Below are 72,089 nucleotides of genomic sequence, written 5' to 3'. Positions count from 1 at the left end.
CTCGAGACCGAAAGGTCGAACGTGAATCATATAGTAGGTATGATCAACATACAGATATTCACCATTGATGACCACCCCATATCATGTGATGATCGGACATGGGTTAGTTGATTTTGATCACGTATCACTTAGATGACTTGAGGGATATCTATTTAAGTGGGAGTTCTTTAGTAATATGATTAATTGAACTTAATTTATCATGAACTTAGTCTTATAGGTTTGCATGTCTATTTGTAGATCAATGGCCCGAGCTACCGTTCAACTGAATTTTAATGCGTTCCTAGAGAAAGCTAAGTTGAAAGATGATGGTAGCAACTACACAGACTAGGTCTGTAACTTGAGGATTATCCTCATTGCTGCACATAAGAAATATTTCCTTGATGCACCGCTAGGTGAAAGGCCTGCTGCAGGAGCTTAAGCTGATGTTATGAACCTCTAGCAAGCTCGATCTGATGACTACTCTATAGTTCAGTGTGCCATTCTTTACGGCTTAGAACCAAGACTTCAAAGACGTTTTCAATGTCATGGAGCATATGAGATGTTCCAAGAGTTGAAGTTAATATTTCAAGAAAATGCCCGGGTTGAGAGATATGAAGTCTCCAACAAGTTCTATAGCTGCAAGATGGAGGAGAACAGTTCTGTCAGTGAACACATACTCAAAATGTCCGGGTATTATAATCACTTGACTCGGCTGGGAGTTGATCTTTCGGTTGATTGTGTCATTGAGAGAGTTCTTCAATCATTGCCACCAAGCTACAAAAGCCTTCGTGATGAACTATAATATGCAAGGGATGAACAAAACAATTCCCGAGCTCTTCACAATGCTTAAGGTCGCGGAGGTAGAAATCAAGAAGGAGCATCAAGTGTGGATGGTTAACAAGACCACTAATTTCAACAAAAAGGGCAAGGGAAAGAAAGGGAACTTCAAGAAGAATGGCAAGCAAGTTGCCACTCTCGGAAAAAAGCCCAAAGCTGGACTCAAGACTAAAACTGAGTGCTTCTACTGCAAAGGGACTGGTCACTGGAAGCGAAACTTCCCCAAGTATTTGGCGGATAAGAAGGATGACAAAGTGAACAAAGGTATATTTGATATACATGTTATTTATGTGTGCCTTACTAATGCTCATAGTAGCGCCTGGGTATTTGATACTAGTTCGGTTGCTCATATTTGTAACTCGAAACGGGAGCTACGTATTAAACGAAGATTGGCCAAGGACAAGGTGACGATGCACATCGGGAATGGTTCCAAGGTCGATGTGATCACCGTCAGCACTCTACCTCTACATCTACCTTCTGAATTAGTTTTAGACCCAGATAATTGTTATTTGGTGCCAGCGTTGAGCATGAACATTATATATGGATCTTGTTTAGTGCAAGACAGTTATTCATTTAAATCAAAGAATAATGGTCATTCTATTTATATGAGTAATATCTTTTATGGTCATGCACCCTTGAAGAGTGGTCTATTTTTGTTGAATCTCGATTGTAGTGATACACATATTCATAATATTGATGCCTGTGGGAGTCCTGGAATAGGGGGTCTCCAGACAGCCGGACTCTATCTATTGGCCGGACTGTTAGACTATGAAGATACAGGATTGAAGACTTCATCTCGTGTCCAGATGGGACTCTACTTGGCGTGGAAGGCAAGCTAGGCAATACGGATATGTGTATCTCCTCCTTTGTAACCGACCTTGTGTAACCCTAACCTCTCCGGTGTCTATATAAACCGGAGAAGATTTTAGTCCGTAGGACAACATACAATCATACCATAGGCTAGCTTCTAGGGTTTAGCCTCTCTGATCTCGTGGTAGATCTACTCTTGTACTACCCATATCATCAATATTAATCAAGAAGGACGTAGGGTTTTACCTCCATCAAGAGGGCCCGAACCTGGGTAAAACATTGTGTCCCCTGCCTCCTGTTACCATCCGCCTTAGACGCACAGTTCGGGACCCCCTACCCGAGATCTGCCGGTTTTGACACCGACATTGGTGCTTTCATTGAGAGTTCCTCTGTGTCGTTGCCGTTAGGCTTGATGGCTCCTACTATCATCAATAGCGATGCAGTCCAGGGTGATACTTTTCTTCCCAGACAGATCTTCGTGTACGGCGGCTTTGCACTGCGGGCCAATTCGCTTGGCCATCTGGAGCAGATTGAAAGTTACGCCCCTGGCCACCAGGTCAGGTTTGGAAGCTTAAACTACACGGCCGATATCCGTGGAGACTTGATCTTCGACGGATTCGAGCCTCTGCCTTGTGCGTCACGCGGTCACGATGAGTACAATTTAGCTCTACCATCGGAAAGTGTTCAGGAGATCGCACTGGCAGCCGCTCCGACCCTCAATTCGGAGCCAGTTGCGTTGTCCATGGACGGGTGGATGGACCCCGCCACGGAGGCCTTACCCTCAGCGGCGATCGAGCCAAACAACGACCTTACCTTGCACGAGAGCCGTGTTGTTAAACTGCCGGATCCTTCTCCGGCCACGGACTCCGAACCGCCTGCGCCCGTTCCTATCGAATCCGATTGGGCGTCGATCATGGAGTTTACCTCCGCGGATATTTTTCAGCACTCGCGACATACTGAACTCATTAAGGTCTCTCTCCTTGTCAGGAGGATCCTGGCCGAACTATGTCCGGCAGGACAGGGATGCGGACAACGAAGAAATTCGCGGCCCACCCACCACCCACTTAGTCGCCACTGTCGATGACTTAACCGACATGCTCGACTTCGACTCTGAAGACATCGATGGTATGGACGATGATGCGGGAGACGAAGAGGAACCACTGCCCACAGGGCACTAAACAGCCACCTCATCATACGATATATACATGGTGGATACACCCAAAGAAGGCAATGGCGACGAGATAGCGGAGGATGACCCCTCCAAGAAGACACCCAAGCGCCGACGTTAGCGGCGCCGCTCTAAGTCCCGCCAAAGCAAAAGTGGTGATACCGGCACATGAGATGATAACACTTCGGATAGTGCCAAAGACAACAACAATCCCCTCCAGCAAGATTTAGAGCAGGAGGATGGAGGAGCCAGCCCTCCTGAGAGAGCGGCAGATGGAGAGACGAAGGATGATAATTACATGCCCCCCTCCGAAGACGAGGCAAGCCTCGGCGATGACGAATTCGCCGTGCCAGAGGATCCCGTCGAACAAGAGTGCTTCAAACGCCGGCTTATAGCCATGGCAAATAGCCTTAAGATAAAGCAGCAGCAGCAGTTTCAAGCTGATCAAGATCTGCTAGCTGACAGATGGACTGAAGTCCTCATGGCCGAGGAATATAAACTCGAGCGCCCCTCCAAGAGTTACCCAAAATGCAGGTTGCTACCACGACTATAGGAAGAAGCGTATGACGCGGCTAATCAGCCACCTCGTGGCCGCGATAGAGAGGCATTCCAGCCAAAAACTCAGCCTGCACCGCGACGCCATCCAACTAAAAAGGCATGGGGAGATACGCCAGACCTGCGAGACATATTGGAGGACAAAGCAAAGCATGCAAGATCGATCTACGGATCACGAGGGCGCCACTATGCGAGACGATAAACGTCACGCCGGATACAGTAAAAGTAAATCTGGCCGGGCCGAACACAGCGGGCAAGACCCATTCGAGCTGCGTTGCGATATAGCCCAATACAGAGGCGCCGCACACCCCTTATGCTTCACAGACGAAGTAATGGATCATCAAATCCCAGAAGGATTCAAACCTGTAACTATTGAATCATACGACGGCACAACATATCCCGCGGTATGGATCGAGGATTTCCTCCTCCACATCCACATGGCCCGCGGTGATGACTTACACGCCATTAAATACCTCCCACTAAAGCTCAAGGGACCAGCACGGCATTGGCTTAACAGCTTGCCAGCAGAGTCCATTAGCTGTTGGGAAGATCTGGAAGCCGCATTCCTCGACAACTTTCAGGGCACTTATGTGCGGCCACCAGATGCCGATGACTTGAGCCACATAATTCAGCAGCCAGAAGAATCGGCCAGGCAATTCTGGACTCGGTTCCTAACAAAGAAAAATCAAATCGTCGACTGTCCAGATGCAAAGGCCCTAGCGGCTTTCAAACACAACATCTGCGACGAATGGCTAGCCCGGCACCTTGGTCAGGAAAAGACGAAATCTATGGCATCCCTCACGACACTCATGACCCTCTTTTGTGCGGGAGAAGACAGCCGGCTGGCTCGCAGTAATAACATATCAAAGAACCATGGTACTTCGGATACCAAGTACGACAATAGCAGGTCATGTCGCAACAAACATAAGTGCCGCATTAACAGCAATAATACCGAGGATACGGCAGTCAATGACGGATTCAAAGGCTCTAAACCCGGTCAGTGGAAAAAGCCATTCAAACAAAGTACGCCGGGTCCGTCCATCTTGGACCGTATACTCGATCACTCATGTCAAATACACGGCACCTAGACAAGCCAGCCAATCACACCAACAGGGATTGTTGGGTGTTCAAGCAGGCCGGCAAGTTAATTGCCAAAAACAAAGACAAGGGGCCACATAGTGATGACGAGGAGGAGCCCCGGCAGCCACACACCGGAGGACAAAATAGGTTTCCCCCACAAGTGCGGACCGTGAACATGATATACGCAACCCACATCCCCAAGAGGGAGCGGAAGCGTGCTCTCAGAGACGTATATGCGTTGGAGCCAGTCGCCCCAAAGTTCAACCCATGGTCCTCTTATCCGATCACTTTCGATCGCAGGGACCATCCCACTTGTATCCGTCATGGCAGATTCGCCGCACTGGTTCTGGACCCAATCATTGACGGATTTCACCTCATTGGAGTCCTTATGGATGGCAGCAGCAACCTGGACCTGCTTTATCAGGACACAGTGCGCAAAATGGGTATAGACCCCTCAAGGATCAAACCCACAAAAATGACCTTTAAAGGCATCATTCCAGGCGTAGAGGCCCATTGCACAGGCTCAATTACACCGGAAGTGGTCTTCGGATCCCTGGATAACTTCCGAAGCGAAGAGTTAATCTTCAATATAGTCCTGTTCCGAAGTGGTTATCATGCACTGCTCGGGCGAACCGCATTTGCAAGATGCAATGCGGTACCACATTATGCATACCTCAAGCTCAAGATGCCAGGACCTCGCAGGGTTATTGTAGTAAATGGAAACACAGAGCGCTCTCTCCAAACGGAGGAGCACACCGCGACCCTCGCAGCAGAAGCGCAAAGCAGCCTGTCAAGGCAATCCACCAGTTCGGTGTTTCAAGACCCGGACACCTTCAAGCGCGCTCGGAGCAATCGGCAACTAGACCGCCTGGCATGACTTGAGCTCGTGTAGCAATGCGGCCCCCACCCCAGTCCCAGCCAAACGGTGAAACTCATGCCACGCGTACATAATTACGCATTAAAAATACCATGGGCACAGGTGGGGAGGGGGGCAGAACTGCGGCATGCCCCAAGACGCGGCTTAAACCGCACTAGGGGCTTCCCGTTTGGTTATTTTTCTCTTTTTCAGGACCTTAATCTCTGGAAACCCTGTCCGGCAGCACTATTGCCGAACACATGATGCAGCAACCAAGGAGGCAGAAAGCTACGTCACACCACGGAATTCCCAGGTGGATTCCAATAACGAGCGAAACATTTGATTTAATACTATTCCTCAGCTTTCCCTTGGAGGGGACATAGTCCTACTCTTTGCTTATCGCACCATCTGTATCATTCTGCTTTAACACACCTTTTTGAATAAACAACGCATAACATTACGACTATTATTGCATTCTGGTTATATATATATATGTGTGTGTGTGTGTGTGTGTGTGTGTTCATTAATGATGCCTTGCAACCGTACACTTTGGTACGACCAATACACCAGGGGCTTACTTACCCCACAATATGGTGTGAAAAGTCCGAACACTTTCACAAGTGCGGCACCCCAAACTTATAGCATTATATGCATCAGCTTCGAATCATGTCTTTGGTCAAATGTTGGGTTTGCATGGCTCCTTTGTTTTGGTACCTTACGTTCCACTCTATCGGCTAAGGTAGCGCTAGGAGAACTACTGCGATTGTGCCCCGGTTCTGCTGGGCTAAGCACCTCAGTAGAGAAAGCTAAAACTGACTGTCATGATAAGGCGAGAGACTGGTCGCTGTTCGGCGAGGTTTTCGAGTCCCTAAAGACGTATGCCGCTTAGAGCGAGGGGTCGGCCCTCTCCGGCTTAAAGGCGTGTATCGCGCCCTGAATTTGGCCTTCCGAATACCAGGGGTTTCGCCGAAATTTAAAATTATAGAATTCTATGGCTAAGTGAGAGTGATAAAGCATTATTAGTCTGGTTGCCTTGTTCGTTGTGCTGAGCACCTCCCTCGAAGGACCCAAACATGGGAACAAGAGTGCTCAGGTTTATCCCGAACACCCCAGCACTCGTGGCATGGAGGCAGAAGCCGAGGACTAGCCATCTCTCAGATTGGATAAACAGCCAAACAGAAGGTAATATTTTAAATTCACACAAGCGTTGCATAGAGCATATGAAACAAGTTTTCATCATACAGGATCACACGAGCAAGTTTACTCAAATATTGCATCCTTTGAACATTCGTCCGCTACAAGACGGGCACCCTTCAGGACACCCTCATAATAAATTTTGGGGGTGCGATGCTCCTTGCCCTGCGGCGGCCCTTCCTTGATCAGCTTCACGGCGTCTAGATTGGCCCACTGCACCTTCACACGGGCGAAAGCCCGACGTGCACCTTCGATGCAGACGGACCGCTTGACGACCTCCAGCCATGGGCAGGCATCCACAAGCCGCCTCACCAGGCCAAAGTAGCTGTTCGTAAGGGCGTCGCCAGGCCACAGCCGGACTATAAGGCCCTTCATGGCCTGTTCAGCCGCCTTGTGCAGCTCAACTAGTTGCTTTAGCTGGTCGCTCAGAGGCATCGGGTGTTCGGTCCCAGAATACTGAGACCAGAACAGCTTCTCCGTTGAGCTTCCCTCCTCGGCCTGGTAAAACTGTGCGGCATCCGACACGCTGCGGGGCAAATCTACGAATGCTCCTGGAGAGCTCCGAAATCAGGTAAGTAATCGGTAATTTACTTTCACATGCTTGCTCTGCATATAGAATGACTTACCCGCCGCTATCTTCTTCATTGCGTCGATCTCCTGGAGGGCCTTTTAGGCTTCGGCCTTGGCACTTTTTGCGCTCTCGAGGGCCGCGTCAAGCTAAAACTCTCGCGTCTTCGAGTCAAGCTCCAACGCCTCGTGCTTCGTCACGAGAGCCTGGAGCTCTTGCTGCACCTCGCCCACCCGAGCCTCTTGCTTTTCTTGCTCGGTGTGCTCCTTGGCCGCTTTATCTTCGGCCTCAGACAGCGCTTGCTTTAGGGTCGCCACTTCGGTCGTGGCCCCTGGAAAATTCATGATGATCCTGTCATTTTGCAATCGCACTCTTTTTATACATATCCACGGACTAGGTACTACTTACCTTTGTTCTCCTCGAGTTGCCTCTTGGCAAGGCCGAGCTCGTCCTGGGACCGTTTAAGGTCCTGCTTCAGCACGGCGACCTCCGCAGTCAGTGCGGCGGACGCCGGCAGCGAAGCCTGCATATGCATATTGACATACTCATATTAGACTCCTGCGATATTTTTTGATCCTCTGTTCGACTTTTCTTTGTGAACACCGAACAGAGCATCATGGGCTACTGTCTATGCGGTAATATTTTCCTATATTTTAAACACTTACCTCAAAGCCTGTTAGAAGGCTGGCACAGGCTTCAGTCAATCCGCTCTTGTCGGACTGAACCTTCTGGATCACCGCACTCATGATAGTGTGGTCATCCTCGTCGATGGAAGCGCTGTGAAGCGCTTCCAGCAGATTGTCCGGCGCCTCTGGATGGACAGAGGTCACCGGTACAGGCATCTCGCCCCTCTTAGAAGGAGGCCGCCTGCCCGAGTCCGGAACCACTGGAGGTTCTGGCACGGTGTTTGGCTGAGGGCCGAACTCGGAGCTCTCAGGGGCCTTATCCCCTCGGCTCTCGGAGTCCGGGAGGCCGCCTTGAGGCGCCTCCGGGACTGTCTCCCCTCGACCCGGTGCCTCGTGAGACAACACCTCGGCGTCGTCCGCAGGATGAGGGGAGGTGGCGGTCGGGACTGGATCGCTATCCATATCCGACGAGCCCAGGGAGCTGTCCGATGATACATCGATACAGGCTCGGGGCGGCCTGCATAATCATATTTCGGCTTTAGGTGAAGTATTGCGACAAAGGAATACTATGACTTACTCTGGTATCTGAATACTTATGACTTCCCCAGGTGCTTGGCCCTAGGCAGCCACTCGTCTTCGCCGTCGGCGGCGGTGGTAGAGCTGTCCGGAAGGAGAGTCCTCCCCTTCTTTGACCCTTCGGCCTTCCCAGTTGGGGCGGCCTTCCTTTTCTTGTCTCCCCCGTCTGGAGGGGGAGCATCTTCTTCTGCCTCCTCATCTTCGGGGGAGGATTGCGGCGTAGAGTCCTCGGATGGTGAGTCTGATGACGCCTGGCGTCGGGAACTCTTTTGGGTTCCCTTGGCCTTCTTGGTCTTCTCCGGCACCGTATAAGGAGCCAGAGCCAGCATCTTCGCCAGAAGAGCGTCTGCTGGGCCTTCGGGCAAATGAGCTGGACAGTCGATTTGTCCGGCCGTCTCCTGCCAGTCCTGTCAAAGGTACTGGAGTTTAGATCCCGCATGGAGTCAATCTATGAAAAATAAGTATCCTGTAAGAGGTAAAGCAGCTTACCGCGCTGGCTTGGCGCTTCGCGCTGAATCCGCGATCCTCAGTAATGGGAGGGGGGACCTCGGCGCTCTTGAATAGCACCCTCCAGGCATCTTCGTGAGTTGTGTCGAAGAGCCTATTCAGAGTTCGGTGCTATGCCGGGTCGAACTCCCACAAGTTGAAGGCCCATTGTTGGCAGGGGAGGATCCGGCGGTGGAGCATGACCTGGACTACATTGACGAGTTTGAGCTTCTTGTTCACCATGTTTTGAATACATGTTTGGAGTCCGGTCAGCTCTCCCGAACTACCCCAGGACAGGCCCTTCTCTTGCCAGGAGGTGAGCTATGTGGGGAAGCCAGATCAGAACTCGGGGGCCGCTACCCATGTAGGGTCACGCGGCTCGGGGATGTAGAACCACCCCGATTGCCACCCCTTTATGGTCTCCACGAAGGATCCCTCGAGCCATGTGATGTTGGGAATCTTGCCCACCATGGCGCCTCCGCACTCCGCCTGGCGGCCGCTCACTACCTTCGGCTTGACATTGAAAGTCTTCAGCCATAAGCCGAAGTGGGGCTTGATGCGGAGGAAAGCCTCACACACGATGATAAACGCCGAGATGTTGAGGATGAAGTTCGGGGCCAAATTGTGGAAATCCAGGCCATAGTAGAACATGAGCCCCCAGAAAAATGGGTGGAGAGGAAATCCCAGTCCGCGGAGGAAATGGGTGAGGAACACTACCCTCTCATGGGGCCTGGGGGTGGGGATGAGCTGCCCCTCTTCTAGGAGCCGGTGCACGATGTCGTCGGGCAAGTATCCGGCTCTCCTCAGCTTCTTGACATGTCCCTCCTTGACGGAGGAGACCATACACCTACCTCCCGCTCCGGACATGGTTAGAGAAGGTCGAGGTGGGAAATGCGAACTTGGGCGCTGGAGCTCGAGTGTGCGAAGGTGGATGAGAAAAGGAGGAAGAAGGCGTGGATGAAAAGGTAAATCATTATCCCTTTATATGGGCGGACGAAACTATGCGTCCCCACTAGCCTGGTAAAACTCGCTTGTCCCCCAAGCACCGTAATCGATGGCATGGCTGGGTTACCCACACCCGTATTGATGAGAATCCCATGATAAGGGGACACGATCTCTGCTTTGACAAGACATGTTAAAAAACTGCCTCGCGTTATGTGCAGGGCTAGTTAAAGGAAACGGTTCGAATAATCACCGGGCCATGACATAATGTCATGTTGCCAAAATAAGTCAGCAAATTGGATTTGTGGAAATATTATTCTCTCTACAGTGGTATGTGCAACTTATTTTGCAAGGTCGGACCCTATCCTTGTATTCCAATTCTTCCGTGGTATATTCGGAGGAGGAACCCGCCATGCAATGCCGAAGACAATACTGCGCGCTGGACTCATCGTCATTGAAAGCCTGGTTCAGGGGCTACTGTGGGAGTCCTGGATTAGGGGGTCTCCAGACAGCCGGACTATATCTATTGGCCGGACTGTTAGACTATGAAGATACAAGATTGAAGACTTCGTCTCGTGTCCGGATGGGATTCTACTTGGTGTGGAAGGCACGCTAGGCAATACGGATATGTGTATCTCCTCCTTTGTTACCGACCTTGTGTAACCCTAACCACTCCGGTGTCTATATAAACCGGAGAAGATTTTAGTCCATAGGACAACATACAATCATACCATAGGATAGCTTCTAGGGTTTAGCCTCTCCGATCTTGTGGTAGATCTACTCCTGTACTACCCATATCATCAATATTAATCAAGCAGGACATAGGGTTTTACCTCCATCAAGAGGGCGCGAACCTGGGTAAAACATTGTGTCCCCTGCCTCCTATTACCATCCGCCTTAGATGCACAGTTCGGGACCCCCTACCAGAGATCCGCCGGTTTTGACACCGACAATGCCAAAAGATTCAAAGTTGATAATGATACTGCAACATATTTGTGGTACTACCGTTTAGGTCATATTGGTGTAAAGCGCGTGAAGAAACTCCATACATATGGACTTTTGGAATCACTTGATTATGAACCATTTGATAGTTGCGAACCATGCCTCATGGGCAAGATGACTAAAACTCTGGTCTCCGGAACAATGGAATGAGCTAATGACTTATTGGAAATAATACATACCGATATACGCGGTCCGATGAGTGTTGAGGCACGAGGAGGGTATCATTATTTTCTGACCTTCACAGATGATTTGAGCAGATATGGTATATCTACTTAATGAAACACAAGTCTGAAAGATTTGAGAAGTTCAAAGAATTTCAGAGTGAAGTGGAGAATCATCGTAAGAAGAAAATAAAGTTTCTACAATTTGATCGCGGCGGCAAATATTTGAGTTATGAGTTTGGCCTTCATCTAAAACAATGTGGAATTGTTTCAGAACTCACGCCACCTGGAACACCACAGTGTAATGGTGTGTCCGAACATCATAACCGCACTTTATTAGATATGGTGCGATCTATGATGTCTCTTATCGATTTACCACTAATGTTTTGGGGTTATGCATTAGAGACAACCGCATTCACGTTAAATAGGGCACCATCTAAATCCGTTGAGACGACATCATATGAACTATGGTTTGGCAAGAAAACTAAGTTGTCGTTTCTTAAAGTTTGGGGTTACACCTTCTACCACATATCCGAAGGCAAGATTTTTGTTGCCAAGAATTGAACATTTCTAGAGAAGGAGTTTCTCTTGAAAGATGTGAGTGGGAGGAAAGTACAACTTGATGAGGTAATTGTACCTTCTCTCGAATTGGAAATTAGCACATCACGGAAAACCGTTCCAGTGATGCCTACACCAACTATAGAGGAAGCAAAATATAATGAAAATGAAACTTTAGATCAAGTTGCTACTAAACCTCGTAGGTCAACCAGAGCATGATCCGAACCAAAGTGGTATGGTAATCCTGTACTCGAAGTCATGTTACTAGACCATGGCAAACCTACGAACTATGAAGAAGCTATGATGAGCCCAGATTTCGATAAATGGCTTGAGGCCATGAAATCTGATATAGGATCCATATATGAGAACAAAGAATGGACTTTGGTGGACTTTCCCGATGATCGGCGAGCCATTGAGAATAAATGGATCTTCAAGAAGAAGACAGACGCTGATGGTAATGCACCATCTACAAAGCTCGACTTGTCGCAAAATCTTTTCGAAAAGTTCAAGGGGTTGACTATGATGAGATCTTCTCACTCGTAGCTATGCTTAAGTCAGTCCGAAATTGCCGCATTTTATAAGTATGAGATTTGGCAAATGGACGTCAAAACTGCATTCCTTAATGGATTTCTTAAAGAAGAGTTGTATATTATGCAACCAGAAGGCTATGTCGATCCTAAAGGTGCTAACATCTCGGAGTTGGAATATACGTTTTGATGAGGTGATCAAAGAATATGGTTTTATATAGACATGATGAATCCTATATTTACAAGAAAGTGAGTGGGAGCTCTGTAGCATTTCTGATATTATATGTGGATGACATATTGTTGATCGGAAATGGCATACAATTTCTGGATATCACAAAAGGATACTTTAATAGGGATTTCAATGAAAGACCTCGCCAGTGAAGCTGCTTATATATTGGGCACGAAGATCTATAGAGATAGATCAAGACTCTTGATAGGACTTTCACATAGCACATACCTTGATAAAGTTTTGAAGAAGTTCAAAATGGATTGGTCAAAGAAAGGGTTCTTGCCTGTGTTACAAGGTGTGAAGTTGAGTAAAACTCAAAACCCGACAATGGCAGAATATAGAGAATGAAAGTCATTCCCTATGCCTCAGTCATAGGTTCTTTAAAGTATGCCATGCTATGTACTAGACCTGTTGTGTACCCTGTCATGGGTTTGGAAAGGGGGTTTAATAGTGATCCAGGAGTAGATCACTAGACAACGGTCAAAATTATCCTTAGGTACCTAAAGAGGACTAAGGAAATGTTTCCTGGTTATGGAGGTGATAACGAGTTCGTCATAAATAGTTATGTTCATGCAAGCTTTGACATCGATCCGGATGACTCTGAGTCTCAATCTGGATACATATTGAAAGTGGGAGCAAATATCTAGAGTAGCTCCATGCAGAGTATTGTAGACATAGAAATTTGCAAAATACATACGGATCTGAATGTGACAGACCCATTGACTAAACCTCTCTCACAAGAAAATTAGGATCACACCTTAGTACTCTTTGGGTGTTAATCACATGGCGATGTGAACTAGATTATTGACTCTAGTAAACAATTTGGGTGTTGGTCACATGGAGATGTGAACTATGGGTGTTAAATCACATGGTGATGTGAACTAGATTATTAACACTAGTGCAAGTGGGAGACTGATGGAAATATGCCCTAAAGGCAATAATAAAATGGTTATTATCATATTTCCTAAATCATGATAATGGTTTATTATTTTTGCTAGAATTATATTGATCGGAAACTTAAAATACATGTGTCAATACATAAACAAATACTGTGCCCCTAGTAAGCCTCTACTAGACTAGCTCGTTGGTTAAAGATGGTTAAGGTTTCCTAACCATAGACATGTGTTGTCATTTGATAACGGGATCACATCATTATGAGAATGATGTGATAGACAAGACCCATCCGTTAGCTTAGCATAATGATCATTCAGTTTATTGCTATTGCTTTCTTCATGTCAAATACTTATTCCTTCGACTATGATATTATGCAACTCCCGGATACCGGAGGAATACCTTGTCTTCTACCAAACGTCACAACGTAACTGCGTGATCATAAAGATGCTCTACAGGTATCTCCAAAGGTGTTTGTTGAGTTGGCATAGATCGAGATTAGGATTTGTCACTCCGAGTATCGGAGAGATATCTCTGGGCCCTCTCGATAATACACATCATAAGATTGCAAGAAAATGACTAAGGAGTTAGTCACAAGGTGTTGCATTACGCAATGAGTAAAGAGACTTGTAGGTTACGAGATTGAACTAGGTATGAAGATACCGACAATCGAATCTTGGGCAAGTAACATACTGATGGACAAACGGAATTACGTATGTTGTCATAATGGTTCGACCGATAAAGATCTTCATAGAATATGTAGGAGCCAATATGGGCATCCAGGCTCTGCTATTGGTTATTGACCGGAGAGGTGTCTCGATCATGTCTACATAGTTCTCGAACCCGTACGGTCCGCATACTTAACGTTCGTTGACGATATAATGTTATAGGAGTTATACATTTTGGTGACCAAATGTTGTTCGGAGTCTCAGATGAGATCACAGACATGACGAGGAGTCTTGAAATGGTCTATAGGTAAATATTGATATATAGGAAAATGGCATTTGGACACCATAAGTGTTTTGGGACGTACCACGAAGGAATCGGGTCACCGGAAGGGGTTCTTGGCACCCCCGACAAGTTATGGGCCTCATGGGCAAAAGGTGGGGACAGACCAGCCCACAAGGGGGGCTGGTGCACCCCCTTCCTTGTTTGGCCAGCCCTAGGGAAGGAAAAGGGGGAGGGCTAGCCCCTCCGGCCTTTCCTTCTCATGGGAGAAAGGAAAGGGGGCGGGGCGCCACCCTCCCATGCCTTTCCCCGCACTCCAAATAAGGAATGGGTCGCGCGGCTTGGGGGCCCCAAGTAGGATTCCTTCTACTTGGGAGCCTCCTTTGGATGCTCCTCCCTCGCTCCCACCTATATATATGTGGGAGGGAGGTGCCTAGCACATAACAGACAATTTCTTAGCTGTGTGTGGCGCCCCATCCACCATTTACTCCATCGGTCATATTTTCATAGTGCTTAGGCGAAGCCCTGCAGAGATCATTTCACCATCACCGTCAACATGCCGTCGTGCTGTCGGAACTCATCTAATACCTCGCCATATTGCTGGATCAAGAAGGCAGAGGACGTCACCGAGCTGAATATGTGCAGAACACGGAGGTGTTGTGCTTTCGGTACTCGATCGGTTGGAGCACGAAGAAGTTCGACTACATCAACCGCATTTTTAAACGCTTCTGCTTACGGTCTATGGGGGTACGTAGACACACTCTCCCCCTCTCGCTTCTATGCATCTCCATGGATAGATCTTGCGTGTGCGTAGAAATTTTTTGTTTTCCATGCAACATTTCCCATCACTGGCGTGCCCAGGTGGGTTGTGACCACCTGGGGCACCCCCCCCCCTCTGATGTTTTTTTCACCAAAAATTATTAAATATTTAGAAAAAATCGTAATAAATTTTTAGGGCATTCTGAGAACTTTTATTTTGGGGTCATTTTTTAATGCGTGGAACATTCAAAAAACAAGGTCAACATGGCATTTTATTTTATTTAACTAAGAAAAAATTGAAAACAAAAGGCAAGGACAGAAGTAGTACCTATTAAATTCATCAACTTCATACCTCTCAAAAATGAAATGCTTATTATTGGGGACATGCATAAAACCAAAGAACTTTCATAAAACACTAAGTTACGTCAACGGGGATATGCATGTCCCCAACAATAAGCATTTCATATTTCTTTTTTAAAGTAGGTAGAGGTAGTTGAAAACTACCAATAGTGAGTGTCGGAGATTTTTCAATAACATTAATACCATTCACTTGGAATTGTTTCTTCGGAAAGTACACCATATGCTTCATAACCCACAAGTATAGGGGATCAATTGTAGTCCTTTCGACAAGTAAGAGTGTCGAACCCAACGAGGAGTAGAAGGAAATGACAAGTAGTTTTCAGCAAGGTATTCTCTGCAAGCACTAAAATTATAAGTAACGAGTAGTTTGATAGCAAGATAATTTGTAACGAGCAAGTAACGGTACTGGTAACAAAAGTGCAGCAAGGTAGCCCAATCCTTTTGAGGCAAAGGACAGACCAAAACGGTCTCTTATGATAAGCAAAGCATTCTTGAGGGTACACAGGAATTTCATCTAGTCGCTTTCATCATGTTGGTTTGATTTGTGTTTGCTACATTGATAATTTGATATGTGGGTGGACCGGTGCTTAGGTGTTGTTCTTACTTGAACAAACCTCCTACATATGATTAACCCCCTCGTAAGCGTCTACAACTACGAGAAAAGTATTAAGAATAAATCTAACCATAACATTAAAGTTTTGGATGCAAATCAGTCCCTTACGAAGTAGCGCATAAACTAGGGTTTAAGCTTCTGTCACTCTTGCAACCCATCCTCTAATAACTACTCCACAATGCATTACCTTAGGCCCTAATAAGGTGAAGTTTCATGTAGTTGACGTTCACGTGACACCACTAAGGGAATCACAACATACATATCATCAAAATATGGAACACATATCAAATTCAAATGATTACTTGCAACAAGATTTCTCTCGTGACCTAAAGAACAAAAGTAACTACTCACAAATAATAATCATGCTCCAGATCAGAGGGGTATTAAATAGCATAATGGATCTGAACATATAATCTTCCACCAAATAAACCATATAGTAATCAACTACAAGATGTAATCAACACTACTAGTCACCCACAAGCACCAATTTAAGGTTCCGGTACAAAGATTGAACACAAGAGATGAACTTGGGTTTGAGAGGAGATGGTGTTGTCAAAGATGTTGATGGAGATTGCCCTCCCCAAGATGGGAGAGTTGTTGGTGATGATGATGACGATGATTTCCACCTCTGGGAGGGAAGTTCCCCCGGTGGAATCGCTTTGCCGGAGGGCAAAAGTGCTCATGCCCAAGTTCCGCCTTGATACGGAGGTGCTTCCTCCCAAAAGTCATGCCCTTATTTTTTCTAGGTCAAAATGACTTATACACTAGAAGAGGGGCACCGAAGGTGGACTAAGGAGGGCACAACCCACCAGGGCGTGCCTGGGCTCCCTAGCGCACCCAGGTGGGTTGTACCCACCTAGTGGGCCCCCTCTGGTACTTATTTGCTCCAATAATTCTTATATATTCCATAAAAAATTTCCATGAAGTTTCAGCTCATTTGCAGTTGTGTAGAATAGGTAGCCTGACGTAGCTTTTTCAGGTCCAGAATTCTAGCTGCCGGTACTCTCCCTCTTTGTGTGAACCTTGCATATTATGAGAGAAAAGGCATTAGAATTACTCCAAAAAGCATTATTATTCATAAATAACAATATATAATCATGATGCAAAATGGACGTATCAATGTTCATTACCATTGATATGAAAAGTGACATTGCTTTTATTGCAATCAACAATAGCCCTTGTAGTATTTAAAAAGGGTCTACCAAGGATAATCGACATGTTGTCGTCCTCAATTCTTCTGAAGTATAACAAAATCAGTTAAGATGGTAACATTTGCAACAACAACGGGCACATCCTCACAAATACCGATAGGTATAGCAGTTGATTTATCAGCCATTTACAAAGATATTTCAGTAGGTGTGAGCTTATTCAAGTCTAGTCTTTTGTATTAAGAGAAAGGCATAACACTAACACCAGCTCCTAAATCACATAAAGCAGTTTTAACATAGTTTCTTTTGATGGAGCAAGGTACAGTTGTATTCTCGGATCTCCAAGTTTTTTAGGTACTCCATCCTTAAAAGAATAATTAGTGAGCATGGTGGAGATTTTAGCTTCTGGTATTTTTCTCTTATTGGTGATGATGTCTTACATGTACTTTGCATAAGGGGCCACCTCTAAAATATCAGTCAAGCGAGTGCGCAAAAAGACTGGCCTAAGCATTTCAGCAAAATGTTCAAATCCTTCATCATCTTTCCTTTTAGTTGATTTACGTGGAAAGGGCATGGGTTTTTGGACCCATGGTTATATTTCTTTACCATGTTTTCTTGCCACAAAGTCTCTTTTATCATATCGTTTATTTTTAGGTTGTGGGTTATCAGGATCAACAACTGGTTCTATCTCAACATCATTATTTGGTTGTTTATCATTTTTTGGTTGAGTGTCTTCATGAACATCATCATTATCTTTTTCATTATCACTAGGTGAATGTTCATTACCAGATTGAGCTTCAGCATCAGAGATAGAAACATCATTATTATCTTCAGGAGGTTTTTCTACTTCAGGTTCACTAGAGGTGTGCAAAGTCCTATCATTTTCCTTTTATTTTTGGATGGAGTAGGTGCATCAGTGTTAATTCTCTAGGATTCTTGTTCAATTCTTTTAGGGTGTCCCTCAGGGTAGAGTGGTTACTAAGTCATTTTACCTCCCTTAGTCCTTACTCCAATTGCATGATCATTGATATTATTATTCATTTCATCAAGAAATTCTCTTTGAGATTTAGCAACTTGTTCTAGATGAGTTTGAACCATAGAAGCATGTTTTCCTACACTTCTAACATCATTTGAGATTCTAAATAACAAGTCACTCAAGCGAGCAATCAAATCAGAATTGTATTTCAATTGTTTCATAACATTTGCATTGAAGTGATCTTGTTTTCTAGTATAATTATCAAACTCATTAAGACATTGACTAGGGCATATTATAAGGATTGTAATTATCATTGAATTTCATTAAAGAATTCACCTCAACCACCTTAGGTGGCGGTGTATCAACCCATGTATTTCTTCAATAGGAGGTAAATTTTTGACATCCTTAGCTTTAATATCTTTTTCCTTCATACATTTCTTTGCCTCTTGCATATCTTCAGGACTAAGATATAAGATACCCCTCTTCTTCAGAGTAGGTTTAGGCAGTGGTTCGGGAATAGTCCAATCATCATCATTTTACAATATGTTGTTCAATAATCACTCAGCTTGTTCAATAGTTCGTTCCCTGAAAACACAAGGAGCATAACTATCTAGGAAATCCCTAGAAGCATCGGTTCGTCCATTATAGAAGATATCAAGTATTTCATTTTTCTTAAGAGGATGATCAGGCAAAGCATTCAACAATTGGAGAAGCCTCCCCCAAGCTTGTGGGAGACTCTCTTCTTCAATTTGCACAAAGATAAATATTTCCTGTAAGGCAACTTGTTTCTTATGAGAAGGAAAATATTTTTTAGAGAAGTAATAAATCATGTCCTAGGGACTATGCACACAACCAGGAGCAAGAGTATTATACCAAGTCTCAGCATCACCCTTTAATGAGAACGTAAATAACTTGAGAATATAATAGTAGCGAATTTTCTCATCACGAGCAAATAGGGTGGCTATATCATTCAACTTAGTAAGATGTGCCACAATAGTTTCAGTTTCATAACCCTGGAAAGGATCAGATTCAACCAAAGTAATTAACTCTGGGTCGACAAAGAATTCATAAACCTTATCATCAACATAGATATGTGAAGTAGCAAACTTAGGATCACATTTCATTCTAGAATTCAAAGATTTTTCTTTCAGTTTGCATAATAATTTATTAAGATCGTCTCTATCATTGCAAGCAAGAAAGTCTCTAGTTGTCTCCTCATCCATAACATAACCGTTCGGTATCTTAGGCAATTCATATCTATGATTACTAGGTCTAATAGGTGTCTCAAGATTTTCAGGTTCAAGGATTTCATCAGTTTCAGCATCCTCAATAACTTTAGCTCTGGCAATTTGTTCATCAAGAAAATCACCTAATGGCACATTATAATCAAGCAAGGTACTAGCATCATCATAAGCATTATCCATAGCAGAAGTATCATCATCAATAACTTTCGACATATCAGAATTAATAACATGTGGTGGCGTTGCAAGTTTATTCAAAATAGAAGGTGAATCAAGTGCAGAGCTAGATGGCGGTTTCTTACCTCCCCTCGTCTTAGAGGGAAATATCTTAGTCTTGGTATCCTTCAGATTCTTCATAGTGATAAATTGATAATAATCCCAAGTGACTCAACAAATATAGCTATGCTCCCCGGCAATGGCGCCAGAAAAAGGTCTTGATAACCCACAAGTATAGGGGATCGCAACAGTTTTCAAGAGTAGAGTATTCAACCCAAATTTATTGATTTACCACAAGGGGAGCCAAAAATATTTGCAAGTATTAGCAGCTGAGTTGTCAAGTCAACCACGCCTGGAGATTAATTATATGCGGAAAAGTGATTATTAGCAAAGTAATACAATAGTTTTGATAGTAGTAGCAACAGCAATAGGAACGGTATCGGTGATAGCAATGGTTTTGTAACAAGTGTAACGGTAACAACAACAGTAGTAACTTATCAAGAATAATATAAGAGAAATTTGTAGGCATTGGATCAGTGGATTCCTTGGATGATATTCATCATATAACAGTCATAACCTAGGGTGATACAAGACTAGCTCCATTTCATCAATATAATGTAGGCATGTATTCCGTAAATAGTCATATGTGCTTATGGAAAGAACTTGCATGACATCTTTTGTCCTACCCTCCCATGGCAACGGGGTCCATATGGAAACTAAGGGATATTAAGGCCTCCTTTTAATAGAGAACCGGAACAAAGCATTAACACATAATGAATACTGAACTCCTCAAACTACGGTCATCACTGGAAAGTATCCCGAATACTGTCACTCCGGAGTTTACGGATCATAACACGTAATAGGTGAATATAACTTGCAAGATCGGATCAAGACCATGGATATAATGGTGATAACATAGATGGTTCAGATCTAAAATCATGGCACCCGGGCCCAAAGTGACAAGCATTAAGCATGGCAAAGTCATATCAACATCAATCTCAGAACATACTGGATACTAGGGATCAAGCCCTAACAAAACTAACTTGATTACATGATGAATCTCATCCAACTCCTCACCGACCAGTGACCCTACGAAGGAATTACTCACTCCCGATGGGGAGCATCATGGAATTGGCGATGAAGGAGGGTTGGTGATGATGAAGATCGAAGATCCCCCTCTCCAGACTCCAGATTTGGCCTCCTGATGAAAAACACGAGGTGGCGGCAGCTCCATATCGTGAAATGAGATAATTCTTCCTCCCTGATTTTTTTCTGGAAAAATAGGTATTTATGGAGTTGGATTCAGGGTCTGCGGGGCCACCAGGTGCGCACAACCCACCTGGGCACGCCTGAGGGGAGGGGGCGCCCTGGTTGGTTGTGCTCACCCAGGGGCCCCCTCTGGTGGTTCTTTGCACCAATATTTTTATTTTATTGTATAAAAATTCTCCAAATAGTTTTGTTCCAATCCGAGAACTTTTATTTCTGCACAAAAACAACACCATGGTAGTTCTGCTGAAAATAGCATCAGTCCGGGTTAGTTTCACTCAAATCATCCAAATTAGAGTCCAAAACAAGAGTAAAAGCGTTAGGAAAAGTAGATACGACGGAGACGTATCACTCCGGCACTATGTACAAGCAGTGGAACGTGCGAGTGGATCTGACGACTCAGCACCCATCGTGGTTGTTCATGTGGGACCCGGGGCACGTCCCTCTTGACCAACCTCGACCTATGCTACAGTCCGGACCTCGCCAATGGCTCCGCTATCGACATAGATGGGTACTATGTCTGGAGAGCAGGCTACGCCCCTTCGACATAGTAACCATCACGCTCTCTCTGTTGATGCTTCTTCTCCGACCAATGGACATTCTATGGCAAAGGCGATCCACCACTAGGCTTCAAGGAACTTGGACCCCACGACAGGTACCTCATCCGCTCAATCTTTTCTTTCCTTTTCAGAAACTCACATTTCTTCTACCTTAAAGAATGTTGGTGTATCTATGGGAAAGAATGAAAATGAAATTAATCTGTTGGTTGGGTACTTAAACATATGGAGATCAAACGATGAAAGGTTTCTCCGAAGTGTCCTACCACATTACCGAACCCCAAAACCGATGAGGATGATGAAGCGGATGCCAAATATGATGGCCCGCTTATCTCCAACTAGGTTGGTGAGGTTAACAAGGATGGATTGGATGACACAATACCTGGGTCCCTGTATTGTGACTTCAAAATGTCCACACGTAAATCTAAATCACACTCCTCTAAAAAGAAACAAAAAGTGCCCAAGAAAGCGAAGAGCTCCACACCCGTATGAGTTTACACATGAGAGGCATGTTTTGGAATAGCAGAGGTCTCTCTTACTTGGCTAAGCATAAACACGTCGGTGATTGTGTTCGGGAGCATAGATTGGATTTTGTGGCAATTTCCGAGCCTGGTAAGTGTGACTGTGGGAGTCCTGGGTTAGGGGGTCTATGGACAGCCGGACTATCTCCATTGGCCGGACTGTTAGACTATGAAGATACAAGATTGAAGACTGCGTCTCGTGTCCAGATGGGACTCTACTTGGCGTGGAAGGCAAGCTAGGAAATACGGATATGTGTATCTCCTCCTTTGTAACCGACCTTGTGTAACCCTAACCTCTCCGGTGTCTATATAAACCAGAGGGTTTTAGTCTGTAGGACAACATACAATCATACCATAGGCTAGCTTCTAGGGTTTAGCCTCTCCGATCTCATGGTAGATCTACTCTTGTACTACCCATATCACCAACATTAATCAAGCAGGACGTAGGGTTTTACCTCCATCAAGAGGGCCCGAACCTGGGTAAAACATTGTGTCCCCTGCCTCCTGTTACAATCCTCCTTAGACACAAAGTTCAGGACCCCCTACCCGAGATCCGCCGGTTTTGACACCGACATTGGTGCTTTCATTGAGAGTTCCTCTGTGTTGTTGCCGTTAGGCTTGATGGCTCCTACTATCATCAATAGCGATACAGTCCAGGGTGAGACTTTTCTCCTCGGACAGATCTTCATATTCGGTGGCTTTGCACTGCGGACCAATTCGCTTGTCCATCTGGAGCAGATTGAAAGTTACGCCCCTGGCCACCAGGTCAGTTTTGGAAGCTTAAACTACACGGCCGATATCCGTGGAGACTTGATCTTCGACGGATTCGAGCCTCTGCCATGTGCGTCACGCGGTCACGATGAGTACGATTTAGCTCTACCATCGGACAGTGTTCAGGAGATCGCACAGGCAGCCGCTCCGACCCTCAATTCGGAGCCAGTTGCTCCGTCCACGGATGGGTGGATAGACCCCGCCACGGAGGCCTTACCCCCAGCGGCGATCGAGCCAAACATCGACCTCACCTTGCATGAGAGCCGTGTTGTTAAACTGTCGGATACTTCTCCGGCCACGGACTCCGAACCGCCGGCGCCCGTTCCTATCGAATCCGATTTGGCGCCGATCATGGAGTTTACCTCCGCAAATATTTTTCAGCACTCGCCCTTTGGCAATATACTGAACTCATTAAGGTCTCTCTCCTTGTCAGGAGAATCCTGGCCGATCTATGTCCGGCAGGACTGGGATGCGGACGACGAAGAAATTCGCGGCCCACCCACCACCCACTTAGTAGCCACTGTCGATGACTTAACCTATATGCTCGACTCCGACTCCGAAGACATCGACAGTATGGACGACGATGCAGGAGACGAACAGGAACCACTGCCCCCAGGGCACTGGACGCCCACTTCACCGCATGACGTATACATGGTGGACACACCAAAGGAAAACGACGACGAGGAACGGAAGGACGCAACGAAGGATTGTTCCCTCGAGAAGCAGTTAAAACGGTGGCGTAAGCGCCGCCCCAAATCCTGCCTCGGTAGAAACAACGATCATACAGACCCAGCGTTAGGGCAGGGGGAACCATTGCCGGACCACGGCAACACGGAGAATCAAGCCAAACAACCCGACTCTGCCAAAGATCATAGTCCAGATGATGTCACACCGGACAGACACCCGGAGCAACAGAATGCCCATCAAAGGCTCGTTGCCACCGCGAGGAGTCTAAAAAAGCAGAAGTAAAGGCTCAAGGCTGCGCAAGACAGACTCCAAATCAGAAGGAACCAAGTACTCAACACAGCAGCGAAGTACGGCGGTAATCGCCCCACCAAGAGCTACCCGAAGCGGAAGTTGCTACCTGAATTCGATGAGGAGGCCTTAGATCCCCCATAACAAAAAATCAAAACAGCCATCTGGCCAGATAAGCGACCTCACGGCCAACATAGAGAGGAAACAATGCCGCACATAAGCCAACACGCGATCTACGCGAGGACTCACATCAAAAGGGGTGCACAACCAGATCCATCTATGGACCACGTAAGCGCGCTCCAGCATACAACGCAACACAACAAACATCCGAAGAACGCGGTACACCCGGATAGAGGGGTGCCGCACACCCCCTATGTTTCACCGATGAGGTGCTGGATCATGAATTTCCAGAGGGATTCAAACCCATAAATATAGAGGCATGCGACGGAACAACAGACCCTAGTGTCTGGATTGAGGATTATATCCTCCATATCCATATGGCTCGAGGAGATGACCTCCACGCCATTAAGTGTTTACCCCTTAAACTCAAAGGGCCTGCTCGGCACTGGCTTAAGAGCCTCCCCGAAATTTCCATTGGAAGCTGGGAAGAGCTCAAAGATGCTTTTCGGGCAAATTTTTAGGGGACTTACGTCCGACCTCCGGACGCGAACGATTTGAGTCATATAACTCAATAGCCTGGAGAGTCAGCCCGAAAGCTTTGGAACAGGTTTCTTACTAAAAACACACAAATAGTCGACTATCCGGACGCCGAAGTCTTGGCAGTTTAAGCATAGAGTCCGTGACGAATGACTTGCCAGACATCTTGGCCAAGAAAAGCTGAGAACAATGGCAGCATTAACAGGCCTCATGACCCGCTTTTACGCGGGTGAGGATAGCTGGCTAGCCAGATGCAGCATCAGCGACCCCAGTACATCTGAAGTTAGAGATGGAAGCGGGAAATCACGGCACAGCAACAATAACAAACGCCGGAATAAAGAATACAACACGAAGAGCACGGTAGTAAACGCCGGATTCAAAAGCTCTCGGCCAAGTCAGCAAAAGCCGCCCTCTAAAGGCGCCAAAGACGAACTGTCCAGCCTAAACAAAATTCTGGACCAAGTATGTCAGATCCATAGCACCCCTGGTAAACCCGCTAATCATACCCACAGAGAATGTTGGGTCTTCAAGCAGTCCGGCAAGCTCAACGACATACACAAGGGGGGGGGGGATACACCAAGCGAAGACAAGGATGAGCCTCTCAAGCAAGACACTGGGGAACAAAAGAAGTTTCCACCAGAAGTCAAAACAGTCAACGTGTTATATGTGGGAGAAACAAAGCGGCACTCCCAGAAAAATATGCCCAAGGGCCTATCACCGCAGAGTCTTGCCACTGGTCGTCTCAACCGATCACTTTCGACCATCGTGATTACTCAGCAAGTATTCGGTGTGCAGGATGGGCTGCCCTGGTATTAGACCCAATAATTGATGGATACCACTTCACACGAGTCCTGAGGACGGTGGCAGCAGTCTAAACCTGATATACCAGGATACAATCCGCGAAATGGGGATAGACCGAACAAAAATTTGCCATCGCAATACTACCTTTAAAGGAGTAACGCCAGGCCCAGGGGCTCACTGCACGGGCTCCCTACTACTAAAGGTTATATTCGGCTTCCCCGATAACATCCGTAGCGAACATTTAACCTTCCACATTGCTCCGTTCCAAAGTGGCTATCAAGCACTACTTGGACGTGAAGCTTTCGCTCGCTTTAATGCAATACCACATTACGCTTCCCTCACGCTCAAGATACCCGGTCCACATGGCATCATTACGGTGAATGGAAATATTGAGCGATATTTGCGCGCCGAAGGGAGTGCGACTGCCTTGGCAGCTGCACACTAAAAACGGCCCCACTAACTAAAGCATTTGATAGGTCGTCAAGACTACGGACACGGTTAGACAAGTCCGGCTCAGCTATATGTAATTCATACCGGATTGATGGCCACACCCCTATTACAAATACAAGGGGCTCAACGCGCGCAAACAAGTGGCACTTTTTACTCCTCTTTAATTATACATTGTTTCTTTAAAAACTACCTTTTTGCACGACAAATTTTCACTTAATTCCTCTCTTTTACAGATGACCATCGTGCTACACCCGTCCAGGATACGGCACAACAGAGACACAGGCGCAGATGTGCAGCAGGGACCCGCCCCAAGGATTCTTTTTAGATTAAGACCCTGCGTAAACCTTTTTTACTGTCTCTTGTTGATATACATCCCTCAGATTCTCAGTACAATTGAGAAGGATGCTGACGTCTTGGCATGTGGCCACATCAGAATACCGCATGTACCCGGACACAAGGGGCTTCTTACCAAGGGCACTATTTGGGCCCGGTTTATACCATAAAGACCGAATACCTTAGGGAGTGTTCGGCGTCGCGTGTTTGGCCTTATCTGCATCAGCTCTGAATCATGTCTTTGGTCAAATGTTGGGTTTGCCCGACTCCTGTTTTTTGGTGCCTTACGTTCCGCTCTATCGGCTAAGGCAGCACCAGGAGAACTACTGCGATTGTGCCCTGGTTCGTCCGGACGAGCACCTCAGTAGAGAAAGCCGAAAACTGACTGTCATGATATAGCGCGAGACTGGTCAACCACTCGATGACCTATCGGAATGTTAGAATTCCTCCGCCTTAACGAAGGGTCGTTTCCCGGCCAGGCATATACGCGCCTCGAGTTCGGGAGAGTGCGGAGCCACCAGGGGCTATATAGTAGCCCCACCATCAAACTCCTATGGCTAAGTGAAAGTGTTAAAGCATCATAGTCCGGTTGCCTCGTTCACTGCGCTATCACCGCCTTAATAGGACCAAGACGTTGGGTTAACTGTGAACACGCGTTTTTTGCGAGCACCCCTGCATTATATGTGTGGGGGGTTGAAGCCGACGACTGCAATCTTTCAGGTTATATACATATATACATAAACGGCCGCACAGGAGGCAACATATTACTTTCCGGCAAAAGTATAAATATAGCCTTACTACATTTCATAAAAACATTGTGTTTACAATGGGAATACATGTCACTCAAACATAATATTTTTCGAACACTGGGACTCTATCAGACGAGCATCCTCAAGAACCTCTTCAAAATAGTGCTCGACAGCTACTCGGCCTATGGCCGAACCTTGCGCCGCAATAGTGGTAGCATCCATCTCTAACCAGTATGCCTTGACATGGGCAAAGGCCATCCGTGAGCCTTCTATGCACGCCGACCTCTTCATCGCATTGATGCGCGGCACCGCACCAAGGAACTGCTGCACTAAGCTGAAATAGCTGTTCGGCTTCGGCTTCTCCGACCACAAATGATCTACGACGAACATCATGGCAAGCCCGGACAACCTATTAAGTTCGGCCCATCCGGCTAGCTGATCAGTCAAGGGAAGCGGACGCTCTGGAACGTTAAATTACGACCAGAACAGCTTGTCCACTTCACTATCTGTCTGATCTCGGAAGTATTCGGCCGCATCGACAGTGCTTGCAGCCAAGTCCATATATGTGTGTGCCGAACTCCACAGCCGATCCAGAGGGGCATACCGCGGATCTCCAAACTTCCTCTGCGGCAGAAAGGGCTTCCCAGCCGCAATATCCCTGGCTTCGCGCAACTCCTCCTTCTTCACCCTCATAGCAGAGCGAGTGTCTTTGGTTGCCATCGTGGCCTTTTCAAGGTCCGCTGCCTTCACTCGGTTTTCTGCTTCAAGGAACTGGCAACGGTCGGCAGTGCCTTTTAATTCCATGGCCATCTTGGCCATCTTCTCTTTGCTTTCGCAATGCGCAGCCTTCTCGGCCCTTAACTCTTCGGCCGCCTTCGAAGCAGCCGCATTACTAGCTCTTGCTTGTTCTTCGGCTCGGGCAAGTTTCGCCTAAAGGGTCTCCACGGTGGCAGCTCCGTCTGCAGTCACAACATGTTAAAGATACTGGCATCATGCTGCTCTTATTATGTGACATTCACCAGAAAACATTACTTACCCTGTGACTCATCAAACCGCTTGTTAACAAGCTCGATGTCAGTGTCTGCCGCATCCAATTGCTGCTTTAGTTCGGCAAACTCATTAGTCCGGCTAGCCACCGGAGCCTCCACCACCTGCACATAAAGGCAGTCTGGTTATTACCTGGGACTATGATCCTCTGTTCGCCGCCGTTCTCGACGACAATCAGAGTCTCAGGGGCTACTATCTACACAGGGCACACCTAACATGTGCGGTACTATCAAAAAGTATATCATTTCATGTACCTCAAAGCCCGTCAGTAGACTCATAAAGGCTTCATGTAATCTGCTTTCGGTGGACGAAATTCTTTCCATCACCGTACCCATCAACATACGGTGTTCTTCTGAGATGTCCGCTCGCTCCAACAGCTCCCTCAGAACGTCCGACCGCATACCAGACGGTGCCAGACTCTTTTGTTTGCTCTCTTCGAGAGCCGGACGCTGGGGACTTTGGGTGACTATGGGATTGTCTTCTGGCCTAGTCGGACCCGGAGAGGCCCTCCATGACGACACTTCGAGGTCGCCCGCTTCTTGAGCGGGGGAGTCCGGGGGAGGCGTTTCGCTCTCCATCATCTCCGGAAGAAGATCCCCCGAAGACGAGCTTAGCTGAGAAGGGCTAAGATCCGAACTGCAAGATATATGCTTCGGTTATTTTTCTCAGAGGAAAGGTAGTATACCTTCACTATTAAAGTATTTTTTGATCACTTACGGCTCGTTGGAGGGCTGGTCCCCGCGCGGACTTTGTGCGGCAAGAGCACCCCCCGAGGCAGGACCCTCTGTTGGAGACTTCTTCTCCTGTTTGGAGGCCTTGGTTTGCGGATCCTCAGAGGCAGTCCTCTTCCTCCCCCATAGCAAGAGAAGGTCAGAATCTTCTCCTTGGTTATCCTCCCTTATGGAGGCACTCATTCCCTCAATTGGAACTAGCAGCGATGGGGGCCCACTTTCGCCCATGTTATTCCCCCCCCCCCCCCGCATCTTCCTTCGAGGGCTCCGGGCAAGGTGCGCGCTCGAGCATCTTTTCCAGTACCGGATTTTTCAAACCCTCAGGGAGGGGGGACGAACACCAAATCATCTTTGCCTCTGTTAGCCAGTCCTGGTCAAAGGGCGATTTCTCAGAAATGACGTCATGATAAATAAAAGTCGGTGTGTTCCGCTTGAGGATTACTTGTTCGACGGTGCGGTTGCTACTCAGGCCCACGTCATCGGTAGTGTCCGGACACTCTGTTTTAGGTCTGAAGAATGATTTGTACATCTCCTCGTGCGTCAGGCCGAGGAAACTTTGAATAGCGCATGGTCCTTGTGGGTTGAAATCCCACAAGCGAAGGGGCTGGCGTTTGCAAGGCCGGACTCGACGAACCAGCATGACTTGCATTACCATAACCAAATTAAAATCTCCCTCGAAGAGATCTTGAATGTGGCTTTGCAGTGTGGACATGTCCTTGGCTGGACCCCAGCTCAGCCCTCTACTAATCCATGACATCGGTTGTGGTGGGGGCCCGAGCGGAAAGCGGGGGGAGCCACCCACTTGGCACTTCTGGGAGCTGTGACATAAAACTACTCCTGTTGACATAGTCCGGACACCTCTGGAAAGGAACCTTTTGGCCACGGAGCTCCCGCAATCTTGCTTATTAATGCTCCTCTGCACGCTGCGTGCTGTCCCTCGATTGTCTTCGGCTTCACATCAAAGGTCTTGAGCCACAGGCCGAAGTGGGGGGTAATGCGGAGGAAGGCCTCACACACGATAATAAATGCCGAGAACAAAGGAGTCCGGGGCTAGATCGTGGAAGTCTAGCCTGTAGTAAAACATCAAACCCCTTACAAAGGGATCCAAAGCAAGGCCTAGATCTCGGAGGAAGTGGGAGATGAACACGACGTCTTCATTGGGTTCAGGAGTAGGGACGACCTGCCCTCGGGCAGGCAGCCGATGCAAAACCTCGGCGGTCAGGTATCTAGCCTCCGTCAACTTCTTGATGTCTTCTTCCATAACGGAGGAGGGCATCCATCGGCCTTGAAGGCTGGATCCGGACATGGTTGAAGATCCGGAACACCAGACCTGGGCTTTGGGTGTTAGAACTCGAGGCGGGGGAAGGATTCGATTGAGCACGGGAGGGAAAAAAGTGAAAGCCTTGGCCCTTTATAAAGAGGGTGAATACCAAGCATCCTCTCCGTGGCCATTTGGGACTTGCCTATAATCTAGGAGTCCTAGACTCGGTTGGGTTACCCACAGCCGTATTGATGAGAATCCCATGATAAGGGGACACGATCTCTGCTTTGACGAGACGTGTCAAAAAACTTCCTTGCATTATGTGCGGGGCTAGTTAAAAGAAACGGTTTGAATAATCACCGGGCCGTGACGTAATGTCGTGTTGCCAAAAACAAGTCAACAAATTGGATTTGTGGAAATATTATTCTCCCTATGGTGGTATGTGGAACTTATTTTGCAGGGTCGGACACTATCCTTATATTCAAATTCTTCCATGGTGTATTCGGAGGAGGAACCCGCCTTGCAATGCCGAAGACAATACTGCGCACCGGACTCATCGTCATTGAAAGCCTGGTTCAGGGGCTACTGTGGAAGTCCTCGGTTAGGGGGTCTCCGGACAGCCGGACTATCTCCATTGGCCGGGCTATTAGACTATGAAGATACAAGATTAAAGACTTCGTCTCGTGTCCGGATGGGACTCTACTTGGCGTGGAAGGCAAGCTAGGAAATACGGATATGTGTATCTCCTCCTTTGTAACCGACCTTGTGTAACCCTAACCTCTTCGGTGTCTATATAAACCGGAGGGTTTTAGTCCGTAGGACAACATACAATCATACCATAGGCTAGCTTCTAGGGTTTAGCCTCTCCGACCTCGTGGTAGATCTACTCTTGTACTACCCATATCATCAATATTAATCAAGCAGGATGTAGGGTTTTACCTCCATCAAGAGGGCCCGAACCTGGGTAAAACATTGTGTCCCTTGCCTCCTGTTACCATCCGCCATAGATGCACAGTTCGGGACCCCCTACCCGAGATCCGCCCATTTTGACACCGACAGTCACTTTCGCCCGCATGTCCTTGATACATATCCAACGTATCTATAATTTTTTATTGTTCCATGCTATTATATTATCATTCTTGGATATTTTACAATCATTTTATAGCAAGTTTATATCATTTTTTCGGGACTAACCTATTGACATAGGGCCCAGTGCCAGTTGTTGTTTTTTGCTTGTTTTTTACTTCACAGAAAATCAATACCAAACGGAGACCAAACGCAATGGAACTTTTTGGAGAATTTTTTAGGACCAAAAGACACACGATGGGCCAAGGAAGTACTGGAGGGGGGCTCCGAGGGGAGCATAACCCACCTGGGCACGCCTGGGGGCCCAGGCATGCCCTGGTGGGTTGTGCCCCCCTCGGCCGCCTCCCGCGTCGCCTCTTTGCTCTATAAATAACCCAAAAATCCAAAAATCCTAGGGGAATCGACGAAACACAATTCCAGCCGCCGCAAGTTCTAGAAACCACATACCCAATCTAGACACCATCACGAAGGGGTTCATCATCCTCATTGGTGCCTCTTCGATGATGCGTGAGTAGTTCATTTTAGACCTACGGGTCCATAGTTAGTAGCTAGATGGCTACCTCTCTCTCTCTCTCTTTTGATTCTCAATGCAATGGTCTCTTGTAGATCTATTTGATGTAACTCTTTTTGCGGTGTGTTTGTTGGGATCCGATGAACTTTGATTTTATAATCAGATCTATTTTATCCATGAAAGTAATTTGAGTTTTGATCTCTTATATGGATGATTGCTTATAGCCTCGTATTTCTTCTTCGAATCTTTGGTTTAGTTAGGCCAACTAGATCAAACTTTTTCCATGGGAAGAGGTGCTTTGTTACGATTTCGATCTTACGGTGCTCGGTCCTAGTGAAAGAAGGGGAAATGACATGTATGTATCTATGCCTACATGAATAGATCTTGTCTACATCATGTCATCGTTCTTATTGCATTACTCCGTTTCTCCAAGAACTTAATACACTAGATGCATGCTCGATAGCGGTCGGTGCGTGGAGTAATAGTATTAGATGCAGGTATGAGTCGGTCTACTAATCTTGGACGTGATGCCTATATAATGATCATTGCCTGGATATCGTTATAATTATTTGAAGTTCTATCAATTGCCCAACAGTAATTTGTTTACCCACCGTATGCTATTTTTCGCGAGAGAAGCCACTAGTGAAATCTACGGCCCCCGGGTCTCTTCTTTATCATATTTTCCTTCGAGATCTATTTTTATTTGCTTTTATTTTCAGATCTATTAATCCAAAAATCCAAAAATACCTTGTTGTAACTTTTTGTTATTTATTTTATCTCGTGTTCCAGCGAGATCTATTTATCCAATCTACTACAATTTTATCTATCTTTTTCCCGGGAGGGATTGAAAACCCCTCTTACACATCGGGTTGCAAGTATTTGTTCTTTGTGTGCAGGTACCGTTTACATAGTTGTAACGCCCTCGATGCGGCTATATCTCCTACGTGTCGAAGCACGACTTAGAGGCATAACCGCATTGAAAGCAATGTCGCAAGTGAGGTAATCTTCGCAAACAACCCATGTAATATAAATGAAGGGGAAAAGATAGATAGTTGGATTACACTAGCCACGTCACACAAATACATAAAGAAGTCATTACATTCATCCAATACACTCGTGGTCCGACTACGGTACCAAAATAAAGATCAACCCCCAAATGCGACAAAGTCCCCGATCGCCCCAACTGGTCACCACTACTGATCATCTAGGAAAGACACATAGTAACGACGAGAGTTTTCATAGAACTCCCACTTGAGCTCAAGCGCATCATCTGGAGCGGTATCATCGGTCCCTGCATCTGGTTTAGGAAGGAATCTGTGAGTCACGAGGACTTAGCAATCTCACACCCTCACGATCAAGACTATTTAAGCTTATAGGTGAGGTAAAGGTATGATGGTGGAGCTGCAGCAAGCGACTAGCATATATGGTGGCTAACCTATTCGCAAAAGAGAGCGAGAAGAGGAGGCAAAAGCATGGTCGAACATCTATGATCAAGAAGTGATCCTAGAAAAACCTACGACAAGCATTACTCCAACACTGTGTTCACTTCCCGGACTCCGCCGAGAAGAGACCATCACGGTTACACACGTGGTTGGTGCATTTTAAATTAAGTTAAGTTTCATGTTATCTACAACCGGACATTAACAACTTTCCATCTTCCCATAACCGCGGTCACGGCTTTCGAAAGTTCAAATCCCTGCAGGGGAGTCCCAACTTAGCCCATCACAAGCTCTCACGGTCAACGAAGGATATTCCTTCTCCCAAGACAATCCGATCAGGCTTGGCATCCCGGTTACAAGACATCCTCGACAATGGTAAAACAAGTCCAGCAACACCGCCCGAATGTGCCGACAAATCCCGATAGGAGCTGCACATATGTCGTTCTCAGGGCACACTCACATAAGAAATCCGTACAACTAAAACCAGCCCACGAGTTTCCCCGAGGTGGCGCTGCAAGGGGTTCTAGTTTGGACCAATACTCAGAGGAGCACTGGCCCTCGGGGTTTAAATAAAGATGACCCTCGGGCTCCGGAAACCCAAGGGAAAAAGAGGCTAGGTGGCAAATGGTAAAACCAAGTGTCGGTGTCAAAACTGGCGGATCTCGGGTAGGGGGTCCCGAACTGTGCGTCTAGGCCGGATGGTAACAGGAGGCAGGGAACACGATGTTTTACCCAGGTTCGGGCCCTCTTGATGGAGGTAAAACCCTACGTCCTGCTTGATTAATATTGATGATATGGGTAGTAAAAGAGTATATCTACCACGAGATCAAGGAGGCTAAACCCTAGAAGCTAGCCTATGGTATGATTGTTGTATATGGAGATGATTGCCTACGGAGTACAACCCTTCGGTTTATATAGACACCAGATAGGGTTAGGGTTACATAGAGTCGGTTACAATGGTAGGAGATCTTGAATATCCGCATCGCCAAGCTTGCCTTCCACGCCAAGGAAAGTCCCATCCGGATACGGGACGAAGTCTTCAATCTTGTATCTTCATAGTCTAGGAGTCCGGCTGAAGGTATAGTCCGGCTACCCGAACACCCCCTAATCCAGGACTCCCTAAGTAGCCCCTGAACCAGGCTTCAATGACGACGAGTCTGGCGCACAAATTGTCTTCGGCATTGCAAGGCGGATTCCTCCTCCAAGTCCTTTATAGAAGATTGTAAACACCAAGAGTAGTGTCCGACTCTGCAAAATAAGCTTCCACATATTGCCATAGAGAGAATAATATTAACACAAATCAAATCTGCTGACGTATTCCGCAGTGCGTCAACACACTACAGCCAAGTCCTTCACTCGAATCGTTTTCACTTTTCCACCTCAGCGTGTTTCGTGAGGTGGTTTCCTTGGCACATCTTGTCAAAGTAGAGATCGTGTACCCCCCTTTTACAGGATTCTCATCAATATGGATCTGGGTAACCCAATCGCGCCACTTATCACGGCGCTTGGGAGGCAAGCGAGTTTTACTAGGCAGGTGGGGACGCACAACCGCATCCGCCCATGTAAGGGGACAAGGATCCACCTTTTTACCTACGCCTTCTTCCTACTTTGCCTATCCATCTCCTGCGCACCCGAGCTCCAGCACCCCAGCCCGCACTTCCCACCTCAACCCTCTCCAGCAATGTCCGGAGCGGGAGGCAAGTGGATGGTCTCCTCCGTCACGGAGGGTAAAGTCAAGAAGCTAAGGAAGGCCGGATACCTGTCCAAGGACATCGCGCACCTGCTTCCTGAAGAGGGGCAGCTTCTCCCCACCCCAAGGCCCCATGAGAGGGTAGTATTTCTCCCCCACTTCCTCCGCGGACTGGGTTTTCCACTCCACCCATTTGTCCGGGGGCTCATGTTCTACTATGGCCTGGATTTCCATGATCTGGCTCCGAACTTCATCCTCAACATCTTGGCGTTTATCGTCGTGTGCGAGGCTTTTCTTCGCGTCCGCCCCCATTTCGGCCTCTAGCTCAAGACCTTCAACGTCAAGCCCAAGGTGGTGCGCGGCAGCCAGGCGGAGTGCGGAGGCGCCATGGCGGGCAAGATGGCCAACGTCCTATGGTTTGAGGGCTATTTCATGGAGACCCTTAAGGGATGGCAATCCGGGTGGTTTTACATCACCGAGCCGCGCGATCCGGAATGGACCGCAGCCCCCGAGTTCCGATCCGGACCCCCGACGCGGTTTATGTCCTGGAAAGAGACGGGCCTGTCATGGGGTGACGAAAAAGAGGTGACCGGATTGCAAACATGCATCCAGTCCCTGGTGAACAAGCCAGTCCGGCTTGTTAATGTAATCCAGGTTATGCTCGTCCACCGGATCCTTCCGTGCCAACAACGGGATTTTAATCTATGGGAGTTCGACCCGGCGCAGCATCAAACCCTCAGCAGGCTCTTCGACATGACGTACGAAGACGCCTGGAAGATGCTATTCAAGGGCGCCGAGGCTCCCGCATCCGCTTCCGAGGACCGCGGATACAGCTCGCAGCGCAACGCTAGTGAGGTAAGCCATCTGCACCTTTTACAGGATGTTAAGCTTTTTTCATAGTTTGACTCTATGCGGGATCTAAACTCCCTTACCTTTGACAGGCTTGGCGGGCGATATCCGGACCGATTAACTGTCCGGCTCCGTTGCCCGAAGACCCAGCCCCAGCTCTACTAGCGAAGCTGCTGGCTCCGGCGCCTTATGTGGTGCCGGAGAAGAAGGCCAAGAAGAAGAAGACCACGGGGACCTGAAGGAGTGCCCGCAACATGGAGGAAGAAGAAAACTCTCCCCCCAGCGGTGGGAGGAGAGAAGAGGAAGGCCGCCCCAACAGGGGAGCCCGAGGGGTCTAGGAAAAGGAAGACCCCTCCACCGGAGTACGCATCCAACGCCGAAGAGGGCAAAGAGGAGTGGCCAAACAGGGCCAAGCGTCTGGCGAAATCATAAGTTCAGATATCAGAGTAACTCATGATGTTCCTTTGTTGCACAACTTTTCCTAATGTCGAATGTAATTATGCAGTCCGCCCCGGGCCGAATTCGACGAATCATCGGGCGGCTCCTTGGACTCATCGGACGTGAACTCAGTTCCGCCCGCTGTCTCCCCCCACACTGCAGACGACGCCGAAGTGGCGTCGCGACAAGCTCTGGGGCAGGAGGAGGTGGTCCCGGAGGAGCCGCAAGGCAACCTCCCGGATTCCAGGAGTGAAGGGGATAAGGCTCCCCAGGGCTCTCAGTCCGGCTTTGTGCCGGACACCGCGCTGGAATCTTCCACAGTTCCGGACCACGGTAGGCGAACTCCTTCCAAGAGGAGCAAGCCTTCTAAGCCGGCGGCCTCCGTCCAACTGGAGGTGCCAGACAATCTGCTGGAGGTGCTTGACGATGCCTCCATCGACGAGGGGCACCGTACTATTATGACTACGGTGATCCAGACGGTTCAGTCCGCCCAGAGCGGACTGACTGAAGCTTGTGCTAACCTCCTAACAGGCTTCGAGGTAAGTAAAAATATGTATAAATATTACCGCATAGACAGTAGCCCCTGATGCTCTGTTTGGCGTTCGGAAAGAAAAGCCGAATAGAGGATCTAAATATCGCAGGAGTCTAACAAAAAAGAGTCAATATGCGTATGCAGGCTTCGCTGCTATCCACTGCCGCACTGACTGCGGAGGTGGCTATCCTGAAGCAGGACCTCGAGCGGACCGAGCAAGAGCTCGGCCTTGCCAAGCGGCGGCTCGAGGAGGAAGAAGGTAAGAAATACCTTACAGAAAAAGTGCCTATAAAAAGGCTTGATTGGAAAAAGAGTAACAGGATTGTACTTCTTATTATAGGGGCCACGACTGAGGTGGCAACCCTTAAGCAGGCGCTGTCTGCGGCCAAAAAGAAAACGGCCGCGGAGCGCACCGAGCGAGACAGACTTGGGGCTCAGGTCGGCGAGGTGCAGCAAGAGCTGCAGGCTCTCATGAAAAAACATGAGAGTTTGGATCTGTAGTCGAAGGCGCAAGCATCTGAGCTTGCAACGGCCCTAGAGGCTGCCAAGTATGCCAAGGCCGAAGCCCAAAAGGCCCTCCAAGAGTTGGAGGAGATGAGGAAGATAGCGGCGGGTAAGGCATTCTTTATGCAAAGCAAAAATATAAAAGTGAACTACCTGTTACTTACCCGAATCCGGAGCTCTCCAGGGGCATTCGCAGATCTTCCCCGCAGCGTATCTGATGCCGCCGCATTCTACCGAGATGAAGAGGGCAGCTCGACAGAGAAGGTGTTCTGGTCTCAGTATTCTAAGGCCGAACACCCTATGCCCTTGAGCGACCAGCTGAAACAGCTGGTCGAGCTCCACAAGGCGGCCGAGCAGGCCATGAAGGGCTTCATAGTTCGACTGTGGCCCGGAGAGGCCCTGCCTGGGAGCTATTTCGGGCTAGTGCCGTGGCTGGTGGAGGCCTGTCCGAGGCTTGAGGTCATCAAGCGCTCCGTCTGCATCGAAGGTGCCCGTCGGGCCCTTGCCCGTGCAAAGGTGCACTGGGGTAAGCTGGACGGTGAGAAGCTTGTGAAGGACGGGCCGCCGCCGGGGAAGGAGCATCGCAAGCCCAAGAACTACTACAAGGATGTTCTTGCAGGTGCCCGCCTTGTGGCGGATGAATGTACCAAGGATGTGATATTTGAATGAACTCGCTCGTGTTTATCCTGTGCGCTGAAAACTTGTTCATATGTGCTAAGCAATGCTTATTGAATTTAAAATATTACTTTCTGTGCGGCCGTTTATCAAAAATTGAGAGATGGCCAGTCGTTGGCTTCTGCCCCCATGCCACTAGTGCTGGGGTGTTCGGGATAAACCTGAGCGCTCTTTTTCCCATAGTTGGGTCCTTCGAGGGAGGCGCTCAGCACAACGAACCAGGCAATCGGACTATAATGCTTGAACACTCTCACTTATCCATAGAACTCTATAATTTTAAATTTCGGCGAAGCCCCTAGTTCGGAAGACCGAGTTTGGGGCGCTATCCACGCCTTGGCCGGACAAAGCCAGCTCCTCGCTCGAAGCGGCATAAGCCTTTAGGCACTCGAAAAACCTCTCGAACAGCGACCGGTCTCTCGCCACATCATGATAGTCAGTTTTAGCTTTCTCCACTGAGGTGCTTAACCCAGCTGAACCGGGGCACAATCGCAGTGGTTCTCCTAGTGCTACCTTAGCCGATAGAACGAAACGTAAGGCACCAAAACATAGGAGCCGGGCAAACCCAACTATTGACCCAAATCATGATTCGGAGCCGATGCATATAGTGCTATATGTTCGGGGTGCCGCACTTGTGAAAGTGTACGAACTTCTCACACCATTATGAGGGGTACTGAAGCACCTCGAGGGCCTGGCATCTTGAGCTTGAGATATGCATAGTGCGGCACCGCATTGAACTTTGCGAATGCGGTTCGTCCGAGCAGGGCGTGATAGCCACTGCGAAACAGGACTATATCGAGGATTAACTCTTTGCTTTGGAAATTGTCCGGGGATCCGAAGACCACGTCAAGTGTTACTGAGCCTATACAGTTGGCTTCTACACCTGGTATAACGCCTTTAAAGGTCGTTCTTGTGCGCTTAATCCTTGAGGGATCTATGCCCATTTTACGCAGTGTATCCTGATAAAGCAGGTTCAGGATACTGCCGCCGTCCATGAGGACTCTTGTGAGATGAAATCCGTCGATGATTGGGTCTAGAACCAATGCGGCGAAGCCGCCATGACGGATGCTAGTGGGATGGTCCCTTCGATCAAAAGTGATCGGGCAGGAGGACCGTGGGTTGAACTTTGGGGCGACTGGCTCCATCGCGTATACGTCCCGTAGCGCACGCTTCCGTTCCCGCTTGGGAATGTGGGTTGTGTATATCATGTTCACCGTCCGCACTTGTGGGGGAAAGCCCTTCTGTCCATTGTTGTTCGGCGGCTTGGGCTCCTCGTCATCGCTGTGCAGCCCCTTGTCTCTGTTTTCGGCCCTTAACTTGCCTGCCTGCTTGAACACCCAACAATCCCTGTTAGTGTGATTGGCTGGCCTTTCGGGGGTGCCATGTATCTGGCACAAGCGATCGAGTATTCGGTCCAAACTGGACGGGCCCTGAGTATTCTTTTTGAATGGCTTTTTCCGCTGACTGGATTTATAGCCTTTGAATCCGGCATTGACTGCCGTGTCTTCATTGCTGTCGCTGCTAACGCGGCGTTTTTGCTTATTCTGACGTGTCCTACCACTTTTGTCCTTGGTATCCGAATTACCAGGGTTCTTTGATAAGTTGTTACTGCGAGCTGGCCAGCTATCTTCTCCCGCGCAAAAGCGGGTCATGAGTGTCGTGAGGCCTGCCATGGATTTCGGCTTTTCCTGTCCCAGGTGCTGGGCAAGCCACTCATCGCGGATGTTATGCTTGAAGGCTGCTAGAGCCTCTGCGTCCGCACAGTTGACTATCTGGTTTTTCTTTGTTAGGAATCGTGTCCGGAATTGTCTGGCCAATTCCTCTGGCTGCTGAATTATGTGGCTTAAGTCGTCGGCATCCGGTGGTCGCACGTAAGTGCCCTGGAAGTTGTCGAGGAATGCGGCTTCCAGGTCCTCCCAAGAACCGATTGAGTCTGCTGGCAAGCTGTTAAGCCAATGCCGGGCCGGTCCTTTAAGTTTGAGCGGGAGGTATTTGATGGCGTGTAGATCATCGCCGCGTGCCATGTGGATGTGAAGGAGATAATCCTTGATCCATACCACCGGATCTGTTGTGCCATCGTATGATTCGATGTTTACGGGTTTGAAATCCTCTGGGATTTTATGATCCATTACTTCATTCATGAAGCATAGAGGGTGTGCGGCGCCTCTGTACTGGGCTATATCACGACGCAGCTCGGAAGAGCTATGTCTATTGTGTTCGGCCCAGCCGGATTTGTTGTATCCAGAGTGAAGATCATTGTCACATGCCGTAGGGTGCCTGCGCGATCCGTAGATCGATCTTGTTTGTCTTGCCTTATCCTCCAGTATGTCTCGCGGGTCGGGCGCATTTTCCCGTGCCTTAATTGAGCGGCGTCGGGGCATGGATTGGGTGGAGGGCCGAGAGGCCTCTCTGTCGCGGCTGTGAGGTGGCCGGTCTGCCATGTCATGCGCTGGTGATGTAGGTGCTTCCTCCTCTAATCGGGGTAGCGGCCTGCGCTTCGGGTAACTCTTGGAGGGGCCTTCGAGTTCATACTCTTCGGCCGCAAGGACTTCAGTCCATCTGTCAGCTAGCAAATCTTGGGCAGCTCTAAGTTGTTGCTACTTTTTCTTGAGGCTGCTTGCCGTGGCTAAAAGCCTGTGTTTAAAACGCTATTGTTCGGCGGGGTCTGATGGTATGACGAATTTTCCCTCATCGAGGCTTGCCTCGTCTTCGGAGGGAGGCGTATAGTTATCATCCTCGACCTCTCGGTCTGCCGCTCTCTCATGAGGGCTGGCTTCTCCATCTTCCTGTGTCGAATCTTGCTGAGGTGGGTGTTCTTCGGCGCTATCTGGGGTAGTATTATCTCCCGTGCCGGAATCACCGTTTTTGCTTTGGCGGGATTTAGAGCGGCGCCGCTGACGCCGGCGCTTTGGCTGTTTCTTGGGGGCGTCACCCCCCACTGTTCCATCGCCATCTCGATCTTTTGGAGTATCCACCATATATATGTCATATGACGAGGTGGCCTTCCAGCGCCCTACAGGTGCTGGTTCCTGTTCGTCTCCTACATCGTCGTCCATGCCGTCGATGTCTTCGGAGCCGAAGTCAAGCATGTCGGTTAGATCGTCGACAGTGGCTATAAAGTGGGTGGTGGGTGGGCTTTGAATTTCTTCATCGTCCGTATCCCATCCTCGTTGACCGTAGTTCGGCCAGGGCTCTCCTGATAAGGAGAGAGACTTGAGAGAGTTCAGGATATCGCCAAAAGGCAAGTGCTGAAAGATGTCTGCGGCGGTGAACTCCATTATCGGCGCCCAATCGGATTCCGGCACTTAGAGCACGGGGTTCGGAGTCCGGGAAGGAGTTCGGATCCTCGGAGTCACGGGTCGCGCAGAGTGCGGGGCTAGCGTTTGGCTCGATCGCTTTTGGGATCGCAGCCCCCGAGGTGACGTCCAACCGCTCATCCTCGATTGGCGCAATAGGCTCCAAGTTAGGGGTCGGAACCGATGCGTGTGCGGCCTCCAGGACACTGTCCGGGGGCAGAGCTAGATCATGCCCCTCGAGATAGTGCGGCGCGCTTGGCCGTGGCTCGAACTCGTCGAAGATCGAGTCTCCGCGGATGACAGTCGTGTAGGTTAAGCTTCCAAACCTGACTTGATGGCCAGGGGCGTAGCTTTTAATCTGCTCTAGGTGGCCGAGCGAATTGGCCCGCAGAGCGAAGCCGCCGAAGACGAAGATCTGTCCGGGGAGAAAAGTCTCACCCTGGACCGCATCGTTGTTGATGATCAAAGGAGCCATCGGGCCTAAAGGCAACGACACAGAGGAACTCTCAATTAAAGCACCAATGTTGGTGTCAAAACCGGCGGATCTCGGGTAGGGGGTCCCGAACTGTGCATCTAGGCCGGATGGTAACAGGAGGCAGGGAACACGATGTTTTACCCAGGTTCGGGCCCTCTTGGTGGAGGTAAAACCCTAGGTCCTGCTTGATTAATATTGATGATATGGGTAGTACAAGAGTAGATCTACCACGAGATCAAGGAGGCTAAACTCTAGAAGCTAGCCTATGGTATGATTGTTGTATATGGAGATGATTGCCTACGGACTACAACCCTCCGGTTTATATAGACACCGGATAGGGTTAGGGTTACATAGAATCGGTTACAATGGTAGGAGATCTTGAATATCCGCATCGCCAAGCCTTCCTTCCACGCCAAGGAAAGTCCCATCCGGACACGAGACGAAGTCTTCAATCTTGTATCTTCATAGTCCAGGAGTCCGGCTGAAGGTATAGTCCGGCTACCCGAACACCCCCTAATCCAGGACTCCCTCACCAAGGTTGGGCATTGCTGGAGGAGTTTTATTCAAGGCGAACTGTCAAGGGGTTCTCATTATAACCCAACCATGTAAGGAACGCAAAATCCGGGAACATAACACCGATATGACGGAAACTAAGGCGGCAAGAGTGGAACAAAACACTAGGCACTAGGCCGAGCCTTCCACCCTTTACCAAGTATATAGGTGCATTAATATAGACAAGAAAATATTGTGATATGCCAACAATAAACAATGTTCCAACAAGGAACAATCTCCAAACTTCACCTGCAACTAGCAACGCTATAAGAGGGGCTGAGCAAAGCGGTAACATAGACAAACAATGGTTTGCTAGGACATGGTGGGTTAGAGGTTTGACATGGCAATTTGGTAGGCATGATAAGAAAGTGGTAGGTATCGTAGCATAGGCATCGCAAAAGAGCGAGCATCTAGCAAGCAAAGATCGAAGTGATTTCGAGGGTATGGTCATCTTGCCTGCAAAGTTTTCAGAGTTGCCTTGATCCTCGTAAGTGAACTCAATGGGCTCCTCGTTCATGAACTCGTCTCCCGGCTCTACCCAAACAAGAACAACAAGCAAAAGGAGCACAATCAACCACGTGCAATGCTCAAGCAACATGATGCAAACATGGTATGATATGCGGGATGCGATATGTGATGCATATGCAAGATTTGACAAGGAATGATTGATCTTGGCCTCAACTTGGAAACCCAAGAGTGCCACTGGACATGTGATTTCGGTTGAAATCGATATAAAGATCACCGGAATCGGATGCATGGTTTGGAAATGGCAAGAAAAACAAATATGGCACCGGTCTGCGATAATCAGCAAGTAGCCATCTAAATGCAACAAGATAAACATGCTACAGCACTCAAACATGGCAACAAAATACATGGCATGGATCCACTCATGAAGCTTTACAAAATATGAACACTGAGCTACGGCTAATTCATCCATTAACAAGTTCAAACAAGTATGGCAAAAGTGCAAATTAACACAAGTCTGGAATATATCATCAGGAAGCACACTTTAGAGCATGAAAACTACATGCTACAGAAACATATCATGGCAAAGAAAGGCATGGCATGAAGCTACTCTAAGCACATAACAAAAGTCCCTTAGTGACCTTGAGCCAAAAGAGATCAGAAAATATAATTGCAAGCATGTGAACATAACAAAAACATAAACAGTTAACGAGTAGGCATGTTTACGAGCTCGATGCACTCACTACAGAGCATGGCATGATAAAATAAGCATACACCCATGAAGAAGACATGGTATAGAAGCTAGACATGGCAAGAACAACAACATAGCATGCACAGATCAATAGCAACATCTTCGGCAAAATCGCTAAACATGTCAACAATCTGCCAGGATCATTTTATAGCAAAAGTAGAGCTCGATTGACTCAGGCTAGGGTGCTCCATAATTGCAAACAAAGACATGGATGGATAGAGCACCACAATGTTAACAAAACATCTTTACTTATCATCCTGAAAAGAGGCACGGATCACTAGGAAACAACATGAACATATGGCATAACAACAAAATCAGGATAAGGACTTGGAGAAATTCTAAGTCCCTGAAATCAGCATCAATGATTACGCTACTTCGCAAGGTTGTTCTAGACACCACAAATATCACAAAAATACATGGCATACACCTCTGTAAAGATGGTATGGCATATAACAAAACATATGTAGAGCTCAGGATCATAGCATGCACACATTAATCATGGCAAAAATGACAAAAGGCCATTTGCTGAAACAGATCTGACAAATTCCTCACATAGCCCTCTTCCAACAGCATTTCGGGCATCAAAAAGAGCTCAAATGAAAATGATGCAATGAGATGAAATGTTGTACTCGTCGAGACGAACATTTTGATATGCTACACGCACGAATCAGAGCTACAGATGCAGAATTATGGCATGTCAAAGATAGCATAAAAGCTAGGGTTAGGGGCGAAAAAGTCAACCGAGGTATTTCCAGATCTGAGATTTGCACGCAATCCGAGGTTTGTCCTCGAGCTCGCCGGAGAAGGAGTTGGCCACCGGAGCAGGACTTGCTGGAGTGAGGAGGGACCGGATCTGGGCCTGGGCGCGTCGGCGGTGGTCAGCGCGGTCGCCGGACTTGAGGAACGGGAGGCGACGGCTCGGGTCGCCGCGGCGGCGAGGGGCGGTGGAGGTCACCGGCGGAGCTACGCGGCGAGGCTGCACCGGCTCGGCGGCGGAGCGGCGTGGTCGGCGAAGAAGGAGAAGGCGCGCGAGCGCTGCGGGCGACGGCCGGTCGAAGCGGGCTCGGGGACTGGATGTGGGCCTCGCGGGCCCTGGCGGATCCGGCGAAGTGGGGCGCCGGGCGTCTGACGTGGCGGCGTGCGATTGGTCGGCGGCGGCGGCGATTTCGTCCGCTAGGAGGCGGACATGTCCGGCGGCGGCGCGAGCGGGTTTTTTAGGGTTAGGGTGGAAGGGGATCCGGGATTTTTCGAGGGGAGACCTATTTATAGAGGTAGAGGGAGCTAGGAAGCTCCAAATGGAGTGCGGTTTTCGGCCACGCAATCGTGATCGAACGCTCTAGACGATGGGAGAGGTTTAGGTGGGTTTTGGGCCAGTTTGGAAGGGTATTGGGCTGCAACACACACGAGACCTTTCCGGTCCCTCGGTTAACAATTGGAGTATCAAACGAAGTCCAAATGGTACGAAACTTGACAGGCGGTCTACCGGTAGTAAACCAAGGCCGCATGATAATTCTCGGTCCAATCCGGAAATGTTTAACCCCCACACACGAAAAGAGGTAGGGAGGACCACCGGGTGACATAGGAGCGCCGGAATGCAAAACGGACAACGGGGAAAATGCTCGGATGCATGAGACGAACACGTATGCAAACGCAATGCACATGATGACATGATTTGAGATGCATGACAAAGACAACAACACATGGAGGCAAAAACCCGACAACGTTGAAATAAAATAACTTAGGCCGGAAACGGCAAGAGTTGGAGTACAGATAAGGTAAATTACATCTGGGGTGTTAAAATAGTGTTGTGTGGTTCTCCTACTGGTTCGATAATCTTGGTCTCATCAATGAGGAAAATACATATAGTAGTTGTGATGCATCATCCCTTCCTCTTTGGGGAAATACCGACGTAGTTCAAGCCGCGTCAAAAGGAGTTTCTGGCGCCGTTGTCGGGGAGACATCATGAACATCTATCAGGTTCCTAATCACAAATCTCATCCCCTTGCAATTTACATTATTTTCCATTTGCCTCTCGTTTTCATCTCCCCCACTTCACAAAATTTTGACTTTTTATTCGTCGTATATTTGTTTGCCTATTTCTCGTTCGATCTTATGTTTTCTTGTGTTTCCATGTGCCCTCTATTTTGCTTACATCTTTGCTTGCTAAATATCTATTGATATGGATCCACTCAAAGTTTTCTACCAGGATCATCTTCGATCCATATGTGCTCGCGCTGAAACCCCAACTAATTTAGTTGAGGGAAAATCATTAGATGAGCATGCTCATTTTGTGCATTATCGTTTGTCTGAAAAAGGGAAGCTCTTATGGAATCAAATAAATTGTTTGCTACGCTATGCTTGGAATCTTTATGAAATTTGTGATTTTACTTGTTGCTCTAAGAACCCTAAAAACACCTCCCCTATCTGTGTGAGTTTAATGACAATGAAATCTTATCTTCTTTTGCCAAGGAGGTTTATAGTTACTATGATATTTAACAAACTGAAGAATTTGTTGCTTTTATGGGTGCTTATGAAGTTGCTTCTTTGATTGAAAAGTATGATATTACTCTCTACAAATCTGAAATTTTTGACATACTTAAATATTCCTATGAAAACTATGCTCATAATGCCTATGTTAAACAATTTATTGAGAGAGTGTTTGATGCTTTGGTAGAAAATAATGATATGCATGAAGCTATGGGTAATTATGATTCCGTTGATTTGATTGAATTATCCCCTCCTGATGAACATTTTAGGCAGCATTCCACATTAAAAAATTGTTTTTATCATTTACCTACTCGAGAACGAGAAGGAATTAAGCTTGGGGATGCTAATGCATCTCCAACGTATCTACAATTTTTTATTGTTTCATGCTATTATATTATCGTAATTGGTTTTTTTACAATCATTCTATAGCAACTTTATATCATTTTTTGGGACTAACCTATTGACATAGTTGATACATCTCCAACGTATCTACTTTTCATAACGCTTTTCCTCTTGTTTTGGACTCTAATTTGCATGCTTTGAAGGAGACTAACCCCGGACTGGTGCTGTTTTAAGCGGAACTACCATGGTGTTGTTTTTGTGTAGAAATAAAAGTTCTCGAAATGGAACGAAACTTTGGGAGCAATTTTTATATAATACATAAGAATTTCTGGAGCCAAGACCTACCGAAGGGGGGCACCTGGGTGGGCACAACCCACCAGGGAGCGCCCCTAAGGGAGTCCTGGATTAGGGGGTCTCCGGACAGCCGGACTATATCCTTTGTCCGGACTGTAGGACTATGAAGATACAAGATTGAAGACTTCGTCTCGTGTCCGGATGGGACTTTACTTGGTGTAAAAGGCACGCTAGGCAATACGGATATGTATATCTCTTCCTTTGTAACCGACCTTGTGTAACCCTAGCCCCCTCCGGTGTCTATATAAACCGGAGGGTTTTAGTCCGTAGGACAACATACAATCATACCATAGGCAAGCTTCTAGGGTTTAGCCTCTCTGATCTCGTGGTAGATCTACTCTTGTAATACTCATATCATCAAGAACAATCAGGCAGGACGTAGGGTTTTACCTCTATCAAGATGGCCCGAACCTGGGTAAAACATTGTGTCCCCTGCCTCTTGTTACCATCCGCCTTAGACGCACAATTTGGGACCCCCTACCCGAGATCCGTCGGTTTTGACACCGACATTGGTGCTTCCATTGAGAGTTCCACTGTGTCGCCACCTCCTTAGATCATCGCTAGCGATGCGGTCTAGGGTGAGGCCTTCCTCCCCGGACAGATCTTCATATTCAGCGGCTTTGCACTGCAGGCCAATTCGCTTGGCCATCTGGAGCAGATTGAGAGCTACGCCCCTGGCCATCAGGTCAGATTTGGAAACTTGAACTACACGACCGACACCCGCGGAGAATTGATCTTCGACGGATTCGAGCCCATGCCAGACGCACCGCACAGTCACGACGAGCAAGACGTAACTCTACCGTTCGGGAGATCGCATCCGCATCTACTCCGGCCTTTAATCTGGAGCAAGTCGCGCCATCCGAGAGCGGGGGGGTGGACCCCGCCATGGAGGTCGCACTCTCAGCAGTGATAGAGCCGGATACTGACGTCACCCCTTACGAGAGCCGTGTTGCCGAACCACTGGATTCATCTTCGGCCACGGACTCCGAGCCGCTCGTATCCGTGCCCGTCGAGTCCGACTGGGCGCCAATCATGGAGTTCACCTCCGTGGATATCTTTCAGCACTCACCTTTTGGAGATGTGCTAAATTCATCAAGGTCTCTCTCCCTGTCAGGAGAACCTTTGCCTAACTATGTCCGGCTAGAATGGGATGCGGACGACGAAGAAATTCGCTGCCCATGCACCACCCACTTAGTAGCCACTGTCGACGACTTAACCGACATGCTCGACTTCGTCTCCGAAGACTTCGACGGTATGGACGGAGAAGCCGGAGACGAACAGGATCCACCACCCTCGGGGCACTGGACCGCCACCTCATCATATGATATATATATGGTGGACACCCCCAAAGAAGCCAATGGCGAGGAGAAAGCGGAGGATGACCCCTCCAAGAAGCAACCCAAGCACCGACGTCAGTGGCGCCGCTCTAAGTCCCGCCACAGTAAGAGCAGCGATACCGGCACAAGAGATAATAACACTCCGGATAGCGCCAAAGACAACAACAATCCCCTCCAGCATGGCGAAGAGGTGGAGGACGAACAAGCTAGCCCTCCAGAACAGGCAGCAGATGGAGAACCAGAGGAGGACAATTACATGCCTCTCTTCGAAGATGAGGCGAGCCTCGGCGACGACGAATTTATTGTGCCTGAGGACCCCCTTGAGCAAGAGCGCTTCAAGCACCGGCTTATGGCCACGGCAAATAGCCTATAGAAGAAACAGCAACAGCTTCAAGCTGATCAAGACTTGCTAGCAGACAGGAACACCGAAGTCCTTGTGGCCAAGGAGCATGAACTCGAGCACCCATCTAGGAGTTACCCAAAACGCAGGTTGCTACCTCACCTCGAGGAGGAAGCATTCAAACCTCATTCACCAGTGTACAATGCGGTTGACCGGCCACTATGCGGCCGAGCCAGAGAGGCGTTTCAGCCTAAAGTTCAGTCCGCACCCCGCCGCCACTCAGTCAAAGATACTAAGGCCTGGGGCAACACAGAGGACCTGTGAGACATCTTGGGCAGCAAGGCAAAAATCTCAAGGTCAATATACGGTTCACGAACACATGCGCCCACACGGGACGATGATCGTCGCGTCGAATACACCAAGAGTAAATCCGGCTAGGCCGAATACAGCAGACAAGACTCATACGAACTACGTCGGGATATAGCCCGGCATAGAGGTGCCGCACACCCCCTATGCTTCACTGATGAAGTTACGAATCATGAACTCCCGGAGGGTTTCAAACCCGTAAACATCGAATCATACAGCGGCACAACAGATCCCGCTGTATGGATTGAGGACTTCCTCCATCACATCCACATGTCTCGCGGTGACGATCTACATGCCATCAAGTACCTCCCACTAAAACTCAAAGGACCAGCTCGGCATTGGCTGAATAGCTTGCTAGCAGATTCCGTCGGCAGTTGGGAGGATTTGGAAGATGCATTTCTTGACATCTTCCAGGGCACTTATGTGCGGCCACCAGATGCTTATGACTTGAGCCACATAACCCAGCAGCCAGGGGAATCAGCCAGACAATTCTGGACACGGTTCGTGACCAAGAAAAATCAAATCATAGACTGTCTAGATGCAGAAGCACTAGCGGCATTCAAACATAATATCCGTGACAAGTGGCTCGCACGCCACCTCGGCCAGGAGAAGTCGAAATCTATGGCAGCCCTCACAACACTCATGACCCGCTTTTGCGCGGGCAAGGACAACTAGCTGGCTCGCAACAACAACACATCAAGGAATCCGGATACCTCGGATACCAAAGATGTTAACGGTAGGCAGCGTCGTAATAGAACAAAGCGCCGCAATAACGGCGATAACACCAAAGATATGGCAGTCAACGTCGGATTCAAAGGCTCTAGATCCGGTCAGCGGAAAAAGCCATTCAAAAGAAATACTCCGGCTCCGTCCAGTCTGGATCGCATACTGGATCGCTCGTGTCAAATCCACGGCACCCCTGAAAAGCCAGCCAATCACACCAACAGAGAATGCTGGGTGTTCAAGCAGGCCGGCAAGTTAAAAGCCGAAAACAAGGACAAGGGGCTGCATAGCGATGACGAGGAGGAGTCCCGGCCGCCGAACCCAGGGGAACAGAAGGGGTTTCCCCCACAAGTAAAGACAGTAAACATGATATACGCAACCCACATTCCCAAGAGGGAGCGGAAGCGTGCACTAAGGGACGTCTACGCGATGGAGCTCGTCGCCCCGAAGTTCAACCCATGGTCTGATTGTCCGATCATCTTCGATCGCAGGGACTCCCCACTAGCATCCGTCATGGCGGATCCGCCGCACTGGTCCTAGACCCCATCATTGAAGGATTTCATCTAACTCGAGTCCTTAGGGACGGCGGCAACAGCCTGAACCTGCTTTATCAGGATACAATGCAAAAAATGGGTATCGATCCCTCAAGGATCAAACCCAGCAAAACCACCTTCAAAGGTGTCATCCGAGGTGTAGAGGCCCATTGCACAGGCTCAATCACACTGGAAGTGGTCTTCGGATCACCGGATAACTTCTGAAGCGAAGAGTTAATCTTCGAAATCATCCCGTTTCGAAGTGGCTATCATGCACTGCTCGGACGGACAGCATTTGCAAAATTCAATGCAGTGCCGCATTACGCATACCTCAAGCTCAAGATGCCAGGTCCTCACGGGGTCATAACTGTAAATGGAAACACAAAACGCTCGCTCCGTATGGAAGAGAACATTGCGGCCCTTGCAGCAGAGGCACAAAGCAGCATGTTCAGACAGACCACAAATTCGACGTTACAGCCCCCGGACACCTTCAAGCAAGTCCGGAATAATCTGCAACAGGATCGCCCGGGGCGATCTGCGCTCGCCTAGAAATTCGGCCCCCGTCCCAATCCCCGTGCAGCAACGAAATTCGTGCCGCGCGTACATAACTACGCATTGAAAATACCATGGACATATGCGGGGGCACAATCAGGACACGCCCCGCATTGTGGCTTAACCACCCCAGGGGTTGTATACCTTTGACATTCATTTTCTCTTTCAGGGCCTAACTCTTCGGAAGGCCTTTTCGGCAGTACGACTACCGGACACATTCCGGAAGCAACAACCAAGGTGGCAAGAAGCTAAGATGAACATGGGAACCGCCAGGTGGTCTCTAGTAATACTTGATATACCCGATTTTCACACTTTATGCGTAGCTTGCCTGGGATGGGACATTTCGAATTGTCCTACTTTCAGCTTATTGCACTACTTGTACCAGTAAGCTTCGACGTATTATTCAAATAACAATGCATATTATTAATCTGTCATTGCATTATTTAAGTTTTTCTCTTTCTCTTATATGTCCATTTACGACATTCTGCACCTGCACGTTCGGGTACGGTCAGTACGCCAGGGGCTCTCGTTTACCCCGTAATACGGCGCAAGAAGTCCGAACACTTTCGACAGTGCGGAACCCCAAACTTATAGCAGCTCTGAATCATGTCTTGTGTCAAATGTTGGGTTGCCCGGCTCACATGCCTTGGTACCTTACATTCCGCTATATCGGCTAAGGTAGCGGTGGGAGAACTACTGCGATTGTGTCCCGGTTCTTCCAGACGAGCACCTCAGTAGAGAAAGCCAAAAACTGACTGTCATGATAAGGCGAGAGACTGGTCACTATTCGAGAGGTCTCAAGTCCTTAAAGACTTTTTCCTCTTTGGGCGAGGAGTCGGTCTTGTCCGGCTTAGGCGTGTATAGTGCCCCAAATTCGGCCCTCCGAATACCAGGGGCTTCGCCAAAATTTAAAATCATAGACTTCTATGACTAAGTGAGAGTGATAAAGCATTATAGTCCGATTGCCTGGTTCGTTGCGCTGAACACCTCCCTTGGAGGACCCAAAATTGGGGTAAAGAGTGTTCGGGTTTATCCCGAACACCCCGGTACTAGTTACATGGGGGCAGAAGCCGACGACTGGCCAACTCTCAGATTTTATAAAAGGCCGCACAGAAGGTAATATTTTAAATTAAGAAAGTGTCGCATGGCACAAATGAACTCATTTCATATTACAGGATCACATGAGCATGTTCATTCAAAAATTACATCCTTGGCACACTCATCCGCCACTAGGCGGGAACCCTCCAGGACACCCTTGTAATAATTCTCGGGGAAGCGATGCTCCTTGCCCTCCGGCGGCCCCTCCTTCACCAGCTTCACGGCGTCCAGCTTCGCCCAGTGCACCTTCGCCCGGGCAAAAGCCCTGCGTGCACCCTCGATGCAGACGGACCGCTTGATGACTTCAAGCCGCGGGCAGGCTTCCACAAGCCGCCTTACCAGGCCGAACTAGCTGCTGGACAGGGGCTCGCCAGGCCACATCCGAACTATAAGTACCCTCATGGCCTGTTCGGCCGCCTTGTGAAGCTCGACCAACTGCTTCAGCTGGTCGCTCAAGGGCACGGGGTGTTTGGTCCCAGTATACTGAGACCAGAACAACTTCTCCGTTGAGCTCCCCTCCTTAGCCCGATAAAACTCTGCGGCATCCAGTACACTGGGGGGAAGATCTGCAAACGCTCCTGGAGAGCTCCGAACTAGGGTAAGAAAAAGGAAAGTATCCTTCACGTGTTTGCTTTGCATAATGAATGCCTTACCCGCTGATATCTTCTTCACCGCGTCAATCTCTCAGAGGGCCTTGTGGGCTTCAGCCTTGGTGCTCCAGACGCTTTCGAGCTCCTGCGTGAGCTCGGACTCTCGCGTCTTAGAGTCCGGCTCCAAGGACTCGTGCTTTTTGGCGAGAGCCTCGAGCTCTTGCTGCACCTCGCCTACCCGGGCTTCTTGCTTCTCCCGTTCAATGCGTTCTTTGGCAGCTTTTGTCTTCGGCCTTGGACAACGCCTTCCTCAGGGTCGCCACCTCGGTCGTGACCCCTGAGAAAGGCATGATGATCCTATTACTTCACACTCAAACTTCTTTTTAACTACATAGACAGGGGTATTTCTTACCTTTGCTCTCTTCGAGCTGCCTCTTGGTAAGGCCGAGCTCATCCTCGGACCGCTTTAGGCCCTGCTTTAGCGCGGCGACCTCCGCAGTACATGCGGCAGCGGCCAGCAGTGAAGCTTGCACATACACATAGACATACTCTAATTAGACTCCTGAGTTATCATTTGATCCTCTATTCGTCTTTTCTTCGTGAACGCCGAATAGAGCATCAGGGGCTACTATCTATATGGTATATTTTCTTATACTTTGATTGCTCACCTCAAAGCCTGTTAGAAGGCTGGCGCAGGCTTCGGTCAGTCCGTTTTTGGCGGACTGAACCTTCTCGACCACCGCACTCATGATAGTGCGGTGGTCTTCTTTGATGGAAGCGCTGCGAAGCGCTTCCAGCAGGTTGTCCGGTGCCTCTGGTTGGACAGAGGACACTGGCACAGATGGTTGGCTCCCCTCGACAGGGGACCGCCTGCCGGAGTCCGGAACCATCGAGGGTTTCGGCGCAGTGTCCGGCTGGGGCCCGAACTCAAAGCCCATAGGAGCCTCGCTCCCTTGGTACCCAAGGTCCTGGAAGTCGCTGCGAGGCGCCCCCAGGACCACCTCCCCTTGGCTCAATGCCTGTTTAGACAACACCTCGGCGTTGTCCGTAGGGCGAGGGGTGGAGGCGGTTAGAAGAGAACCGATGTTCATATCCGACGAGTCTAGAGAGCCGCTCGACGAGGGTACGTCGAGATGAGCTCGGGACGGACTGCACAATCATGTTGGGGATGAGGAAAGGCAGTACAATAAAACATATCATGAAGTACTACGGTGTCCGGACACTTACGACTTCGCGAGGGGCTTGTCCCTGGGTAGCCACTCGTCGCCGCTTTCGGCGGCTGTCGTGGCACAGTCCGGAAGGAGGGTCCTTCCCTTTTTGGACCCTTCGGCATCCCCGGATGGGTCGGCCTTCCTTTTCTTGTCTCCCCCGGCTAGGGGCGAGAACTTTTCTCCTCCTCATCCTTTCCGTGGGAGGAGTGCGCGTTGGAGTCATCGTCCGATGACTCCGATACAACCTTTTGCCGGAGACCCTTTCGGGTCCCCGCGGCCTTCTTCTTGGTCTTTTCCGGCACCTCGTAGGGTGCCGGAGTCAGCATCTTCATCAGAAGAGCGTCTACAGGATCTTCGGACAGCGGGGCTTGGCTATCGAGCTGCTCCGCCGTCTATATCTAGTCCTGTTAATGACATGGAAGTTCAGATCCAACACACAACTAAACCGGGGCTAATAAATACCCTGAGAAATATAAAAATCTTACCGGATTGGCGCGGCGCTTTGCGCTGAGTCCGCGGTCCTTGTTGAGGGGGGAGGGATCTCGGCGCTCTTGAACAGCACCCTCCAGACATCCTCGTGTGTCGTGTCATAAAGCTCTCGCAGTGTTTGGTGCTTGGCCGAGTCGAACTCCCACAAAACAAGTGCCCGCCGTTGACATGGAAGGATCCGGCAGAAGAGCATAACTTGGACCACGTTGACGAGCTTGATTTTCTTGCTGGTCATGTTCTGGATGCAGGTCTGGAGTCCGGTCCATTCTATCGGAGAGCCCTACGACAGGCCCTTCTTTTTCTAGGAGGTGAGCCATGTGGGGATTCCGGATCGGAATTTGGGGGCCGCCACCCAGTTGGAGTGGCGCGGCTCGGTGATGTAGAACCACCCCGATTGCCACCCCTTTATGGTATCCACATAGGTGCCCTCGAGCCAGGTGACATTAGGCATCTTGACCACCATGGCGCCTCCGCACTCTTCTTGCTGGCCGCTCACCACCTTCAATTTGACATTGAAGGTTTTCAGCCATAGGTCGAAGTGGGGCCTGATGCGGAGGAAGGCCTTGCACACGATGATAAACGCCGAAATGTTGAGGATGAAGTTGGGGGCCAGATCATGAAATTCCAGCCCATAGTAGAACATGAGCCCAGGGACAAACGGGTGGAGGGGAAATCCCAGTCCGCGGATGAAATGGGTAAGAAAAACTACCCTCTCATGGGGTTCGGGCGTTGGCACTATCTGGCTTCCCATAATTTTTTGATGTTCTCCTCTATGACGGAGGAGACCATCCACTTGCCTCCTGCCCCCGACATGCTGGGAGTGGTTTGAGAAGAAGAACGCGAGGTTTGGGTGCTAGAGCTCGAGTGTGCGGGAAAGGGAAAGCGAGAAGGAAGAAGGCATGGGTGGAAAAAGTAGATCTTTGTCCCTTTTATAAGGGCGGAGGAGGCGATGAGTCTCCCCACTTGCCTGGCAAAACCCCTTATCCCCCAGGCGCCGTAATTGATGGCGCGGTTGGGTTACCCACGTCCGTATTGATAAGAATCCTGTGATAAGGGGAACACGATCTCTTCTTTGACAGGACGTATCGAGAAAACCGCCTCGCGATATGTGCGGAGCTGGTTGAGAAAAGCGGTTCGAATAATAACCGGGCCATGAAGTGATGTCATACTATCAAAACATGTCAGCAGATTGGATTTATGGAACTATTATTCTCTCTACAGTGGTATGTGGAACTTATTTTACAGGGTCGGACACTATCCTTGCATTCAAACTCTTCCATGGTGTATTCGGAGGAGGAACCCGCCTTGCAATGCCGAAGACAACACTATGCGCTAGACTCATCGTCATTGAAGCCTGGTTCAGGGGCTACTGAGGGAGTCCTGGATTAGGGGGTCTCCGGACAGCCAGACTATCTCCTTTGTCCGTACTGTTGGACTATGAAGATACAAGATTGAAGACTTCGTCTCGTGTCCGGATGGGACTTTACTTGGCGTAAAAGGCAAGCTAGGCAATACGGATATGTATATCTCCCCCTTTGTAACCGACCTTGTGTAACCCTAGTCCCCTCCAGTGTCTATATAAACCGGAGGGTTTTAGTCCATAGGACAACATACAATCATACCATAGGCTAGCTTCTAAGGTTTAGCCTCTCTAATCTCGTGGTAGATCTACTCTTGTAATACTCATATCATCAAGAACAATCAAGCAGGACGTAGGGTTTTCCCTCTATCAAGAGGGCCCGAACCTGGGTAAAACATCGTGTCCCCTGCCTCCTATTACCATCCGCCTTAGACGCACAGTTCGGGACCCCCTACCCGAGATCCGCCAGTTTTGACACCGACAGCCCCCCTCACCAGGCGTGCCCGGGTGGGTTGTCCCCACCTGGTGGCCCCGCAGACCCTGAAACCAACGCTATAAAATCCTATTTTCGAAGGAAAAAATTAGGGAGAAAGAATTATCGCGATTCACGAGACGGAGCCGCTGCCAAGCCCTGTTCTTCCTCGGGAGGGCAGATCTGGAGTCCGTTTGGGGCTCCGAAGAGGGGGATCTTTGTTCTTCGTCATCACCAACCCTTCTCCATCACCAATTCCATGATGCTCCCCACCGGGACTGAGTAATTCCTTCGTAGGCTCGCTGGTCAGTGAGGAGTTGGATGGGATTCATCATTTAATCGAGTTATTTTTGTTAGGGCTTGATCCCTAGTATCCACTATGTTCTTAGATTGATGTTGCTATAACTTTGCCTTGCTTAATACTTGTCACTTTGGGCCCGGGTGCCATGATTTCAGATCTGAACCGTTTATGTTATCACCATTATATCCATGTTCTAGATCCGATCTTGCAAGTTATAGTCACCTACTACGTGTTACGATCTGGTAACCCCGGAGTGTCAATAACCGGGACTTCTTCCGGTGATTACCGTAGTTTGAGGAGTCCATGTATTCACTATGTGTTAATGCTTTGTTCCGGTTCTCTATTAAAAGGAGGCATTAATATCCCTTAGTTTCCAATATGGACCCCACTCCCACGGGAGGGTAGGAAAAAGATGTCATTCAAGTTCTTTTAATAAAGCACGTCTGACTATTTATGATATACATGCCTACATTATATCGATGAACTGGAGCTAGTGCCATATCGCCCTAGGTTGTGACTTTCTCATGATAAATATCATCCAACAAGTCACCGATCCAATGCCTACGAATTTATCCAATATTGTTTCTGCTAAATTACTACTGCTATCATCACTGTTACACTTGCTACAAAACTATTGCTATCACTATTGTCATTACTATTACTGTTGCTACTATTATTAAAACTATCATACTATTGTGATACTGATCACTTTGCTGTAGATAATTAATCTCTAGGTGTGGTTGAATTGACAACCGAGCTGCTAATACCTTCAAATATTCTATGGCTCCCCTTGTGTCGAATCTATAAATTTGGGTTGAATACTCTACCCTCGAAAACTGTTGCGATCCCCTATACTTGTGGGTTATCAAGGCATTTTTCTGGCGCCGTTGCCGGGGAGCATAGCTATCTTTGTGGAGTCACTTGGGATTATTATCATATTGTCAAAATGAAGATTCTGAAGGATGCTAAGACTAAGTTATTTCCCTCAAAGACGAGGGGAGGTAAGGACATGCATCCAGTTCTGCTTTAGATTCACCTTATCTTATAAGTAAACTTGCAACACCACCACATGCTATTAATTCTGATATGTCGCAAGTTATTGATGATGATACTTCTGCTATGGATAATGCTTATGATGATGCTAGTACCTTGTTTAATATGATGTGCCACTTGGTGAATTTCTTGATAAACAAATTGCTAGAGTTATACAACATGATGTTGTTGAATCCGATGATGAGCATGAAACTGAATCTCCTGAAACACCTACTAGAACTAGCCTTCCTAGATATGAATTGCCTAAGGTGCTGGAAGGTTATGTTTTATGAGTGAAGAAACAACTAGAGATATTCTTCCTTGCAATGATAGAGATGATCTAGAGAAATCATTATGCAAGTATAAAGAAAAATCTCTGAATGCTAGAATGAAATGTGATCCTAAGTTTGCTACTTCACCTATCTTAATTGATGATAAGGGTTATGAATTCTCTGTCGACCTAGAGTTAATTACTTTGCTTGAATCTGATCCTTTCCATGGTTATGAAACTGAAACTGTTATGACACATCTTACTAAGTTGAATGACATAGCCACCCTTTTTACTCATGATGAGAAAACTCGCTATTACTTTATTCTCAAATTATTTCCTTTCTCATTAAAGGGTGATGCTAAAGCTTGGTACAATACTCTTGCTCCTGGTTGTGTGCGTAGTCCCCAGGATATGATTTATTATTTCTCTGAAAAATATTTTCCTGCTCATAAGAAACAAGTTGCCGTACAGGAAATATGTACCGACCAGACCTCAAACAGTCTGATCTCTGTGCATCAGTGTCATCGCTGGATCGGTAATGCTGACACGCACAGTACTTGAAGGATTTATAACAGAGTAGCAATCACACACTTATTACAACGAATATCTCAAAAGAGAACTTATTACAATAAATATGGCTTAAGGCCATCTAATACGATAACAGCGGAAGGCTTGGAAGATAAAGTGAGTCCATCAACTCCAACGACATCACTAAGTGAAAGACCACGACCTAAGGCTCCTTACTCGTCGTGTGAAAAGTCTGCAACATGATACGTTGCATCCCAAAAATAGGTCAGCACATGGAATATGCTGGCAATGTAACACGAGAGAGTAATGAACAGAATAATGCTATCACTACATGCATATATGGCTAGTGGAGGCTGTATGGTTAATAAGTTTTGCGAAAAGCCAATTTGTCCCTACAACAAAGGAATATATTTTATTTAACTATCATGGTGGTTGTTAAACATTGAGAATGGTAAACCCATCTGAATCCCAATTGAAAGTAATTAATAACCCAAACAAATTTTATAATTAAAAGTGATGAGATCCACATGATAATCCAAACACCAGATACTCAAGATGTCCATAACTGGGGACATGGCTAACCATGATTAGTTTGTACACTCTGCAGAGGTTTGCGCACTTTTCCCCACAAGACTCGATCTCCTCCGTTGGATTTCTCGCACTACATGGTGTTTGAGAAACGAATGACCGAAACACAGTCTTTCAGAAGCGTTAGCACCTTACGATGGATACATAGTACCACCTACATCCCATACATCTGCTAGTCTACCATTGTAAGAGTTCGCACTACTTAATCAACTATGCTAGAGCCCATAATAGGTTGTGGCCACACACGGAAGTTTCTAGCATGAATAATCTCATGATCCCTTTGAGCCTGGGTTGCAATCCATAGGAGAATCACACGGTACCCCGGGATTTCCAAAAATACAGGCAATCACTGGATTTCCCCAGGTGCCTCAATCCACCCAGATGTGTATTTAACTTGCCACCTTAAGTTAACCCTTAATTAGGAATAATCACATCTGTCATGTATACACTCAAACCCAATCCACGTCTACGAGCATAGGATAGCAAAATAAGCAAGTAGAAGTAACTCCCAGGGTTTGATAATAATCAGGTGAATAGGTACTACCTCATCTACTTCCCAAACCCACAATTTAAATCAGATCCTAACCATGCAATTGTGTGAGGATTGATCTAATGCAATAAAACTGGGTAGTAAAGAGGTATGATCAAAGTGTTACTTGCCTTGCTGATGATCCGCGAAACCTAGAGACTCGTAGTAGCACGCTTCGCACTCTGGGTACTCTATCGCAAATAAACAATCATACAATAAGCAATCAAGCAAGGGCATGGGTAAAACTCAAATAAGACATCTAACCGGAAATTTCAACTTAAGAACTCCGGTTTTTCAAAAAGAATCAAATCAAACGAAGCAACAAAACTCAAACGGTGAAAGAAACAAGCTTCGTTTACTAATCTGGACTAAAGTCAAATTTTACAGTAGCAAAGACTTGTTTAAGTTGGTTAAACGGAAAGAGAGATTCGAGGAGAAACTCTAGGCGCTTGAATTGCCTGATTCCGATAAACGAGCGAAAAGATAAACTAAAACGAAAATCAAATCAGAAATCGCGATCAAAAATAATCGCGGAAAAATCCAAGAAAAAACTGACGAACAGGCTAATGAACGGACATTCGCTGTCTGCGACTAAACGGTGAAAACCGTTCGTTAAAACAAACGTACGAACGGGCGTTCGCTAATTAACTAAACCGGAAAAAACCAATCTAATAAAAAACGGGATTTAGGGTTTCGAAAAAACCGTTTGGTTTTCTCGCGAAAACCGAGGCGCCGGCGGCTACCTCCGGCGACGACGAGTCGATGACGCGGCGGCGAGTCGACGGCGGGTCGGCGGCGCGGCGGGGTGGCGGTGCGGCGCGGTGCAGCGGCGGCGTGCGGCCGGCGGCGGCGGCGGGGGCGGGGCGCGGCTAGGGTTAGGGTTTGGGCGTCGGGCGCGGGTGGGCTGGCGGCGGCTGGGCCTTGGGGCGTCTCGGGGTGGCGGCTTATAAAGCCCTCCGGGCGCAGTCCCGCTCGGGTACGGCCCGGAGTCAGTTTCTCTTTTTTTTAAATAATCCTGACATGCAGAAAAAGAAAGAAAAGAAGTACTAAATGGACTCCAAAAATCCCGAAATAAATTTCCCCTGTCCTCTAAAAATAGGCCGGACAAGGCGAACATTTATTTGGGCCTCTAATGCAATTTTGAGAAACGCATATTTTTCCTAATTCAAATAAAATAGCGATAAAACTCCGAATAAAAAATCTTATTTGATTTTAACATTAAATCTCCGATATTTCTTTATTTTGAGGAAGTCATTTAATCCTCTCTCTTTTATTTTTATAAAAGAAATATTCAAAGAGAAAAATAATGAAAATCAAGCGATCCTCTTTTCAAAATTCGAGAAAAACTCGAAATGAAAATAATGAAATCCCCAACTCTCTCCATGGGTCCTTGAGTTGCGTAGAATTTCTAGGATCAAACCAAAATGCAAATAAAATATGATATGCAATGATGATCTAATGTATAACATTCCAAATTGAAAATTTGGGATGTTACAAACCTACCCCCTTAAGATGAATCTCGCCCTCGAGATTTGGGTTGTCTAGAAAATAGGTGAGAGTGATTCTTCCATAGGTCTTCCTCTCGTTCCCAGGTGGCTTCCTCTTCAGTATGGTGACTCCACTGAACTTTGCAGAACTTTATTACTTTGCTGCGTGTGACTCGGCTAGCAAACTCGAGAATTCTGACTGGCTTCTCTTCATAGGTCAAATCGCTATCCAACTGTATAGCTTCCAGTGGCACCGTATCTCTCAGAGGAATATCAGCCATCTCTGTGTGGCACTTCTTCAACTAACAAACGTGGAACACATCGCGAACTCCTGACAATCCTTCGGGTAATTCCAACTTGTAAGCAACTTCTCCCGTACGTTCCAAAACTGTGTATGGTCCCACAAAACGTGGTGCTATTTTTCCCTTAACTCCAAAGCGCTTCACTCCTCGAAGTGGGGATACATGAAGATACACTATGTCTCCGACTTCGTAAACTGTCTCCTTGCATTTAGAATCCGCATAACTCTTGTGCCTAGACTGGGCTACCTTGAGTCTATCACGAATTAGCTTAACCTTCTCCCCAGACTCTTTAATCAAATTTGGTCCAAACAACTGTCGGTCTCCAACCTCGTCCCACAACAACGATGTTCTGCACCTCCTTCCGTACAGTGCTTCGAAAGGGGCCATCTTCAAACTGGCTTGATAGCTGTTGTTGTATGAGAACTCTGCGTAAGGCAAATTTTCGGCCCAACTAGATCCATAGTCTAGTGCACAAGCTCTCAACATGTCCTCCAGAATCTGATTGACTCTCTCAGTCTGTCCATCTGTCTGCGGGTCAAAAGTTCTACTGAACTCTAGCATGTTTCCCAAAGTTTCATGCAACTGATTCCAAAACTTTGAGGTAAAATGGGTTCCTCTATCTGATACAATGGTCCTTAGAACTCCATACAGACATACGATCCTGGTCATGTATACCTTTGCCAACTTAGCATAAGTGGTCTTCACTGGGATGAAATGAGCTACTTTCGTCAAACGATCGACTACAACCCATATCAAGTCATAGCCTGAACGACTCCTGGGTAATCCCGTGATAAAGTCCATGCCTAGTTTATCCCACTTCCATTCGGGTATCGGCAATGGTTGTAGCAATCCTACTGGCTTTTGATGCTCTGCCTTCACTCTCTGACATACATCACAAACTGCTACATACTCTGCAATATCCTTCTTCATTCCGGTCCACCAGAAACTATCCTTCAAATCTAGATACATCTTGGTATTTGATAACCCACAAGTATAGGGGATCGCAACAGTTTTCGAGGGTAGAGTATTCAACCCAAATTTATTCATTCGACACAAGGGGAGCCAAAGAAAATTCTCAAGTATTAGCAGCTGAGTTGTCAATTCAACCACACCTGGAAACTTAATGTCTGCAGCAAAGTGTTTAGTAGCAAAGTAATACGATAGTGGTGATAATAGTAGCAAAAGGTAACAGTAGTAAAAGTAATGTTTTTGGTATTTTGTAGTGATGATAGCAACAGCAACGGGAAAGTAAATAAGCGAAGAACAATATATGGAAAGCTCGTAGGCAATGGATCGGTGATGAAGAATTATGCCGGATGCGGTTCATCATGTAACAGTCATAAACTAGGGTGACACAGAACTAGCTCCAGTTCATTGATATAATGTAGGCATGTATTCCGAACATAGTCATACGTGCTTATGGAAAATAACTTGCATGACTTCTTTTGTCCTACCCTCCCGTGGCAGCGGGGTCCTTACGGAAACTAAGGGATATTAAGGCCTCCTTTTAATAGAGAACTGGAACAAAGCATTAACACATAGTGAATACATGAACTCCTCAAACTACGGTCATCACCGGTAACTATCCCGATTATTGTCACTTCGGGGTTAACGGATCATAACACATAATAGGTGACTATAGACTTGCAAGATAGGATCAAGAACACTCATATATTGATGAAAACATAATAAGTTCAGATCTGAAATCATGGCACTCGAAACCTAGTGACAAGAATTAAGCATAGCAAAGTCATAGCAACATCAATCTCAGAACATAGTGGGAACTAGGGATCAAACCCTAACAAAACTAACTCGATTAAATGATAGATCCCATCCAACCCATCACCGTCCAGCAAGCCTACGATGGAATTACTCACGCACGACGGTGAGCATCATGAAATTGGTGATGGAGGATGGTTGATGATATCGATGGCGACGGATTCCCCTCTCCAGAGCCTCGAACGGACTCTAGATCAGCCCTCCCGAGAGGTTTTAGGGCTTGGCGGCGGCTCCGTATCGTAAAACGCGATGATTTCTTCTCTCTGATTTTTTTTCTCCCCGAAACTCAATATATGGAGGTGGAGTTGGAGTCGGAGAGGCAACAGGGGGCCCACGAGGTAGGGGGCGCGCCCCCCACCCTCGTGGCAAGGTGGTGGCCCCCTGGCCTTCATCTTTGGTAGTTATTTTTCTTATTTTCTGAAAAGTGTCTCCGTGAAGTTTCAGGTCATTCGGAGAACGTTTGCTCCTGCACATAAATAACACCATGGTAATTCTGCTGAAAACAGCGTTAGTCCGGGTTAGTTCCATTCAAATCATGCAAGTTAGAGTCCAAAACAAGGGTAAAAGTGTTTGGAAAAGTAGATACATTGGAGACGTATCAACTCCCCCAAGCTTAAACCTTTGCTTGTCCTCAAGCAATTCAGTTGACAAACTGAAAGTGATAAAGAAAAACTTTTACAAACTCTGTTTGCTCTTGTTGTTGTAAATATGTAAAGCCAGCATTCAAGTTTTCAGCAAAGATTATAACTAACCACATTTGCAATAACGCATAGGTCTCAAGTTTACTCATATCAATAGCATAATCAACTAGCGAACCATAATAATAAAACTCGGATGACAACACTTTCTCAAAACAATCATAATATGATATAACAGGGTGGTATCTCGCTAGCCCTTTCTGAGACCGCAAAACATAAATAGAGAGCACCTTTAAAGACCAAGGACTGACTAGACATTGTTCATGGTAAAAGAGATCCAGTCAAGTCATACTCAATGTAAACTAACAGTAATGAATGCAAATGACAGCGGTGCTCTCCAACTGGTGCTTTTTAATAAGAGGATGATGACTCGGCATAAAAGTAAATAGATAGGCCCTTCGCAGAGGGAAGCAGGGATTTGTAGAGGTGCCAGAGCTCGATTTTGAAATAGAGGTGAATAATATTTTGAGCGGTATACATTCATTGTCAACATAACAACCAAGAGATGGCGATATCTTCCATGCTACACACATTATAGGAGGTTCCCAAACAGAATGGTAAAGTTTCTACTCCCCCTTCCACCAACAAGCATCAATCCATGGCTTGCTCGAAACAACGAGTGCCTCCAACTAATAAGAGTCCCAGGGGGAGTTTTGTTTGCAATTATTTTGATTTAGTTTGCATAAAGCATTGGACTGGGCATCCCGGTGACCAGCCATTTATCTCATGAGTGAGGAGCAGAGTCCACTCCTCTTGAGAATAACCCGCCTAACATGGAAGATACAGACAGCCCTAGTTGATACATGAGCTATTCGAGCATACAAAACAAGATATTTATTTGAAGGTTGAGAGTTTGGCACATACAAATTTACTTGGAACGGCAGGTAGATACCGTATATAGGTAGGTATAGTGGACTCATGTGGAATAACTTTGGGGTTTAACGAGTTTGGATGCACAATAAGTATTCCCGCTTAGTACAGGTGAAGGCTAGCAAAAGACTGGGAAGCCCAGCTAGAGAGCGACAACAGTCATGAACATGCATTAAAATTAATCAACACCGAATGCAAGCATGAGTAGGATATAATCCACCATGAACATAAATATCGTGAAGGCTATGTTGATTTTGTTTCAACTACATGCGTGAACATGTGCCAAGTCAAGTCACTTAAATCATTCAGAGGAGGATACCACCCTATGATACCACATCATAACCATTTTAATAGCATGTTGGCATGCAAGGTAAACCATTATAACTCATAGCTAATCAAGCATGGCACAAGAAACTATGATCTCTAGTTTTCATTGCAAACATGTTTATTCATAATAGGCTGAATCGGAAATGATGAACTAATCATATTTACAAAAAAAAGAAGTCGAGTTCATACCAGCTTTTCTCATCTTAGCCAGTCCATCATATATCATCATAATTTCCCTTCACTTGCACGACCGAACGATGTGAATAATAATAATAGTGCACGTGCATTGGACTAAGATGGAATCTGCAGGCATTCAATAAGCAGGAGAAGTTAAGGCAATATGGGCTCTTTTGTCAAATCAACAATAATGCATATAAGAGCCTCTTTAACAATTTAATTATGGTCTTCTCCTATCGACCCCCAAAGAAAAGAAAAGAAATAAAACTATTTACACGGGAAAGCTCCCAACAAGCAGAAGAAGAACAGGAAATCTTTTTGGGTTTTCTTTTTAATTACTACTACAAGCATGGAAATTAAACTGATTAAAAGCTACAACTTATTTTTTTGGTTTTTCTTACAGTTTATTAAACACACAAGAAGAAAGCATAAAAGGGAAAATAAACTAGCATGGATGATACAATGAAAAAGTATGAGCACCGACATCTAGCAATGAGTGTGTGAACATAAATGTAATGTCGGTGGGAAATACGTACTCCCCCAAGCTTAGGCTTTTGGCCTAAGTTGGTCTATGGCCACGGCTGGCCTGGCGGATATCCATAATAATAGTTGGGATCGTACTGTGATGCAAAAGAGGAAGGCTCCGATTGCCACTGGCTGACAATCATCTCCGGATCCCACTGATAATTAGACTGTCGTGAAGGATCAAATTGTGGTTCCGGCTCTGGCTCCTTGGCTGGTGCAGGGTTCCGGTAGGCGTGGATAGCCGTCAACGGAACAAGGTACGTGCCTACAGTCAAATCAAACAAAGAAGGAGCAGGCAAGGTAATAGTCTCAGGGATGATGTTTATTAAAGAACAATTGATATTTAAGCTCTCCTTCCCTATTCTTAACAATAAAATCATGTGCTACCATACTTTTATAATCTAGATAAACACGAGGCAGCACTTTTTCTTCCTTCTCAGCATGCCTAATAGGTATGTTAAAATGTGCAGCTAGGCGTGTAGCATAGATGCCTCCAAAGATGGGGCCCTTGGTATGGTTCAGACTTAACCGTTTGGCAATAATGCCGCCCATACTAAAAGAGTTATCACCGTATAAACTGTGGTGCAAAATAATAATATCTGGGATCCTCAGGTTTCCATAGTTTCCGCGACCAATTAAGCAACAACTAGCAAATAATGCAAAGTAACACAAAACAGGAAAGTGTATGCTAGTGATTCGTGCATCGGAAACCTTCCTTGTTTCCCCTACAGTGATAGTGTCAATAAATCCCTCCACATCATTTTCTGAAAAATTCTGAAATTTTTAGTAACTTCAAAATAAAAGTAAACCAAACTCAATAATATTGATAGTAACTGCTCCTACAAGTGTCTAGGGCCTATATCATGCATCAAAACTACTTGGAACCATATAAATTTGACATGCAAGCTCAAGAACAGGGTCACCTAAGCAGCAAAAATTTGCAATGAATAAAGCACTAGAACAAAAACTAATTGGACCAATGGAGGAGTCACATACCAAGGAACAATCTCCCCAAGCAGTTTTGTGAGAGGTGCTTTGAGCAAGGAGATCAAAAATGGCAGCAAAACGAGCTTGGACTCGGGTTTGAGCTGGTTATTCATGTTTGTGGGAGGAAGAAGTGTATGGGTGAAAGCATAAGTGGAGGAGGGCCACCGTGGGCCCACGAGGCAGGGGGCGCGCCCAGGGGGTAGGGCGCACCCTCCACCCTCGTGGGCAGGTGGTTGACCCCCCTGCTGTATTCTCAGTGCCAAATATTCTCAAATATTCTGGAAAAATCATATTTAAATTTCAGGGCATTTGGAGAACTTTTATTTTCGAGGTATTTTTATTTACACGGATAATCAGATAACAGAAAAAAAATATTTATTTTTATTTTATTTAATATAAATATCAGAAAGTAAAAGTGGGGTACAGAAAGTTGTGCCTTCTAGTTTCATCCATCTAACAAGGTTGATCAAGTCTTGTTAACGAACTCATTCCGAATAACATGGAACCAGAGAAATTCCAAATAACACTATATTACCTCAACGGCGATATGCACATCCCCAATAATAAGAATATCATATTTCTTCTTGACAGTAGGAAGAGGAAATTCAAAACCTCCAAATATAATCGATGGAATTTTTCCAATAGAGTTGATGCTATGAACTTGAGGTTGTTTCCTCGGTAAGTGTACCGTGTGCTCATTACCATTAACATGAAAAGTGACATTGCCTTTAGTGCAATCAATAATAGCCCCTGCAGTATTCAAAAAGGGTCTTCCAAGAATAACAGACATACTATCGTCCTCAGAAATATCAAGAATAACAAAGTCCGTTAAAATAGTAACATTTGCAACTACAACAGGCACATCCTCACAAATACCGACAAGTATAGCAGTTGATTTATCAGCCATTTGCAAAGATATTTCAGTAGGTGTCAACTTATTCAAATCGAGTCTACGATATAAAGAGAGAGGCATAACACTAACACCGGCTCCAAGATCACATAAAGCAGTTTTAACATAGTTTCTTTTAATGGAGCATGGTATAGTTGGTACTCCTGGATCTCCAAGTTTCTTTGGTATTCCACCCTTAAAAGTGTAATTAGCAAGGATGGTGGAAATTTCAGCTTCCGGTATCTTTCTTTTGTTTTAATAATATCTTTCATGTACTTAGCATAAGGATTTGTTTTAAGCATATTAGTTAATCGCATACGCAAAAAGATAGGTCTAATCATTTCAGCAAAGCGCTCAAAATCCTCATCATCCTTTTTCTTGGATGGTTTGGGAGGAAAGGGCATGGGTTTCTGAACCCAAGGCTCTCTTTCTTTACCATGTTTCCTAGCAACAAAGTCTTTCTTATCATAACATTGATTCTTTGACTGTGGGTTATCAAGATCAATAGCATGTTCAATTTCTATGTCATTATCATTACTAGGTTGAGCATTATTATGAACATTATCATTAACATTACCACTAGTTTCAGGTTCATTACCAGATTGAGTTTCAGCATCAGAAATAGAAATCATTTGGATTCTCAGGCGTTTCAACAATAGGATCACTAGAAGCATGCAAGGTCCTATCATTTTTCTTTTTCTTCTCTTTAGAAGAACTAGGTGCATCTAAATTATTTCTCTGAGAATCTTGCTCAATTATCTTAGGGTGGCCTTCAGGATACCAAGGTTCCTGAGTCATTCTACCAGTTCTAGTAGCCACTCTAATAGCATAATCATTATACTTATTATTCAACTCATTGAGCAAATCATTTTGAGCTTGAAGTACTTGTTCTACTTGAGTGGTAACCATAGAAGCATGTTTACTAATAAGTTTAAGTTCACCTTTGACATTAGCCATATAATCACCCAAGTGTCCAAACATATTTGAATTGTATTTTAATTGTCTACCAAAATAAGCATTAAAATCTTCTTGCTTAGCCATAAATTTATCAAACTCATCTAAGCATGGGCTAGCAAACTTAGTAAATGGGATTACAACTTTATCATATCTATAGAGAGAATTTACCTTTACTACCTATGTCGGGTTATCAAGACCATGAGTTTCTTCAATAGGTAAAGGATTTGTATTATATGTTTCTTCAACAGTCGGTAAATTAAGACCATGTATTTCTTCAATAGGACGCAAATTCTTAACATCTTCAGCTTTAGTACCTTTTTCTTTCATAGATTTCTTTGCCTCTTGCATATCTTCAGGACTGAGAAATAGAATACCCCTCTTCTTCGGAGTTGGTTTAGGAATAGGTTCAGGAATTGGCTCCGGAGTTGTCCAATTATTTTCATTTGTCAACATATTATTCAATAGAATTTCAGATTCATCCAGTGTTCTTTCCCTGAAAACAGAACCAGCACAACTATCCAGGTAATCTCTGGAGGCATCGGTTAGTCCATTATAAAAGATATCAAGTATTTCATTTTTCTTAAGAGGATGATCAGGCAAGGCATTAAGTAATTGGAGAAGCCTCCCCCAAGCTTGTGGGAGACTCCCTTCTTCAATTTGCACAAAATTATATATATCCCTTAAAGCAGCTTGTTTCTTATGATCAGGGAAATATTTAGCAGACAAGTAACAAATCATATCCTGGGGACTACACACACAACCAGGATCAAGAGAATTAAACCATATCTTAGCATCACCCTTCAATGAGAACAGAAATATTTTAAGGATATAAAAGTAGCGAGTTCTCTCATCTTTAGTGAACAGGGTAGCTATATCATTCAGTTTAGTAAGATGTGCCACAACAGTTTCAGATTCATAACCATGAAAAGGATCAGATTCAACCAAAGTAATTATATCAGGATCAACAGAGAATTCATAATCCTTATCAGTAACAAAGATAGGTGAAGTAGCAAAAGCAGGGTTAGGTTTCATTCTACCATTTAGATATTTCTTACTCCATTTAGCTAATAACTTTTTAAGTTCAGTTCTATTTCTGCAAGCTAAAATAGCTAAAGAAGCATCTTGATCAAAAACATAACCCTTAGGAATGGCAAGTGGTTCTTCATCATCACTTTCATCAGTATCATCAGATTCAATATTTTCAATTTCTCTAGCCCTAGCAAGTTGTTCATCAAGAAAAGCACTAAGTGTCACAGTAGTATCAGGCATAGAGGTAGTTTCATCATAAGTATCATCCATAGTAGAAGTGGCATCATCAATAACATGCGACATATCAGAACGAATAGCAGAAGCAGGTGTAGGTGTCGCAAGCTTACCCAAAACAAAAGGTGAATCAAGTGCAGAGCTAGATGGTAGTTCCTTACCTTCCCTCGTAGTTGAGGGATAGATCTTGGTTTTTGGATCTCTCAAGTTCTTCATAATGATAAGCAGATATACATCCCAAGTGACTCAAAGAATACTATGCTCCCCAGCAACGGCACCAGGAAATAGTCTTGATAACCCAAATTTATTGATTCGACACAAGGGGAGCCAAAGAATATTCTCAAGTATTAGTAGCTTAGTTGTCAATTCAACCACACCTGGAAACTTAATATCTGCAGCAAAGTGTTTAGTAGCAAAGTAATATGATAGTGGTGATAACGGTAGCAAAAGGTAACAGTAGTAAAAGTAATGTTTTTGGTATTTTGTAGTGATGATAGCAACAGCAACGGGAAAGTAAATAAGCGAAGAACAATATATGGAAAGCTCGTAGGCAATGGATCGGTGATGGAGAATTATGCCGGATGCGGTTCATCATGTAACAATCATAACCTAGGGTGACACAGAACTAGCTCCAGTTCATTGATATAATGTAGGCATGTATTCCGAACATAGTCGTACGTGCTAATGGAAAAGAACTTGCATAACCTAGGGATATTAAGGCCTCCTTTTAATAGAGAACTGCAACAAAGCATTAACACATAGTTAATACATGAACTCCTCAAACTACGGTCATCACCGGTAAGTATCCTGATTATTGTCACTTCGGGGTTAACGGATCATAACACATAATAGGTGACTATAGACTTGCAAGATAGGATCAAGAACACTCATATATTGATGAAAACATAATAGGTTCAGATCTGAAATCATGGCACTCGGGCCCTAGTGACAAGAATTAACTATAGCAAAGTCATAGCAACATCAATCTCAGAACATAGTGGGAACTAGGGATCAAACCCTAACAAAACTAACTCAATTACATGATAGATCCCATCCAACCCATCACCGTCCAGCAAGCCTACGATGGAATTACTCACGCACGGCGGTGTGCATCATGAAATTGGTGATGGAGGATGGTTGATGATGACGATGGCGACGGACTCCCCTCTCCAGAGCCCCGAACGGACTCTAGATCAGCCCTCCCGAGAGGTTTTAGGGCTTGGTGGCGGCTCCGTATCATAAAATGCGATGATTTCTTCTCTCTGATTTTTCCTCCCCGAAACTCAATATATGGAGGTGGAGTTGGAGTCGGAGAGGCAACAGGGGGCCCACGAGGTAGGGGCGTGCCCCCCACCCTCGTGGCAAGGTGGTGGCCCCCCTGGCCTTCATCTTTGGCAGGTATTTTTCTTATTTTCTGAAAAGTGTCTCCGTGAAGTTTCAGGTCATTCCGAGAACGTTTGCTCCTGCACATAAATAACACCATGGTAATTCTGCTGAAAAGAGCGTCAGTCTGGGTTAGTTCCATTCAAATCATGCAAGTTAGGGTCCATAACAAGGGCAAAAGTGTTTGGAGAAGTAGATACGTTGGAGACGTATCAGTATTTCCTGGGTGAATCGAATATTGCGAATCATGGGCCTCTTGTAGAATCAACTTCCTGATCTCCTGATCATTTGGCACATATACGCGGTCCTCAAACCATAAGGTATCATGCTCATCCTCACGAAATCCTTTAGCCTTTCCTTTGCTCATTCTTTCCTTTATTTCGGCAATCTCCTTGTCCGTCTTTTGAGCTTCTTTGATCTTATCCATCAAAGTAGACTGAATCTCCAAAGCTGCTACATAACCTCTCGGAACTATCTCCAAACATAGCTTGCGAAGGTCATCTGCCAACTCCTTGGGTAATTCTCCGGTCATGATTGTATTGACATGACTTTTGCGGCTTAACGCATCGGCTACTATGTTAGCCTTTCCGGGATGATAATGCAATCTCATACCATAATTCTTAATGAGCTCCAACCATCTCCTCTACCTGATATTCAACTCCTTTTGCATGAAGATATACTTCAAACTCTTGTGATCTGTGTATACCTCACAATGGTTTCCTATGAGAAAATGTCTCCAAGTCTTCAAAGCATGCACTACGGCTGCTAACTCCAAATCATGCGTAGCATAATTTAACTCATGGGGTTTAAGCTTTCGTGAGGCATATGAAACAACTCTTCCCTCCTGCATAAGTACGGCTCCAAGTCCTCGACGAGAAGCGTCGCAATACACTTCATAATCCTTGTGTTGATCTGGCAGAATCAACACTGGTGATGTAACCAAGCGTCTCTTCAACTCCTGAAAACTGGCCTCACATTCCTCAGTCCATTTGAACTTAGTGTCCTTCTTTAACAACTCCGTCATAGGCTTTGCAATCTTTGAGAAATTCTCAATGAACCTCCGATAGTATCCTGCGAGTCCAAGAAAACTCTGGATCTCTCCAACTGACGTGGGTGACTCCCAATTTGTCACAGTGACAACCTTGGTGGGGTCTACCGCTATTCCTTCTCCGGATATAACATGTCCAAGAAATCCAACTTCCTTCAACCAAAACTCACACTTGCTGAACTTGGCGTATAGCTGATGTTCTCTGAGTTTCTGAAGTACTAAATGCAAAATGCTCTTTATGTTCTTCTTCATTCTTCGAGTAGACCAGAATATCATCAATGAACACCACGACGGACTTATCCAAAAACTCCATAAACACCTTGTTCATCATGTTCATAAAATAGGCAGGTGTGTTAGTCAGGACAAATGACATAACGGTATACTCATATAGCCCGTACCTCGTGGTAAAAGCTGTCTTAGGTATATCCTGCTCTCGAATCTTCAGCTGGTGATACCCTGATCGCAGATCGATCTTGGAAAACACCTTAGCTCCTTGTAGCTGGTCAAACAAATTATTGATCATCGGCAGTGGGTACTTGTTCTTGATCGTCACTTCATTCAATCCTTGATAATCGACAACCATCCTTAACGATCCATTCTTCTTCTCCACTAGAAGTACTGGGGATCCCCAAGGTGACGAACTTGGGCGGATATAACCTTTATCCAGTAAATCCTTAATCTACTTCTTAATTTCCTCCAAATCCTTTGCGGGCATTCTGTACGATCTCTTAGATATGGGCCCTGTTCCTGGCAAAAGCTCAATTAAAAACTCAATGTCTCTATCCGGTAGCATGCCTGGCAACTCTTCTGGATATACATCTGGAAAATCCTTCACCACTGGTACTTCCTCCTATACAACTCCTGATAAGGAATTTACTTGAGTCCTATTCGGCACATGTCAGGATACATACATGATCCTTCTTCCTTCTGGGGTGGTGAGCAAAATTGACTTACTGGCGCAGTCAATGTTCCCTCCATACTTCGATAACCAATCCATGCCTAATATCACATCCAATCCTTATGACTCCAATACTATTAGGTCTGAGGGGAATAGGTAGTTACCAATCCTTAATGGTAACCGATCACACCATAGGCTAGCCATATACTCTGCTCCTGGCGAGGTTACTAACATGGGTGACCTAAGGGCTTGGGTTAGCATTTTAAACTTATCCACGAATCCCCTTGATATGTATGAATGCGATGCACCAG

Source organism: Triticum urartu, chromosome 1A (assembly GCF_056163025.1).
Source record: "Triticum urartu cultivar PI428250 chromosome 1A, HENAU_Tu73, whole genome shotgun sequence".
NCBI classification, from domain to species: Eukaryota; Viridiplantae; Streptophyta; class Magnoliopsida; order Poales; family Poaceae; genus Triticum; species Triticum urartu.
Note: the sequence above shows the minus strand (reverse complement) of the source record.